Below are 72,089 nucleotides of genomic sequence, written 5' to 3'. Positions count from 1 at the left end.
TTAAGTTGGCCCAAGGGGAGATAGTTTATTTTAAGAAGTATCCATTGCTATACTACACACACATACACACACACACACACACACAAAGACTGATTGCTGTGTTCCCAACCTGAAATACTTTTGGGAGGAAATTAGAAGGATATAGTTACAGACTGAGGAGAGAGTTAAAGGAAGATAATGGGTATTTTCTTCCCAGCTGATCTTATCTGTTGAAATGTGTAGAAACTATAACTATTTCCTGTGCTTAAATAATAGAAAAATAGCTATATTTATGCCAAAAGCTAAATTCTCACAGCAAAAAAAAAAGATACCTCAAAAACTGACGGCATAAACCAACATAAAAGCAAATAAACTGATACCTCCTCAACCACAAAGCATTTAATACTGAAGCCCTTTGACAGCTTTATTGGATTTTCCTACAAAGATCACAATAGTTACCCTTGCAATCAGCTTTTGAAATTAACTTGGAGTGCCCTACAGTTAGAAGTTGGCTTAGTAAGCAAGTATCATGTTTTTCTTTTTGTTACTCCATTCTCTTTGCCTCTCTCTTGTTTGGAGTTCTACTTTTTCTCTCTTCTTCTTTTTGAAGATTTCAAATGCACTACTTTATCATATCTCAGGGCCGCAGAATCCAAAACTCTGTAGAAGAGTCTGTTGACAGTGGAGCTCACTAATGTGACAAAGGCACCAAGAGAAGTATGCTGTCGAGAATGCAAAAGAATTCCACTAGATAAATGCTTAAGCCCCTTTTGTTCTGTTTTGCAACTTTTCCAAGGCAAGATGCCTAGGCCCTTCTTTCACAAAAAAGTGCAAGGAAAGCGGACTTGACCTTTGCAGACTGTCTTAAATTTTAGGCTCTGTTTGTCAGCTGCTAGAGGCCTCACCAAAGCAGTGAACTGAGAAACAAAGAGAGTGAAACTGCTCATGCTGCCTGAGAAGGAAGCATTTATCCTATCACAATAGTCCTTTGTCTTTCCTGAATTTGGATTGGGTATCTGGGTTAGTGTCCAGATACACTAAACATGGATACCTGATTTTCTCAGGGACATAATGGGATGGGGGGGGGGGGGCGGGGGCGGAAATGCAAAGGTATTTTAGTGTCCAAGCGTAGTTGTATGGAATTGCTAAGATGACTTTTTGCCTTAGAAATCTGGGCAAGCAAGGATAGTAATTTTCATGCAGAAAACTTCAGGCTTCCACTCATAAGATGACTTGGTCTTCCCTTTTAGTCCTACCCAAAGGCTCCTTTAACCTAAATACATACAGCAATAGATGTTCCAAAAGAGATTTATAAAAAGAGGTACTCTGCAAGGGGCTTGAAAAAAAAAATGTTTGCATTCAAAATTTATAGTAAAAGCCATAGAATTTGTTCTCATGCTTCTTTTTCATTTACAATCTTCTGAAACTACAGAACTGAAACAATTGGAACAATGAACTTCCTCCTGTTTATCCTTCGATCAGGATCATCAGACTCCTTTGGTCACGCCATGACTGTTTGCAAGAGCAGTGTATCCCTAAGTGAGGACCAACTACTGTACAGAAGGACTGAAATCTGAAAACGACTTAGAATAACATTTCAGGGCTTCACTGCTGCTTGATCTGTTTCTTTTTAGCTTGTCCTAGAAACAGCGAGGCTCTGCCACATTTTTAAGGTGGGGTGGGTGGGGGGGATAACATCTAAATTCCTCGTGTATCTCAGAAATCTAAATTAAAACATTGAGGAAGCAGTTACTAGGTTGTTCTGACAAAGATAACAAGGCTGTGAGAATTGGATTTAGAAATGAACATTGCAGGGCTCTCGGTTGTATCCAATCTGGAATGTCACACTCCGACTTACAAGTAGTTAGGACGAACTTAAATAGCCCGACCCCGTAAAAGAAAAAAGTAGCATTGTGCATGATTATGAGCTGTAGGGCTTGGGACCATTATTATAGAATGCTGTACCATTTTGTTTCAATTAAGGAACACAAATAAATCACAATAAAAAATTGTTCAATAGGCTTGGCATCACTCTGTATAGTCATAACAAAGCTACTACACTGCTTAAATAGCCTGTTGAGAACCGTTTGGTAATGACTAACAGAGCAAGGGGACTAAGGGCCTCTTTCCCAGTGTTCTGAAAATCACTAGGAGTCCCATTTTCTTCTGATCCCCCACTAACAGTTGTGAGGATGGATGAGAAGAGACAGAAAGATCCCAGGGTCACAGACAGACACTTGCAGCAGATAGCAGGAGACCAAGGCCATGGAATCCATCCCACTGCTACTTGGGAGAACCAGTGTCGAGATAAGCCAGGCTCAGTCCCCCTGTCCTTGTGGCTCGAGTTCACCTCCCTATCTCAGTGTGATATCCTTCTCTGTCTGTCTGAGTGGGGGGCGGGTAGGGAGAGGGTGTCCACAGGGGCCTATCATTCTAGCAGGTGGATTAGCACAGGGAGACCTTGAAGACTGAGACATCCCTTTGTTTGAGAAAGACTAGTAAATGTCCCCATCCCCACTCCATCCCATCACCAAAGCTGTACAACTTTATTTGGGCAGCGCTGTTCAGACTTATCCTGAAATTTCCATTCCATCAATATTATAGTTGTCAGAAAAAAGCATGGAGCTCTCATCTGCTTTACAGAATTTATTTGCACTACTCATTCTGACTTTGTTAAGCCAGCTGCATGAAACTGGTGAGCATATTCCCAGGAAATAGTTCCCTGATAACTTCGGAGCCTGCAAGTCTGCAGGGTGTTGTTCTAGTTTCCTTAACAAAGAAGTGAGTGTTGGGGCTTCAGATGAAAGTTATTTTTTGCCCTTCTATAGTTGAGGTTGGGTGAATTTCCAATGTCTATTCCTCCCCCTCTCCCCCTTTTTTTGAAAGGTGTTTGTTCATTTTCTCCTCTCAATTGTGACTGTAGATTATTTTGTTGTGGGATTCCTCTTGCTCATTTTTTTCTCTACCTTCCCAGGCTGAGGATTATGCCATCCCTCAAATTTGTTTTACTACTGTGAGCATAAAAAGCAGCACGTTTGCATTTTGAACAGAGCAGAGATTAAGGCACTGGCAGCCTTGAAATAGTTCTTTCTCAATTTCCATTCCCATGAGGTTATCCACAGCAAGTCGCTGTTAGTACAGGGTCAGTGTGATGAAATGTATTTGTTGAGTCTCTTTGGTGCCAGAGTTTTTGCCAACAATCTGATCTACCTGATAGGGGTGCTATTTCAGAAATGTCCAGTCAGTAGAGCAAATACAGTGCCTGCAGACCTTCAAGCATAGCAGTGATAACTGAAACTCCAGCAAGCAAGAACTTTAATTTTTCTCTTTAGAGACAAGCAGGCGGGTATGGGGAAATCAACAGAATTTGTAAAGTGAGAATGTTAATTTTAGGACTAAGCCCTAGTTAGACCTCAATTGAAAATCCCGCTAGAGTTATGATATTCCTGTCACAATCCTTTAGCACTTTTTCAGCTCCATACATCAGGGCCCACTTGAAGAGGTATTTAACATGAATATAACATGTAGAAAGGTTTAAAAGGAGGTCATTGTATGTTTAAAGTTTTTAAAACAGGGATACATGAAAAACTTGTCAGCATGGCGAGAAAAAAAAACACAGAAATAATAAAATAGCTAGAGTGCAAACGTGAGGAAGGTAATCATAGCTTACCGGAATGGCCTTTGGTATGCTAGGAAATGGAGAAATTGGGCTTTTCTTACCTTTCCATTTCCCAACTTAAAATTAGCTGATTAAATGATCCATGTATAAATCCAAAATATAACCAAAGTAAAATCAGCATTTATATTTCACTTGCTAGATCTGTAAGTGACCTCTTATAACCTTACATAGATCCCATGCCAACCATACTAGGTTAAAGTAACCTATACCTGAGGTCTTGGATCTAAATGACAGGTGTGGGAGGCAGGTTGAAAACCTGATGATAGCACTTCTTGACCTTCAAGATTAGAACTGAAAGAGAACAGAAAAAAGAGGGTCATGAAAGATGTATGTGTGTGTGTGTGTGTGTTTATGTAAGGGAGTACAGGCCGGAGGAGGAGTGGGGGGGAGCAAGTGGACCAGGTCTTAATATGTGATAACCTCATCATGCCCAGCTAGAAACTATGACATCCAATGTAAAAAATAAAGTCTTGAAAGAATTTACAGATGTCTACACACATGATGCCTCTCTACCCTTTTCTTCCTTGTCTCAAACGTAAAGTCAGCTTTAATAAAATTCACAGAAGCCTCTGGATTCTGGAACAAAGAAAACTCTAGGCCTTGATCATGATTTCTCCATACCAGTCTGAAATTTAGGGCCAACAAATTATAGAGCTCAGAGTTCCACCCTGCTGCACGGAACCATGTAGGAGTCCCACAGTGTTTTGGCTCTTCAGCTCATCCCCTAACCTACCGAACATGGGGAAAAATCAGTGGGTTAAAGGCTTGCATAGAGACTTGGTTTAAGTTCCAAGTTCCGTAGTCTTTACTTCTAAGTGTGCGGACTTGAGCAAGTTTCTCTCCTAGCTTCGCTTTCCAGTCTTAAAAATGGAATTAAGACTCCATATAAAATATTCTGCGAAGCCTGGCACGTAAACATGTTCCGTAGACATTATTATTATTGTTATAATTATTTCTTTCTTCAGAACTACCTAATAGCTGACTTCAAATTTCCTGTGATCTGAATGGCTGTTCCATCTTTCATTTCTGTTTCTCTATATAATCTTGACAATCCTTTCCTTTAACCCTTTGTAACACCCCTCACCACCACACACATACACATGCACAAACGCGCACACACACACACACACACACACACACACGTGGCTTAGTTTAAGTTTGTCCCTCCCTTCTCAGATTCAGTGACGCCTCCCCTGAGGACCACCCACCCCATCTTCACTCTGTCCAGCAGAGGTCATCATCATTTGTTACCTGCTCTTCCAGGCATGTTTCTTTCCTGTAGAAAGTCCCCTAAATTTGCAATTGAATAGTCATCAGTGTATTAGATTAACCTTCCCTGTTTGCCTACAAAATACAAGCCCCTTGAGGATAAGATATGAACTCCTTTGCCCTTAATTCTACGTCTACCACCTGGCAGTGTAAAATTGTTAGGTATTCAACAACTTTTGTTCAGTGAATGAGTACAGAAATTAATGAAATTAGGATTTTATTTCTTATTGTATACACTATTTGAGTCACTTATACTTCTTCATGAAACTTTTTAAAGTCCCAAATAATCCATCTCAGAATAGGGATGGCAGTCTTCGATCCACAGAGTTATGATGGAAATAAGATCTGATGGTCAGTAGAGTAACCAGAAAGACATGGCTACTCAATACCTGAGAGTTCTTTTTCCCTTTATCACCAGCCAGCAGGTCGTGTAAATCAACGCCAGCCTGTCAGGGATGGAAGATAATCTGACAGGGGGCTGTCACAAAGAGGGTTTCAAGCAGAAGAAAACACAGCAAAGGCCTGTGCTCCAGGGTAGCCAGAATGTAGAAGTCACAAGACTTGGTGGATGACCCTGGAAACATGGTGGCTTTGCAGAGACCCTACACACGTTTCCTGGTTTTGGTTTCTCTGCTGTAGTTCACAATCCTCTTCCAAGACCAGATTTCACAGACTTTTCTGAGAATGGGCTTCTAAACCTGCTTCCCATCTCACTCATCCCTATATACAAAATGCATTAATCATATAGGATTCTCCTTGCTTCTCTGATGATCCAGTCCAGATAGAACACCACTTACCCCAAGTGAATGGCGGTGGAATGTAGTGGCTCATTGTTTTTGGAGTCAGACAAGTTGAGAATCAAATCCTAGCTTGGCTGTTTAATAGATCAAGGTAAATTTGAGTAAGTCTCTTGAACTTTTAAAGCTTTGGTTACAAGTATATAAAAGAATTGATGTGAGGAATAAAGGAGATGATTTCTATTAAAGACTGAGTCCACTTGCACATATTGAGATGTTTAAGAAATGCCACCTTTACTGTGGGTGTCAGTGAGCAATCAGAACCTCCTAACCTGAGACCTGAATTGGTGCTTCATAAACATCTGCCCTGGAGAAGGCAATGGCACCCCACTCCATTACTCTTGCCTGGGAAATCTCATGGACAGAGGAGCCTGGTGGGCTGCAGGCCATGGGGTCGAGAAGAGTTGGACACGACTGAGTGCCTTCACTTTCACTTTTCACTTTCATGCATTGGAGAAGGAAATGGCAACCGACTCCAGTGTTCTTGCCTGGAGAATCCCAGGGATGGTGGAGCCTGGTGGGCTGCCGTCTATGGGGTCACACAGAGTCGGACACGACTGAAGCGACTTAGCAGCAGCAGCAGCAGCAGACATCTGCCCCACCAAGAATGAGGCCCCTCACAGTTTTCCTTCTGATTCAACTAATAAAAGCAGCTTCCTTTCTCTCCTCAAGTTAGTGAGATATGTACTTAGAAAATCCATTCATCCAAAAATGTAGTTGTTATATCCAAAATGCATTAATCCAGAAATATATTTGTTTTCCCCAAAAACCTCTGGGACAAGGGCACGAGCAAACTCACCAGGATGTAGCAATCATGAACCAATAAACCAAGCAATTTATAAAACAAAAAGTGGGCTTCTAGCCCTGTGCCCAAAGGCAATGCAATCCAAAGGAACACAAATGCTGCATGTGCCTCAGGGTGTTCCCAGTCTTGATGAAAATAGAAAATCTGGAAACTATGAAACATTGGGGAAATATTCAAGAAAATTCCAAACAGGTTATTTTCGATGGTCAAATGTGTAAACAAAACATTGTACAGAATTTCTGAAAAAGAAAGTCTAATATAGGGAAAGATTAGGCTTCCAAAGATGGCTGCTCCCTGGGGCGTGCTCACTGACTCTTTGCGACCCTGTGGATTATAGCCTGCCAAGCTCTTCTGTCCATGGGATTCTCCAGGCAAGAATACTGGCGTGGGTTGCCATTTCCTCCTTCAGGGGATCCTACTGACCCAGGGATTGACCCTGAGTCTCCTGTGTCTCCTTCATTGGCAGACATTCTTTTCCACGGAGCTACCTAGGAAGCCCTCCAAAGGTGGTAAAGATCCAATACAATGAACAAATATGTAACATTATAATCAAAGCAGAGCTGGGGTGAAGTCTTAAATCTATGAGTCTCTAGTTGTTTGATTTCAAGTAAATTACTTAAATGATCTGAATTTCCTTATTTGTAAAATGGAGAAAAATAACCATATAATAAATGAAAGAATGTAGGAATATCTGGCACATCAATAAGTGGATGCTATCATTTTTTTATGAAAGGCTTGATTTCAAAAGCACTGGACACAGATGAGTTAGGGCAACAAATTTACGTTCAAGTCCTAACCATCCCACCAGGCACTTCATGACATCTGGCAAGTTACTTAGCCTACCTGAGCTTCAAATTCTTCATCTCCAAATCTGATAGAATTACACCCACCTTTCTTGACTGTTAAGAGATGCAGGTTAAATGCATAAGAAATGCCCCATAATAGTAGCTGTTCTATTGTTTTTATCCTACTATTATTGCTATTATTAGCATTATTATTTGTTAATGTTAGATGAATGGAAGGAAAGAAAGGAGAGAAAGCAAAAGACAATACAAGCCCAAACCAAAAACCTAGAGTACAATAAATGAAAAGGCAGCTTTCAGGTGAGAAGGAGCTTGGATCTGGAAACTGATAAAGATAAAGAGACAGGAAGAAGTCAGATTACCAGTTGATTTTCGGGAGCCATCCAAGTGCATCCATATAATCTGAGAATCTTCCTAGAGATTTTTAGGAACGAGACATCAACCGCTTTTCTTAGTAACTCGTTTCTTACAATGCCTTGGACTTTTGTATTTCCTTCTGTTGTTGTTGTCATAGTCTAATTTTTCTCCCCCCCAGTTTTATTGAGATAAATCGACATATAACATTGGATAATTTCATTTATTTATTAAAAAAAATTTTTTTTGGCAGCACCATACACCATGTGGGATCTCAGTTTCCCAACCTGGGATCGAACCTGCATCCCCTGCATGGGAAGCACAGAGTCTTAACCACTTAACAGCCAGGGAAATCCCCTACCTGGGATAGTTTCAAGGTGTACAAAATATGATTTTATATACATGCATATTGTGAAATAATTAGTGAACTAACTGGATGGATGTTTAGTTAATATCCATCACTTCAGAGAATCCGATTCTTCATTCTGCTTCAGGTCACATGGAAAAGCATCAATAAACACTCCTTAGGGAATACATCGTATGCTATTTAGTGCTTCTTTGGTTAAGGTGAATTGATCTTGTTGAATAATGTTGTTCGCATGAAAATCACTATACAATAAACACCCAACAGGTGTTGGACAATCCGCACACAGTAGAGCTGATTTTAGTGTTTTTGTTTACATCAGTTCAGTTTTTGTTTACATCAGTTCAGTTCAGTCACTCAGTCGTGTCCTACTCTTTGCGACCCCATGAATCGCAGCACGCCAGGCCTCCCTGTCCATCACCATCTCCTGGAGTTCACTCAGACTCACATCCATCGAGTCCCTGATGCCATCCAGCCATCTCATCCTCAGTCGTCCCCTTCTCCTCCTGCCTCCAATCCCTCCCAGCATCAGAGTCTTTTCCAGTGAGTCAACTCTTCGCATGAGGTGGCCAAGGTACTGGAGTTTCAGCTTTAGCATCATTCCTTCCAAAGAAATCCCAGGGTTGATTTCCTTCAGAATGGACTGGCTGGATCTCCTTGCAGTCCAAGGGACTCTCAAGAGTCTTCTCCAGCACCACAGTTCAAAACCATCAATTCTTCGGCGCTCAGCCTTCTTCACAGTCCAACTCTCACATCCATACATGACCACAGGAAAAGCCATAGCCTTGACTAGACGGACCTTAGTCGGCAAAGTAATGTCTCTGCTTTTGAATATGCTATCTAGGTTGGTCATAACTTTTCTTCCAAGGAGTAAGTGTCTTTTAATTTCATGGCTGCAGTCACCATCTGCAGTGATTTTGGAGCCCCCAAAAATAAAGTCTGACACTGTTTCCACTGTTTCCCCATCTATTTGCCATGAAGTGATGGGACCAGATGCCATGATCTTCGTTTTCTGAATGTTGAGCTTTAAGCCAACTTTTTCACTCTCCTCTTTCACTTTCATCAAGAGGCTTTTTAGTTCCTCTTCACTTTCTGCCATAAGGGTGGTGTCATCTGCATAACTGAGGTTATTGATATTTCTCCTGGCAATCTTGATTCCAGCCTGTGTTTCTTCTAGCCCAGCATTTCTCATGATATACTCTGCATATAAGTTAAATAAGCAGGGTGACAATATACAGCCTTGACATACTCCTTTTCCTATTTGGAACCAGTCTGTTGTTCCATGTCCAGTTCTGACTGTTGCTTCCTGACCTGCATACAGATTTCTCAAGAGGCAGGTTAGGTGGTCTGGTATTCCCATCTCTTTCAGAATTTTCCACAGTTTATTGTGATCCACACAGTCAAAGGCTTTGGCATAGTCAATAAAGCAGAAATAGATGTTTTTCTGGAACTCTCTTGCTTTTTCCATGATCCAGAGGATGTTGACAATTTAATCTCTGTTTACATATAAGAACCTGATTATAGAGAAGTGAAACAGCCTCTCACTTTATGTGGCCATGAGAAGGCACAGCCAATACGTGATTATATCTGTATAGTTAGCAAAGTTCTTCCCCCATTTCCAGGAGGAATTTCTTGTTGGGTTCTTGTGGCTATCTGTCAACATTCTCTTTGAAGAGGGTTGTTGAAGGTGTGTACACAAGAATACAAATTTATTTACTTCTGATCTTTCTTCAGCAGGTCATCTTTGTTTCTCACTCTCCCTGTCTACTAGTATTTCCTAGATGCTTACTACATACTGGCCTCAATTAGATCCAATTAGACATGAAGAAAAAAATAATCGGGCTATTAATGGAAAGAAGATTGAAATAATGAAATTAATTCCATTCCCAAATGCAGTGTTGCCATAGTCTGTTGATTTGTAATAAAATCTGTCAACTATTTACACATATATTCACATCAAAGACCATTTTCAGATTATAATTAAGAAAAAATAAAACAAATAGTTCTCAACCTCCCAGAGACTCTCCAATAAGGAGGAAAGTTTCTTCAAAACGATCAGCAACCATGCTTCTAAAGGAAAGTGTGTGATGGTGATGGAAGATACACATGCTTACATGACAGGTCGCCAACAGCAGTGAGCAAAGCAGAAGGCATAATGCTTTAGATTAGCAAACTCAGCTTTGCACGGTGGAACACACACTTTGTCTTCACTTCCACACAGAAATGTGCTCTCACATTTTTTTTCTTGAAATATATTCTTGAGTCAATTTTGGCTTCCTTTTTGACTTTTACTAAAGACATGACTACAGAGAATTGTCTTTTTGCCATGAGATAAACAGTAGAACAGAGAGCAGTGTGAGCTGGGATGAATGGTTGCATGCCTGATCCCCTGACTCTACCAAGAAATTGTGCCTGAGATTTCCTTTTTTTATTATTTTTGTTTATTTTATTTGGGTGCACTGGTCATAGTTGCTGCACACAGGATCTTCCTTGCATCGTGCAGGATATTATGTTACAGTGCGCAGACTCTCTAGTTGTGGTGCATGGATCAGTAGTTCTGGTTGTTGTTCAGTCGCTCAGTCATGTCCAACTCTTTGTGACCCTATAGACTGCAGCATGCCAGATTTCCCTGTCCTTCACCATATTCCAAAATTTGCTCAAACTTATGTCCATTGAGTAGATGCTGCCATCCTGTCATCTCATCCTCTGTCATCCCCTTCTCCTCTGGCCTTCATTCTTTCCCAACATCAAGCTCTTTTCTAATGAATCAGTTCTTCACATCAGGTGGCCAAAGTATTGGAGCTTCAGCTTCAGCATCAGTCCTTCTAATGAATATTCAGTGTTAATTTCCTTTAGGATTGACTGGTTTGATCTCCTTGTAGTCTAAGGGACTCTCAAGAGTCTTCTCCAACACCACAGTTCAAAAGCATCAATTCCTCCTTCTTTATGGCCCAATTCTCACTGGAAAAACCATAGCTTTGACTATGTGGTCCTTTGTTGGCAAATTAATATCTCTGCTTTTTAATATGCTGTCTAAGTTTGTCATAACTTTTCTTCCAAGAAGCAAGCATCTTTTAATTTCATGGCTGCAGATACCATCTGCAGTGACTTTGGAGTCCCCAAAATAAAGTCTGTCACTGTTTCCATTGTTTCCCCATCTATTTGCCATTGAGTGATGGGACTGGATGCAGGCTTAGTTTCTCCATGACATGTGGGATGCCAGTTTCCCGACCAGGGATCAAACCCACATTCCCTAATTGCAAAGCAGATTCTTAACCACTGGACCACCAGGGAAGTCCCTGCATCTGATACTACTATTGGTACAAACCCAGAATAAAAGCGCTAGAGCAGAGGAAGGGCTGCAGTGATGCTGTGTGCTCCTCCTCCAACTCATCTTCTCTCTCTCCCGAATATCCTGACATAATCTCAGCTCTAAACACACAGTTTTCATTATGATCATTCCTCTAAAATGTTTTCCTCCTTCCAGAAGACAATGGGGATACATTGAAAAGAATACCCAAGATGGCAGATTGAAGTCATTGGAATCTGAAGCTTCCAATACAAGCTAACACAAATAACTGACTGAGTGCTTTAAAAGAAATCCTGTGGACCACAACCAGAGATCAAACCCACGGAAGGAAGCAGGGAAACCAGAGCATTGCTCTTGGTGCTGGATCTTCCGTGGGGAGATCCAACTCTATGTGACAGGCTTTCTGCATGAAGCCAAGAGCTGGGACCAAGCTGCTTCTTATGAATGAGAGTTGCAGGAGTTCCCATAGCCAGGAATAGAAGCAAACTTACCACTTGAAGCTAAGACCCACCACGCATAATAAGAGGCCTGAATTTTGGTCATCTTTGTGGCAGGAGAGTATAACCTCTAGTTTAGAGTCACATATTTATAGGGCTAAGGCAAAAGCAGAATTAAAGCCTTCTTACAAGCTGGGGGATATTCCTGCAGATGAACAAGAGTTACCAAGCAAGTGAAAAAAAATCTAGCAGCATAAAAAGTTCACCAGATTCATTAAACAAAAATTCCCAAGTAAACATACATATTATAGAATGATTTTCAATCATAAAATGAATATGATGTTCTCAAAGAAATGAAAAATGGACTACTATCCTTGGGAAAAACATAAACAGAAACAAGAGATTACAAAAACAAAGACAGGTGCACATACCAAAGAAAATGTTATTTGTTGACTTAAACCGATCAGCTGACAGAGGTAAAGATAGAGAATCTTTAAGACCAAAGACAAAACTAAGGAGGTATCACAGAAAGCATTACAGAATGCTAAACTCTTGGCAAACATAGGAAAAAGACAAGGGACAGAGGATAGATCAAGTACTTCCAACTTAACATCAGATTCAGACAGAAAGAAGAGAAAGAATGGTTGAGAGACAATGTTCAAACAAATGGGTCAGAATTTTCCAGACTGTTAAAAACTTGATGTTTTCCACTGATGGACAGTTGAGAGAGTTTAAAATGAAAACAAAGCCCAAACTTGGGTCATTTTAGTGAAAATACATAATCTTCAGACAAAGAGAAAATCCTAAAAGCTAGTAAACTAGTAGGAGACAGACTGCTTAAAAAAGAATGGCAATCATTTGATGATACTCAATAATAAGGCACTAGAATACGGGCTCCAAGGTAGTAAGTGAAAATATAATTATCAACCCATTTTATGTAACACACAAACAAATAATCATTCCTAGAAAAGTAAACATTAAAGCTATTTTAGACTTTAAAAAATTTACTATTGACAATGAACAACGAGTTTAGAAGGGAAGTGGTAAATGGAAGAGCATAACTTCCAAACTGGGGGGAGGGGCAATAGAGGGACTAAAGTAAAAAGAAATCCATCTATCATAATTTAAATAAATAGAAAACAATTAGGCAAGGGGAGTTGGTGATGGACAGGGAGGCCTGGCATGCTGCGATTCATGGGGTCACAAAGAGTCGGACACGACTGAGCAACTGAACTGAACTGAACTGAGGCAAGGGGGAAATTATATATATATATATATATATATATATGGCATAAACTAGGACCCAAACAATAAGTAATGTCAGCAAACGTAGTAAGGATAAGTGAATTCTCTTAGTTAAAAGAAAGAGATCTCAAACTAGATTTTTTTTAATCCAGTTTAAATATTTACAGTATATGAATTTAAAGCAAAACTATATAACAACTTTGAATTTAAATACAGGGAAAATACTTCTAAAATAGATGTCTGCTCCTTAAAAGGTGTTATAGCTATATGAATATAAGTCAAAAGAAAATTTAAGCTAAAGTGTAGTGCAGGCTAGATTTCAAATATTGAAGTGTTTTCTTTTTAACAATCTATCACCCAGTCCACTTTAGAGTAAAATATCAGTAAGGGAGGAATTTAATGAGCAAACAGTCATATTTCATTCTCTGGATAACCACCAATTTTTTTGGACAAGCATAGTAGAGACACATCTTGAATTGAAAGCTGATCTCTCTCCAACATATTTATTTTCTTTAAAAATTGGACAACCTAGGACTTCTTTTTTGTGATGGAAATAATGAGTTAATGATATGCTGGTTTTTGAATTACTGACTCTTCTGACTTTGTTTCTGGAGACCAAATAAATAAAAACCTATAATAAACCACAAAAGCCAAATAATATTAATAATGAATAGTCCAAGAATTCAGGGTATATGCCCATCACTCTTCTGGGCACCTTCTTTTAATCCACTGTGAGACAGGCTTTCTTTCAAGTCCACATCCCATAGCGAAGTGATGTGCTTAGAAAAAACAGAGCCTGGCGAAGCACCCAGATGTGGCTGACCTCTCGGTTCTGTACCTGCTCCCTGGTCCACATTCGCATTATCAATTCACACTCCTCTCTCTGGGATGGAGCTGAAAAGCAACTAGAAGCTTCTGCACACTGGAGAGCTATTCTCATCCTCTGTCCCCTGAGATGCAACCTAGGGAATCAGAGAATGACTTGAAAAAAAAAAAAAAAAAACCAGAAAGCCTAAGTACGCTTAAGGTTCTTCTCTTTTGAAAAGCCACAAGAAGAAAAACAAACATGGGATCAGAGCATCTCCATGGCTTCAGGGAGGACACTGGCTATACCCAGGGTAGGTCCCGGCTCCTGGCCAAGGAGTAACCGGTTGCAGCTGTGTGGGCCCTCGGGAGGGGGCAGGGTGGGGCAGACGCGCAGATCCACAGCTGCTCCGCAGGGGTGAGGCGGAGCCCCCACTAGGCCAGGGGACCTGCCTGACTAGAAACTGCTGGAGCTGTGTGTGGTTTTTGAGAGGCCAGGTGCCCTGCCCAGCCTCCAGAGAGGAGTGGTGATGGACATGCCTTAAAATAAAGCAGGGACAAAGTGGTGAGTCTCCAGGAGAATGTCACAGCTCTATTCTCTGCCCGCCTCCTCTTCTAACGGGCATTGTCCAGTGAGCTGGTTCTCAGGCACAGAATGGAAAATTCAGTGAATCGTGATAAAACAAGAGCCTTGAAATCACGAAAGAAAACTCCACACACCACATGTGTGCTGTTCTTGGAAACCTTGTTCTTTCTCACTCAGGCCTCTTGGAGGACAGAGTCGGGCTTTCCTCAACATGGAATCCTGGAGTGAGTAGCAGAATGCAAAGGGCAAAGCAGGCTCTTCACCGATGTTTGAAGAAATAGCAGTCAATGACATCTCTCTAACAGATGGTCCTAAGTGTACAGGGATCAAGGCCATTTAGATGAGAGAAGTCTTGTGACTTTCAGAAAATGGGCTTGGTTTTCCTTGATAGCCAATGGAAAATAGGTCTCTGTGGGATCAGGAGAACCAAGGATAAGGGCCAAAGACCACAGGAAAAGACGTTCAGCATTACTAATCATCAGGGAAATGCAAATCAAACTACAATGTGATATCACCTCACCTCTGTGAAAATGGTTCTCATCAGTGTGACAAGAGAAAACAAGTGTTGGCAAGGATGTGGAGAAATTGGAACCCCTGTACACTGTTGGTGGGAATATATATTGTGCAGCCACAATGGATAAGAGTATGTGAATTCTTCAAAAAATTAAAAATATAATTACTTTATGATCCAGAAATGCCCCTGGTAGGTATCAAACTGAAAGAAATGAAACCCTTATCTCAAAAAGATATCTGCACTCCCATGCTCACTGCAAAATTATTCACAATAACCAAAAAATGGAAACAATCTAAGTGTCTATTGAAGGATGAATGGATAAAGAAAATATACATCAGCCTGAAAAGAAAAGAAATTCTTGACCTGTTTGACAAAGTGGATGAACCCAGAAGATGAGGACATTATACTAAGTGAAATAAACCAGTCACAGAAGGACAAATATTGTATGATTCCTCTACATGAGACAGTCAAATTCATAGAAACAGACAGTATAAATGTTGGTTTCCTAGCACTGAAAGGAAAATGGGAGGTTGCCTTTCAATTAGTATGAAGTTCAGTTATACAAGATGAATAAGTTCTAGAGATCTGCTATACAACTTGGTACCCACGTATCATGTTGTTTAGATGTACAATACACCATTCTATTGTACATCTAAAAAGTTCTTTAAAGAGTCAGTTTCATTGTAAGTGTTCTTCTCACAACTGAAAAAATTCCCACAGTTAGGTGGTAAAATTACAGATCATCACTCTATGCTATTATACACCACAAGATACATAATTGTAAAAAAAAATATGCATTTTTAAGTTTTAAATCTTGGAGTAGCTTCATATTGAAAGCCTCAAATTGAAGACATCACTCACTAAGAGTTGATCATTAAAAAGCGGCCCTGTGTCTGTTTGGCAGTCTATGTACTCACTAAAGGTTTATATGCATTTATAAATTGACATATACATTGTAACAGGAGGTCACATTATATTTTATTAGGAAGGCTATATGGTTTCATTGGTTTATTCAGCAAATATCAGTTGAACATTCACTGGGTTCCAAGTAGAAGGGCTGGAGACAAGGTGATAGGTAGTTGTATCACAAGGCATGATTCCAGCAGGGGAGACAGACAGAATGTTTATATGAAGGAGGGCCATAGGGTAAAGTCAAATAGTGGATCTGAAGCTCTGGGGGAAAAAAATCACTGCAGGCAGAAGGCCTGAGACCTACAAAGATCCTGAAATGGGAATGAATTTGGCCTATGAGAATGAGCAGATAAGGATCACAAACATAGGTTGTCATAAAGCATTTTCTTTTTATACCAAAGATAATGAGAAGCCATTGAATGGTTCTGAGCAGAATGAAATGTGTCTTAATTTATATTTCACAGTGCAGTAGACGGAGGCAGTAGTCAAGTTTGGATTTGTCCATTCATTCATTCAATAAGTATGTATTGAGCACTTTCTATGTACTCAGCTAAAGGGCTGCATAGTCAAAATTATGGTTTTTCCAGTAATCATGTATGGATATGAGAGTTGGACCATAAAGAAAGCTAGTGTCAAAGAACTGATGCTTTCAAACTCATGCTGGAGAAGACTCTTGGAGAGTCCCTTGGACAGCAAGAAGATCAAACCAGTCAATCCTAAAGGAAACCAACCCTAAATTCATCCGAAGGACTGATGCTGCAGCTGAAGTGCCAATACTGTGGCCAACTGCTGTGAAGAGTTGACTCATTGGAAAAGACTTTGATGCTGGGAAAGATTGAAGGCCAGAGGAGAAAGGGGAAACAGGATGAAATGATTGGATGGCATCATCTACTCAATGGACATAAGTTTGAGCAAACTACGGGATATGGTAAAGGACAGGGAAGTCTGGTGTGCTGCAGTCTATGGGGTTGCAAAGAGTTGGACACAACATAACGACTGAACAGTGAACAATAACATCAACTAACTAATTATGGGGCAAATTAACGGCTTCTATGACCCTACGATTTTTACCTATAAAGTGGTCTCCCTGGTCTCCCTTCAGTTCATTCTCTTAGTCATGTCCAACTGTTTGTGACCCCATGAATTACAGCACATCAGGCCTCCCTGTCATCAACAACTCCTGGAGATCACTCAGACTCACGTCCATCGAGTCCGTGATGCCATCCAGCCATCTCATCCTTGGTCGTCCCCTTCTCCTCCTGCCCCCAATCCCTCCCAGCATCAGAGTCTTTTGAGTCAACTCTTCGCATGAAGTGGCCAAAGTACTGGAGTTTCAGCTTTAGCATCATTCCTTCCAAAGAAATCCCAGGGCTGATCTCCTTCAGAATGGACTGGTTGGATCTCCTTGCAGTCCAAGGGACTCTCAAGAGTCTTCTCCAACACCACAGTTCAAAACCATCAATTCTTCAGCACTCAACTTTCTTTATAGTCCAACTCTCACATCCATACATGACCACAGGAAAAACCATAGCCTTGACTACATGGACTTTTGTTGGCAAAGTAATGTCTCTGCTTTTCAATATGCTATCTAGGTTAGTCATAACTTTCCTTCCAAGGAGTAAGTGTCTTTTAATTTCATGGCTGCAGTCACCATCTGCAGTGATTTTGGAGCCCCCAAAAATAAAGTCTGACACTGTTTCCACTGTTTCTCCATCTATTTCCCATGAAGTGATGGGACCAGATGCCATGATCTTCGTTTTCTGAATGTTGAGCTTGAAGCCAACGTTTTCACTCTCCTCTTTCACTTTCATCAAGAGGCTTTTTAATTCACTTTCTGCTATCAGGGTGGTGTCATCTGCATATCTGAGGTTATTGATATTTCTCCTGGCAATCTTGATTCCAGCTTGTGCTTCTTCCAGCCCAGCGTTTCTCATGATGTACTCTGCATATAAGTTAAATAAGCAGGATGACAATATACAGTCTTGATGTACTCCTTTTCCTATTTGGAACCAGTCTGTTGTTCCATGTCCAGTTCTAACTGTTGCTTCCTGACCTGCATACAGATTTCTCAAGAGGCAGGTCACGTGGTCTGGTAGTCCCATCTCTTTCAGAATTTTCCACAGTGTATTGTAATTCACACAGTCAAAGGCTTTGGCATAGTCAATAAAGCAGAAATAGATGTTTTTCTGGAACTCTCTTGCTTTTTCCATGATCCAGTGGATGTTGGCAATTTGATCTCTCGTTCCTCTGCCTTTTCGAAAACCAGCCTGAACATCAGGAAGTTCACGGTTCACGTATTGCTGAAGCCTGGCTTGGAGAATTTTGAGCATTACTTTACTAGTGTGTGAGATGAGTGCGATTGTGTGGTAGTTTGAACATTCTTTAGCATTGTCTTTCTTTGGGATTGGAATGAAAACTGACCTTTTCCAGTCCTGTGGCCACTGCTGTGTTTTCCACATTTGTTGGCATATTGAGTGCAGCACTTTCACAGCATCATCTTTCAGGATTTGAAATAGCTCAACTGGAATTCCATCACCTCCACTAGGTTTGTTCATAGTGATGCTTTCTAAGGCCCACTTGACTTCACATTCCAGGATGTCTGGCTCTAGGTGAGTGATCACACCATCGTGATTATCTTGGTCATGAAGATCTTTTTTGTACAGTTCTTCTGTGTATTCTTGCCACTTCTTATTAATATCTTCTGCTTCTGTTAGGTCCATGCCATTTCTGTCCTTTATCGAGCCCATCTTTGCATGAAATGTTCCCTTGGTATCTCTAATTTTCTTGAAGAGATCTCTAGTCTTTACCATTCTGTTGTTTTCCTCTATTTCTTTGCATTGATCACTGAGAAAGGCTTTCTTGTCTCTTCTTGCTATTGTTTGGAATTCTGCATTCAAATGGGTATATTTTTCCATTTCTCCTTTGCTTTTCACCTCTCCTCTTTTCACAGCTATTTGTAAGTCCTCCCCAGACAGCCATTTTGCTTTTTTGCATTTCTTTTCCATGGGGATGGTCTTAATCCCTGTCTCCTGTACAATGTCATGAACCTCATTCCATAGTTCATCAGGCACTCTATCTATCAGATCTAGTCCCTTAAATCTATTTCTCACTTCAACTGTATAATTGTAAGGGATTTGATTTAGGTCATGCCTGAATGGTCTAGTGGTTTCCCCTACTTTCTTCAATTTAAGTCTGAATTTGGCAATAAGGAGTTCATGCTCTGAGCCACAGTCAGCTCCTGGTCTTGTTTTTGCTGACTGTATAGAACTTCATCTTTGGCTGCAAAGAATATAATCAATCTGATTTCGGTGTTGACCATCTGGTGATGTTCATGTGTAGAGTCTTCTCTTGTGTTGTTGGAAGAGGGTGTTTGCTATGACCAGTGCATTTTCTTGGCAAAACTCTATTAGTCTTTGCCTTGCTTCATTCCGTATTCCAAGGTCAAATTTTCCTGTTACTCCAGGTGTTTCTTGACTTCCTACTTTTGCATTCCAGCCCCTATAATGAAAAGGACATCTTTTTTGGGTGTTAGTTCAAAAGGTCTTGTGGGTCTTCATAAAACTGTTCAACTTCAGCTTCTTCAGCATTGCTGGTTGGGGCATAGAGTTGGGTTACTGTGACCCTGGAAATGAACAGAGATCATTCTGTCATTTTTGAGATTGCATCCAAGTCCTGCATTTCGGACTCTTTTGTTGACCATGATGGCTATTCCATTTCTTCTGAGGGATTCCTGCCCGCAGTAGTAGATATAATGGTCATCTGAGTTAAATTCACCCATTCCAGTCCATTTTAGTTCACTGATCCCTAGAATGTTGACATTCACTCTTGCCATCTCTTATCTGACCACTTCCAATTTGCCTTGATTCATGGACCTGACATTCCAGGTTCCTATGCAATATTGCTCTTTACAGCATCAGACCTTGTTTCTATCACAGTCACATCCACAACTGGGTATTGTTTTTGCTTTGGTTCCATCCCTTCATTCTTTCTGGAGTTATTTCTCCAATGATTTCCAGTAGCATATTGGGCACCTACCGACCTGGGGAGTTCCTCTTTCAGTATCCTATCAGTTTGCCTTCTCATACTGCTCATGGGGTTTTCAAGGCAAGAATTCTGAAGTGGTTTGCCATTCCCTTCTCCAGTGGACCACATTCTGTCAGATCTCTCCACCATGACCCACCCTTCTTGGGTGGCCCCACGGGCATGGCTTAGTTTCATTGAGTTAGACAAGGCTGTGGTCCTAGTGTGATTAGATTGACTAGTTTTCTGTGGTTATGGTTTCAGTGTGTCTGCCCTCTGATGCCCTCTTGCAACACCTACTGTCTTACTTGGGTTTCTCTTACCTTGGGCGTGGGGTATCTCTTCACAGCTGCTCCAGCAAAGCACAGCTGCTGCTCCTTACCTTGGACAAGGGGTATCTCCTCGCCACCGCCCCTCCTCTTGGTCTCCCTTACTACAGTCAAACCTCTGTCCCAGGAAAGGGGCAGGCTCTCTGGCCTTATTCATCTACATCTGAGACAAGTCCGCCCTGGACTTCTGTCATAGACACGGTTTCTGGAAACCTTCATTTGGAGGTACATGAGACACTTTGGGTCCTAGGTTTGTATTTGAGGAATAAACTCAGAAGTCTAGGCCAGCATAGATCTAAAAAGAGTGTAGCAGAGTTTTGAGGCCTATGAAGATGAAAGTAAGAGTGTCTCTAAGAGCAGTGGAGCTGGGCAGAATTTAAGTGAAGATACATTTAACTTCTGTGAAAAATGAACTGTAGCAAATTCAGAAATTCCATAGGAAAATAGTTAGGTTCAAGGTAGAGGTAAAATTTTCTGATGGCCATGAAATGATAGAATAACACTGAGGTACAGATAGCTTTCCTGGTGGTAAAGTATCTGCCTGCAATACGCGAGACCGGGATTCGATCCCTGGGTTGGGAAGGTACTCTGGAGAAGGTAATGGCAACCCACTCCAATATTCTTGCCTGGAGAATCCCCATGGACAGAGGAGCCTGGCAGGCTACAGTCCAAGGGATCAATGACTGAGCGACTAAGCACGCACAGGTAATAACCCTGTGGCCCTCATATAAAGTGATAGTCCTGATTGCATTCTGCCCCACCAGGCTTCCCTGGTGGTTCAGACAGAAAAGAATCTGCCTGTAATGCAGGAGACCCAGGTTTGAACACTGGTTTGGGAAGATCTCCTAGAGAAGGGAATGGCTACCCACTCCAGTAATCTTGCCTGGAGAATTCCAAGTCAAAAGGGGTCTGGCAGACTGTAGTCCAAGGGATTGCAAAGAGTTGGACATGACTGAGTGACTAACACCACCACCACCTGTAAAGTGTACATCAATCAGGGCAGGCACATCTTCTTGGCCCCAGGGAGCCATGAGATGCACTGTGGACCAAAATGCAGTTATAACCAATGATCAGGGAGCTGAGTGTCCCTCTGGTAGGGAGAGATTTAGCCAGTTAGGTTGACCACAAGCCAGTGGCTTCAATGGTACCATTCTGTAACCAGAGACATTTTGTAAAATGAAAAGAAACTATCATTGGAACAAGGGAATTGGTAAGCATATGGATTCTTGAGAAAGATAGCCTGGTGGGTTCATTTCCTGCTTGCACCATCATGTGACTGAGGCAAAGTCCTCAACATGTCTGGGTTCTGGGATCCTCATTTCTCAAATGGGGCCACATCACACCCTCCTTTCACAGTTGATATGAGAAATATCAAATTATGATATGAGAAATATATGAAATTATGTATATGAAGACCTTGGTGCAGTGATTGGCATTTGACAAATACTCTTTAGGTATAAGCCACCACCATATATAATTAATCATAACATTAGAGAAGAATGGATGCTTTTCTGCTAAGCCCAGGGACTGCACCTATATGGTATCTCAGATACTTATGATAATCAAGTTCCTTCCTGGAATTATAAGAAAGCGCTTTGGCCCTTCTGTGGGCACAGTTTAACTCTCTGCTTTTATGACTTGAGATGTCATCAGCCTGCCTCCAGAGAAATTTAGTAGGGAGACCTTTATTAACACAGGGAATTTTCCATGGTTCCAGGTCTAGCCCAAACCTAGGCAGAGACACCTGATTTTGTAAAGACTGTGATCATGTATTCACCTCTTTGGGGCAAAATCACCTGAAACAAGATAAGACTGATCTAAATATCAGAATGTCACGGAGAGAGGTACTCAGAATGAATCTCTCTATTTATCTAACTGTAATCACACAGCAATTTGAAGAGAATGCCAACATAGTGATCTGCAATGCAAATGACGCCACAAACATTTGCATGTTCAAAGTCTGTAGGGCCAGTGCCCAGTGACACTGTGGGCTGAGTTTCACAGGGAAAAAGGGAAATCATCAGAGGGAGATTTGGGATGAGCATGGAACTAAAGAAAGAAGAGTAATTTGAATGGAATGTTTGAAAGGATCAAGCTAATCCATTTCACCACAGGGCTGGACTTCCCCGAGGCACAGTGATTATTGGTTACAGTGCTCTGCTTCTATCCCACATGAAGGGTCATCTTGCCAATAGGTCTGAAATCTTTGAAATCCTTTGGTTACTACTCCCTGCCCCCACACATTCCTCCAGTGGGCGCTGGATGTGTTTTCTAGTAACTCATTCTTTCTTGGCTAGTCAGTTCCCTCATCACCCCCTTTGGATGGACTTGTCTTCTCTTTGTTGTTATTGTTCGGTCGCCAAGTCGTATCCAACTCTTTGTGACCCCAGGGACTGTAGCACACCATGCTTCTCTGTCCCTCACCATCTCCTGGAATTTACCCAGGTTCATGTCCACTGAATCGGTGATGCCATCCAACCATCTCATCCTCTGTTGTCTTCTTCCAATATCATGAGTCAGGTGAAGAGTTCATGAGGATGAGGGCATGCAACATCTTTTTCTTTAAGATATTTATATCATCTCTGAATTATTCTACATTCTTAATTCCAATGATTTCCAAGTTATTACAAGAAAATCTGTAGAACCCTTCAAGTGCTGACAATAAAAACTAATCTCTTTGGAGTCTTCATTCATTTTTCCCCTATTTGTTTTCTCATTTCCTCTCAATTTCCTCTTTATTGTTTGTTCAAATCTCATGTACCACAAGGTCACATTTCTCAACAGAGCAACTTTGGGCTAGAAGTGGAAACGAAATCTTTGCCCTTCCTTAAACCCTTTCTCACCCAACATGGGCTGCAATGACTCCCAAGGGGATCTGATGCAGAAAAAAGCAGATAATATTCCTCAAAGCAGCAAATATCGTTTAAAGTTTTGTTTTTGAAAAGAGTTAACATAGAACTGAGACACTAGCCTTATGCTAACACGCTTTAAATTTTATCAAGTTAATAAATGAACTTGTCATGTAAAAGTCAGTCTTGGCTCAGACGGTAAAGAGTCTGCCTGCAATGTGGGAAACCAGGATTTGATCCCTGGGTTGGGAAGATCCCTTGGAGAAGGAAATGGCAACCTACTCCCGTATTCTTGCCTGAAGAATTCCATGGGCAGAGGAGCCTGGTAGGCTACAATCCTTGGGGTTGCAAAGAGTTGGACATGACTGAGCCACTAACATTTTGTCATGGAAGAATGGAAGAATGTAACAAAGGTATCTGTCCATGTCAGTAAAGGTTCTGCTGATCTCAAAAGAGAATGTGGTTCCTGTCAGAGGACATGCAAAGTCATCACAAATATGCTTCACATTTGTGTTTCTAGCTTAATTGCTCATGGTTAAATTGAAAATAATAGAAATGAGGTTTTGTTTACATAAAGCATGAAACTTTGTCCTGGGAACTTTTGTCCTCCAAAGAATTCCCAGCAATGTAGACTTTGGAAGGTGCCCGACTATGTGGAGTTTTAACAGAAAGAGCAAAGAGAATCAATGCAGAGGTTAAGAAAATGTCACAATGCCAGTGGGTATGAGTGATTTCCGCTATATAATATCAAAGGGGAGGAGATGTAACTGCTCCAGTGAAGAAACAGATGCACTTGTCACATTATTAATATCTTTCCTTTTGAAAGACTTTGTTGTTCTGGTAAATCCAGTCAAAGACTCCATTGCTCAACACTATAGTTTCAAGGACCACTGTCTGCTGAAAAACAGGGTCTTCCAGAAAACTCCGTTTCACAGTACTGTACTATTAGTTTTGAAATTGATGTAATAAATCTACTGAAAAAAACACTCTCTGCCTAAGTAATTGTGTCTATAAAATCATCTAACTGTGCTTTTCTTACTAATGAACATAAACTTTGGGTCATGCTCATTAAAGGCAAAGTTACCAGGAGGGTATCTAGAGCTGTCTTCAGGTCAGACCCATGGCTGCCTGTTCTCCTCATTTTCCTCTGACGTACTGGATCACTTTCTCTCCCATATATTCTTAATTGTCTTGGCTGTCTTTAGGTTCTGCTTCCAACTTGCTTGAAACTGCTTGGGACATTTTCACGTCCTCTCTTTCTCAATAAACCTCCCCAAGCTCCTTTCCCCATTGCTTCTCTCTCAGTTAACCCCTTGTCCACTTTCCTCTTCCACCAATTACCACAATTTTCTGCCCTCCCAGTAACCCAGATTGACTATCTTCTAATCACTAGGGCACAAAAGTGCTTTCCTCATGTTGTCAGAGATTTAGCTTCCCAGGCAATCCCACCCTTCCTCATCTACCTAGAGTTCACAAAAAAGGATTTCAAAATAAGGCTTTAGAATCTAAGCACAGTAAGATGTACAGGGGGTTGAGATCAGTCAGAAATGTCTTCTTAAAAGGAACAGAGGCAAAATAAAGATTTGAAGAATTTATGAATGAGTCGATAAAGAATGTGGTACATATATACAGTGGAATATTACTCAGATGTAAAAGGAAAGAAGTTGGGTCATTTGTAGTGATGTGGATGAACCTAGACTCTGTCATACAGAATGAAGTACGTGAGAAAGAAAAACAAATATCATATTTTAATGCATATACATGGCACCTAGAAAAATGGTACTGATGAACCTATTTGCAGGGCAGGAATAGAGACACAGATGTAAAGAGGAAGGGGGGAAGAGGACGGTGGGGCAAATTAAAGAGTAGCATTGTCTTATGTACACTACCATGAGTAACCAACCCTATCTAGTGTGACACTGCTGTGTAACACAGAGGGGTCAGTTTGGTATACTTATAGCTGATTCACTTTGTTGTATGGCAGAAACTAACACAATGTGATGGAGCAACTATACCCCAATTTTTGTTTATTTGAGCAACAAACTAGATGTTGGTAAGTGTTCCATTGACAGGAGCTGGGGAAACACTTTTATAGAGAAGAGGCAAAAGCAAAATGAAGAAATTATGTGATTGGCTATAGCTGAAACGTCACTCTCTTTAGGAAAGCTTAATTGGATATTTGTGATTGGTAGTCTTAGGGTTTTGATTTCTTAATCCTGAAGCATTCAAACTTAGTTTTGGATTTGCCTGCTTGCTCCCAGGGCATTAAAGCCACCTCAGTTTCATGGCCTCCATGTTTAAGTAACTTAACAATTCACCTCTTTTTGTCATCCAATCACATGTAACAGAGAGAAAAGGCAAGTAGTGAAAAGGCAAAAGAAAATAAAGCTTTCATATTGTGGTAAAGAACCCCTCTGCCAATGCAAGAGACGTAAGAGATGCAGGTTTGATCCCTGGGTCTGGAAGATCCCCTGGAGGAGGAAATGGAAACCAGTCCCAATAATCTTGCTTGGAAAATTCCATGGACAGAAGAGCTTGGTGGGCAACAGTCCATGGGGCTGCTAAGAGTCAGGCAAAACTGAACAACTGAGCACACGCACACACACACGTTATTGAAGGTGAGGCTCTTGGTCTGTGATCTTGGGGGTGCTGTCCCCTTCAAGAAGTCATTTGCTTTGGAGGAGCAACCTCCTTAGTCCATTTTAATTTTAGATCTCCATCTGGTGTGCAGTTCCAAGACTGTGGAGGAGAACTTTTTGGCAAGCATATGTGGATGAAGGTTCAAGGTCCTCAAAGTTTGGCTGCCATCTGAGTAGTCCCCTTGGTATGGTCCCTTCCAGTGAGGTTCAAGAGCAGTCTTTGTTCTTTGTGATTCCAAGTCAGAAGGGTGGGAGAAATTTGGATATATTATTATAGAGAGTTGCAGCCAGATATTTGAGAAAACAAGAAGATTTCAAGATTCAGTCCAATTTACAAGCAGATAACAAAAATCTCAAGTCCTCAGTGAATAGGACTTGAATTTAATACCCACAAGAGTTGCTATATTCTTCCATCAAAATACAATGTTTTTCTCGATAGTTTCTTCTATTTTTATAAAGGTTAATTGAAGTTAGACTAGTTTGTTTGCAAAATAAGTCTAGTTTTATTAAACTTGATTATTTACACAAGTGCAGCAAGAACAGCAATTGACCATACAGGCTCTTTTAAAGTTAGTTTTGCTGGACCTTTTCATAAGGAATCCCTCATGGGCTTTCAAAGGGTTCTCTAGGCTAGGGAGCCAAGCTGAAAACACCATCAGATTTTGCGAGGAATTTCTATAGATCTGGGTGAATTCCTTTCTTTTGGAGGGCTCCAAATTTCCTCATGCTCCTCAAGGTGTCAGGAAGTGACCTTGTCACCTGGTAAGGCTTGGAAACTTTTCAACAAGGTATCAGGTGATTTTTCCAAGAGGCTTTATTGATTCTGTAAAGTCAACCTTAGCACTTTTAAAACTATCTGATTCTTATTGAACTTATGCCAACAATTATATTGCCATGAAAATAAGAATGCTCAATAGGTTTTCAAATTCTGGAGGGATCAGGTAGGGAGAAAAAGAAAATGTTTCAATTCTGTTTACAAAGACATACTTTATTAAAATACCGTAGGTCACAGATAGCTTCAGGGAAAATTTCCTTAAACATGGAAAATCAAAATGTTAAAGAATCAGCAAAAAAGTCATTAAAAACTACAATTATTCTCATCAGTTTATTCAATCTCACATTATTAGTTCTTATTTTGCTTGAATCCAGATTTTCCATTAGAGCTTTGAAAATTCTTACCCAGTTTAGGGATCCAATCTAAAATTATCAGAAAGCTATATTCTAGAGTACTTGTCACAGTCTTTTCCATGATTCTCTCTGAAAACACTTTTGCAAGCATCAAAGTAAAACAGCAATTGTCTATGAATTACAAAAAGAGTTTAAAAATGGCTGCAAAGATTTGATGAAAGTTTATTTGATAAGAAAATTTAGTTTCTGTGGCATATACTAAGTTAAGATAATAATTGGACAATAAAGAAACTGATAAATGTACATTAGCTTCAATTTCTGGAATAACTATATAAGTAACATATCCACCTATATAACCTAAGAAGATTTTATCATCACTTCTTATTTGATAATGCTTCCCACATAATTTAGCATGAATATCTATCATGTAACTTAATTTACTAGAACTGTATGCTTTCAAGTTACCAAAAAGATTTTGGTGACTATTTTTAAGGTAACATAAAACATAATTATTGTTGAAGTTTATAAACTTTTATCTTGCTTACAACTATTTGTTCTTAAAAATTATATTTAGCTAATTCATGAAGATTTCCCTATACATTACCTAGCCCACCATCATCTTAACTTCTTTTTCTTGCTGACAGATTTTGAAATAGAGATTACATGAGTTTACTCGACTTCTAGTAAACCCAGAAGAATAAAATGTGTATGTCTGAATTATGTAATATTGATAAATTTAAAGTGCTTATTTTAACTAAACCAACAAATCTTGCACTGTTTTTATTTACCAAATATTATCCAAGACCATCTGAACTTGAAAAACATTTGGGTTAGTTTCTATATTTTCTGAAAGAATATATAACTTACTTAAGCACTTATTTTTCTTTCAGCCATTTAAAAAGAGTTCTTTTACAAATTAAGTTTGGCAATACCATTTGGTGGTAGAAAAAGTCACACATCTATAACACACATATATAGACATACATAAACGTACAGACAGATGCAAGCAAATATAATAGCTTTCATTTTTTAAAATTTTAGCCATGAGACTGACAAGATAGTACAAAACTTACTAGGGTATAAAAGAACAGATGGATCCAAACTGTGTTTCTGGCAAATGAGTTCTGGAATAAGTTAAGTTTACCTGTGTAGATGACTTAAAACTTTTACTGATTGTATAGAAGACCCCCCGCCCATCTTCTAATAAGAATTATCTCCCTGAAGTTTGCATTTCAAAGAGATTGTCTCTGGGTTCCAGGAGAAAACCAGGAAAGCGTATTTATATCTCAAAGTCACAGGATGTAAGTTTTCTCCCAAGTTTTGTTTCCACTGTCCTGATCTTTTATAGTATCTGCAAGCATTTGAGATGGTATAGGAGTTCTGGGGATTAATTAAAAAAAAAAAAAAAGAGAGTGAGCTTTGAGTTGCTTCTGGAGCCACATATCTGTTCTTATAAGGACTAGATTTCTTAAGCCACTACAAAATGACAAGTGTTAGTCGCTCAGTTGTGCCCAACTCTTTTCGATCCCATGGACCAGCCCACCAGGCTCCTCTGTCCGTGAGATTTTTCCAGGCAAGGATACTGGAGTGGGTTGCCATTTCCTTCTCCAGGAAGGAGAAGATCCAGATTCTTGGATCTTCCTGATCCAGGAATTGAACCTGGGTCCCCTGCACTGCAAGCAGATTCTTTACCATCTGAGCTACCAGGGAAGCCACCAAGACACTACTGTTATTTTTAATTCCTCAAAGGATTGGGTTGAAACCAGAATGCTATCCAGAGGCTAACTCATCCATCTGACTTTGTTGCAGGAAGGGGGACCCCTTCCAGGGCCCGAAACTGGGCTCTTGTCTAACACTTGGAAATTAATTGTCTGAGGAGACACATGTGCTGGCAAAGCAAGAGATTTTATTGGGAAAGGGCACCTGGGTGGAGAGCAGTAGGGTAAGGGAACCCAGGAGAACTGCTCTGTCATATGGCTTGCAGTCTCGGGTTTTATGGTGATGGGATTAGTTTCCGGGTTGTCTTTAGCCAATCATTCTGACTCAGAGTCCTTCCTGGTGGTGCACACCTTGATCAACCAAGATGGATGCCAGAGAGAAGGATTCTGGGAGGTGGTCGGACAGGTAGTGTCTCCTTTTGACCTTTCCCGAACTCTTCTGGTTGGTGGAGGCTTATTAGTTCCATGTTCCTTACCAGGACCTCCTGTCATAAAACAACTCATGCAAATGGTTACTATGGTCCCTGGCCAGGGCGGGCGGTTTCAATCAGTGTGCTTCCCCTAACATGACTACACTGTATTCAGTTTGCTTCTTCATATCAGGGAGAAGATTTCCAGTGAAGATGGAAATCAATAGATTCTTATGTCCATTTTATTTTAGGGGAGGAGACCTAAATTTTTTTTTTTTTCTATCAGGTTCTCAATAATAATTTCCAATTTAGTCAACTTTTGACCACAGAGCTCATTTTAAAAAATCTTTTCAGGGATTCCCCCTAGTGGTTTAGTATTTAAGACTCCTGAGCTTCCATTGCTGGGATGTGGGGGACTCAGGATCAGGGAACTAAGCTCCCAAGAGTCCCGTGCAGCCAAAAAGTAAAAAAAAAAAAAAGGGGGGGGGGGAAAATGAAAGCTAAAATAATCCTTTCAAATATCTTATTATCAGAGTTTAGCCTGAACAAAAATAATATAGGTATTGCCCACTTTTCAAAAGTTCACCTCACACCATTCTGCTTTTACAAAAGACTGACGTTAGTACCTGTTTTTGCTAGCTAAAAGAAATATGAAGAAGAGTTTCACTTTTATGAAAAAAAAGCAAAAAGCAGAAATAATGTCCAGCATGTGTTTTGCATCTAGCCAGTACAGAGGCAGCACACACCCTGATCAGTGAGAGTGGCACGGCCAAGTTCTTCCCCCAGAACTACACTCAGCATCTCAGCGTCAAGCCGCCATAACTCAAAACTGTGTCTGTGAACTTCAGTGGCTTTATCTAGATGGATTTTGGGCAGCCATTAGCAAGTTGCAGCTTAAGGTAATTACTACTTCACCTTCGGCCATTTTAGCTTATGAAAGGTTTCCTAGAAAAACCTCTACTTTCAGATACCAGGGGAAAGCTGTATTCCTGCCAGTATTGAACTCCTTCCCGCCCCCCCGCCCCTTTTAAACCAAAGAAATGCCTATGAAATGACTCAAACCCAAAAAGCCTTTTATGGCTTACAGACACGAGAGGCATCCCCAGGAAGGGTGCATAAGATGCAGCCCTGCCAAGATCCAGAGCAACTCCTAAAGAGAGCCAACAGAAAGAAAGATTTAGACAATTCCCATGGGAGCTGCCAACCTTCAGCAGCTGCTAGCTGAAAATGGGTGCAACTCACGTTTCTATCCGGTCATATTTCAGGGTCTCCAGCATGATGGTTGAGATGCCTGGACTTGTAAGAACTGACAGCCAGTGTGCTCCAAGCCGGCAGAGAGTCAAGCCAATCCCCAGGACATGCAATGAGACAAACAAGGAAACAATAGCTGTCTCTGGGAGGGGAAGATCCACAATCAGTGAGTATCCCAGAACCAAACTCACAGTCTTCACTGGGAAAGGAAAGGATAATGTGAAATTTTACCTTTGTCTCTTGACTGGGCACAACAGATACAAATCTTTTTTTAAAAAAAACTCTCACCCTTCCCCAGCTTCTACCAGTTTTCCCAGTATCCTTACTGCAGGCTCCAGTGTGAGCAGGGTATCCCAATGGGTCCCATCTGTATTACCAGAAATTGTGAGAGGAAAAATTATTTTCCCTTTACATAACTGGGACTTTTTTCTCTCTCTAGGGCACCTCTCATCAATGGATAAGCTTATCAGGGCTAAACATCTCCCACTGTGGCCTCTGTAATTCAAGATTATCTTTGGTAAAGTTAATCTAATTATTCAGACAAAGGTCTGGGCCCATAAATGTTACACAACTAGTTAGCCAGAGTCCAAGATGGAAGACTCCCAGCTCTTTGCACTCAGAGGAACCCATTTCTCTTTCTCTCTTTTTTTTTAAATTTTTTTAACAAAAATTTAACTGAGATCTCACCCTGGACCCCATCCAGTTTGTCAGACTCGGTTCAGCTCTGGACTGAGATAAAATGAATGCTCAAATAAAATCTAAGAATGCATAAATGCAAAACCTGTGGAACTGGGACATTTGAGAAGGGTTTACCTGGGACTTCTAGATGCAGTGAAAATCATGAGTACAATAGATCGGAAGGTACCTTTTGTTTGCTCATTGCTTGCTATTCCCAGGGGCCATCAGGGTTTCCTTTGGATCCCTCTTCTGACACTAGAACTGTTATATGATAAATAGAGACATATTAATATGTTTAAGCTTTTTGGAGACAAAATTGATTTGAATTGGGCAGTGCCTAACCAGAAGTGGTTAGGAACACTCAACCAGCAGGAGTGAGGGGAAAGACTTTTAGAGAAGATGAAGTAAAGCAAGGAAATTGTTTGACTGATTTAGCATAAGGGGTTGACTTACTTAGGAAAGCCAAGTTGGTTGTTGGTGATGGGAGGTCCTCGCGTTTTTTTTGTTTTAGTATAATTGCTTTAGAATGTTGTGCTAGTTTCTGATATACAACCAAGTGAATCAGCTATATGTTTACGTATATTCCCTCTCTCTTGGACCCCCACCCCATCCCACCCATCTAGGTCATCACAGAGCACTGAGCTGAGTTTCTTGTACTATACAGCAGGTTCCCACTAGCTAGCTATTTTACACATGATAGTGTATGTGTGGGGCTTCCCAGGTAACTCAAATGGTAAAGAATCTGCCTGCAACGTAAGAGATCTGGGTTCGATCCCTGGGTCTGGAAGATCCCTTGGAGAAGAGCATGGCTACCCACTTCAGTATTCTTGCTTGGAGAATTCTATGGACAGAAGAGCCTGGTGGGTTACAGCTCATGGACTCACAAAGAGGCAGACATGATTGAGCAGCTAACACACAATCCTAGCCATTTGCTACTTTCTAGTTTGCCTCTCTCTCCCCTTCCTCCACTGTGCCCACAAGTCTGATGTCTACCACTGCATTCCTCCCCTGGAAATAAGTCCATCTGTACCAATTTTTTAGATTCCACATACCTGTGCCAATATATATTTGTTTTTCTCTTTCTGACTTATTTCACTCTATTTGAGGGACTTTAGGTCCATCTACATCTCTACAAATGACCCAATTTTGTTTCTTTTTATGGCTGACTAATATTCCATTGTTTTGATTTATTAGCCTTGAGAGTTCAGGCTTAGACTTTAGCTTGCTTATATAGGCTGATAAGGTATTAGAATAGCTTCAGTCCAATGTCCTCTTTTAAATCAATTTAACATTCTGAATCTTTGGTAAATCTGTTCCTTCATAAAAACGAAAACAATAAAGGTGAAAAGGAAAAAATGGGTTTGGCAATAAGGACCTCAGAGCGGTGATGGTTAACACTACATTTATAAACTTGTCTAGTTCGTCCTAGACACTCAGCAAATGCTCAGCAAATATTTATTTTCTCCCTTTTAATGTCAGTCACTAAACTTCGAAGTAGACCTTTGCTTCTTCTCATTTATTATAACTGTTTCATCTCCTGCTACTGTGTATCTACATCTTTTCAGTTCATTTCAGTTGCTCAGTCATGTCCGACTCCTTGCGGCCCCATGAATTGCAGCATGCCAGGCCTAGACTCATGTGCATCGAGTCAGTGATGCCACCCAGCCATCTCATCCTCTGTCGTCCCCTTCTCCTCCTGCCCCCAATCCCTCCCAGCATCAGAGTCTTTTCCAATGAGTCAACTCTTCGCATGAGGTGGACAAAGTACTAGAGTTTCAGCTTTGGCATCATTCCTTTCAAAGAACACGCAGGACTGATCTCCTTTAGAATGGACTGGTTGGATCTCCTTGCAGTCCAAGGGACTCTCAAGAGTCTTCTCCAACACCACAGTTCAAAAGCATCAATTCTTCGGCGCTCAGCTTTCTTCACAGTCCAACTCTCACATCCATACATGACTACTGGAAAAACCATAGCCTTGACTAGATGGACCTTTGTTGGCAAAGTAATGTCTCTGCTTTTGAATATGCTATCTAGGTTGGTCATAACTTTCCTTGCAAGGAGTAAGCATCTTTTACAAATCCATTTTTCCTTATTTTAAAGAGTTTTGTGCCCTCTCCCAAGTATCCACTCATTGTGCAGTGCATTCAACAAATATTTCACATGTCTAAACTGCTGAGTATATGACTCATAAATCCTTTTTGGTATTTCTTGGTCCAACACATGCATAAAATTAGTCATATTGTTTCAAAGAAAGCTGTAACTTCCTAGGAAAAGCAGTGAGAGCCCTGTGCCTGGGCTGAGTGGAAACATACCTGGCATCCTCTCCCATTGGTGCTCACCCCCATCTCTAGCTCCCACTGCATCTGGCTTTATTCAGGGGAAAAATGGGTTGGAGAGATTAGGAGTTTCTAGATTAAGTCATTCACTTACTCCTGCCAGGCCTTCTTCCAAGACTGTAATGGTCCATTTCATCTTGTGACCACCACCACCTGAGAGACAGGTACTCCAAGATTATTAGGTAGAAAATGGAAGCAAATCAGACAAAGTGGCCCTTGGTGGGACTTAAGCTCAGGCAGTCAAGGTTGAGAGTTCCTGCCTTACTCTCTTTCATTGCTGTTAATTTTTATTTTATATTGGACTATGGTTGATTTAGAACGTAGTGTTAGTTTCAGGTGTACAACAAAGTAATTCAGTTATACATATACATGTATCTATCCTTTCACAAATCCTTTTCCCATTTAGGCTATTATAGGATATTGAGCAGCATTCCCTGTGCTGTATAGTAGATCCTTACATACAGCAGAATATTACTCAGCCAGTAAAATGAATGAATAATGCCATTGGCAACAACATATATGGACCTGGAGATTATCAGATTATCAAACTAAGTGAAGGCAGACAGGGAAAGACAACTATTAGATGATATCACTTATATACAGAGTCTAAAAGAAAATAATACAAATGCACTTATTTGCATAACAGAAACAGACTCACAGGCCTAGTAAACAAACTTACGGTTACAAAAGGAAAAAGGTGGGGGTGAGGGAGAATGAACTGAGGGCTTCAGAATTTACATATACACACTACAGTGTATAAAATAGATAACAAACAAGGAGCCACTGCCTTTCTCTCTTGAACTGTCAGGGAAGGAGTGTCATAGAGAGGTGCACAGAAGCTAAATCATGAAGGACTCCAAAGGAATCTGGAGATCAATTCTATCCTGGGGGGAAGGAATGAGGAGTGATTAGCTATGGCCAGCAGGGCTTAAGGTTGAGAGGAGAGCAGGTGTCCCAGTTGGTATAGGGATGTTTGATATCTGCCTTTACACAGATCCAGGCTCACTGCCCCCCCACCTGCCACAGTGCAAAGCCCCAGCCTGGCAGGGGACATGGATATGGGAGGAGCTGTGACTCCATGGCCAGTTGGCTTTCTAGGTCCTTGGGGGTCATATTTAAAATGCAGCATCTTGTCTAGCTGTGCTCCTACCAGGAGGGTTTGAGAAAACCTTCTTTCTTCTATCTACCCTAGAGACCATTAAGCGTTTTCATTTCTGACAAGTTAGTGTAGGAAATTTTTGGAGAAAGGAATGGTAACCCACTCCAGTATTCTTGCCTGGAGAATCCCATGGACAAAGGGGCCTTGGGCTACAGTCCATGGGGTTGCAAAGAGTCGGACACAACTGAGCAACTAACACACACACACACAGTGTAGGAAAAGTGTTCTCTTATGGTTTGACTTTGTAGATCCCTTTTTTGCTGGGAAGGGAGAATATTTTTCTATATGATCACTGACCTTTTTTTCCCTCTTCTCTGAATTGCCTTTCCACAATCTCTGCCCATTTGCCTCCCCTTTATTCTCTTGTCCTTTTGCCTTTTCCTTGTCATTCTGGAGGAGTTCTTTATATAATTCTGGGTCATAATCCAGAAACATGCCGTATGTTGCACCTTGTTATATATGTTGCAAGGATTTTCTCCCCGATGATCATTTATATTTCAGTTCAAGGTGTCCTGTGGTGGGGGGAGGTGGTCAAACAACTTAAACTTTTCCTTCAGCAAAGAGAGGAGAGTCCAAATAAATTGCAGGACCTGCATTCTGTAGGCTGCTCAGCAGTGGATTCAAGGAGTGAAGTGGGTCTATTTTTGCGAATATGGAAGCATACCTAAAATTTATTATTGCTTGAGAAAGCAGGTTACAGAATGAGAGCTCAATATTTACTGTTTATTAAAAATATATATGGACCTTCCCTGGTAGCACAGCTGGTAAAGATATCCACCTGCAATACAGGAGACCCTGGTTTGATTCCTGGGTTGAGAAGATCCCCTGGAGAAGGGATGATCTACTCACTCCAGTATTCATGGGCTTTCCTGGTGGCTCAGACAGTAAAGAATCCACCTGCAATGCAGGAGCCCTGGATTCGATCCCTGGGTTGGGAAGATCCACTGGAGGTAAGGCATGGCACCCACTCTTAGTATTCCTGCCTGGAGAATCCCCAGGGACAGAGGAGCCTGGCAGGCTACAGTCCATGGGGTCACAAAGAGTAAGACAGGATTGAGTGACTCAGCACAGCACACCAAAAATACATATACACAAATAACAATATCACACATTTCCTATGAGTGTGTGTTTATATAGAGAGACAAAGAGTCAGATATAGACACAGAGAGTCACATTGTATAAGTTAGAGCTCTCTTAGATGACAGACTTACTTCCTTGGGCTCCAAAATCACTGCAGATGGTAACTGCAGTCATGAAATTAAAAGACACTTGATCCTTGGAAGAAAAGCTATGACAAACCTAGACAGTGTATTAAAAAGCAGAGGTATTACTTTGTCAATGAAGCTATGGTTTTTCCAGTAGTCATGTATGGGTGTGAGAGTTGGACTATAAAGAAAACTGAGTGTCAAAGAATTGATGTTTTTGAACTGTGGTGTTGGAGAAGACTCTTGAGAGTCCCTTGGAATGCAAGATCAAGTTAGTCAATCCGAAAGGAAATCAATTCTGAATATTCATTGGAAGGACTGATACTGAAGCTGAAGCTCCAATACTTTGGCCCCCTGGTGCCAAGAGCCAACTCATTAGAAAAGACCCTGATGCTGGAAAAGACTGAAGGCAGGAGAAGAGGATGATGGAGGATGAGATGGTTGGATGGCATCACCTACTCAGTGGACATGAGTTTGAGCAAGCTCTCAGAGATGGTGAAGGACAGGGAAGCCTGGCGTGCTGCAGTCCATGGGATCTTAAAGAGCCAGACACAACTGAGTGACTGAACAACAACAACTAATAGTCTCTACTCTTGGTTTCCAGATGATGAAGTTAGGGGGAAATGACTTAAATTACATTCCCACTATTCATGATGCATCACCTGTTATGGATCCTTGCCTCCCTCTGTTGGTATTGCCAAGGGTCTGGGTTTTAAAATTTCCTTTGTGGACCTTCCTTAGTTCGGGGAGCAAAGTGACTGCTGGAGAGTTGATAGCTACCTTGTTTCCAACTAGGAGTACCCTGATCAACTTCTTTAGATCTTCTTTGGTAGATAGAACTCTATTTGCATCACTGTGTTTTAAATACCACAGGTTACAGAAATGAAGGGAAGGAAAAGAATATTTCCAAGGTTGTCTTCCAGGATTGGAGGAACAGCAGAAATGAGAGTAACAAAGAGAGAAAGGATGTGTCTGGCTGTGGGTGCCTGATGACTAAGATGACAATGGGGCTGAAGATCTGTGGAAGGAACAGTCTGTGAATTAAGAAAGGCTTAGTTCACAAAAACCAGCTCTTCAACGAGCTGTCTGAGTGTTCTTAGGTGAGTTATTTCACCTTTCTGAACTTTTGCTTCCTCATTTGAAAGATGGTGATGATATTAACCCAAAGCACAGACTTGTAAGAGTTTTACATGAGATGCCTGCATATGAAACCTTGTTCTGTTCTGCCAGGAAGCAGGATCTCAGTAAGTATCTTCCACTATTTCCTCCCCACAGAAGTTTGAAAACTGATAAGAAGTCTTATGAAGAAAGTGATCACAGAGTCTGTCATCCAAGCCAATATTTTTGAGACTAAAAGGGACCACTGTAACCACATTAGGACAATAGGCATAAACGGAAATTGTCCCTGGAGAACAAGTCACTCTTCTAATAGAAGTGTATGGGAAACAGGGAAACCTCTGGTCCAGGAAAACCATATAGCCATGCTGCCATATACATCCAGGAGCTTCTAAGAGAGGATTTGGAAGGGAAATGAAGTTCACAGACTCAGAAAAACAGATAGGCTTCCTTAGAGCTAAATAGAGGCTAAACAAGAAAATAATTGACTTTGGGCCTGAGCACTCACTGAATTCACACTAAGAAGAGATACTGGAGACAGAGAGAAGGAAAGGCCTGAAGGACAAAAATTCGAACGGAAAGTACGTAGCTCCCATCTTCCTCTCTGCGTCTTGGAGCTCATCATAATATAATAATTCGTGTTCTTACATTCCAGACAGCTGGTTATATTTTATTCTGTGGATGACTCATTTTTAAAGGGGAGTGGGGGATGTGAGGCAGAATCATTATGAAATCAAGGTCTGCAAACCCAGGATAAGTTCAAGAAGCCCCACTCACTCAGCAGCAAGTAGCAGGCTCTGTTAAGATCCACGAAACTTTTGTCCTAGAGATTCTTGCAATGTGGCACAGAGAGGGTGAGCAACGGGGGGCCGGGGCGTTGCTCTTGACATTGTAATATGGCAATCCTCCACCATCAGTGGTTTTCCCTGGCAGCTTGCGGTCTAGCAGTTTTATATTTGAGCACTCTTTGCATGATGCAGTCCAGTCCTCTTAACCAAAAGGAGCGTTCAATAACCATCCCCCCTACAGTGCCTATGTGGGCAGATGGAGGGCTTAGAGGGAGAAGAAAGCAGAGCAGGCTCTACCCTCTCAGCAAAGAGGGCCCTGAAGTATGCCCATAATTTTTGGAAAGGTCAGAGAGACAGAACTCACTTTATATGCAATCTTTTTTTTTTTTTCCAAGACAAGGCACAATGGAGCAAGGGAAAATACAATCTAAAACACACTCAGTTTCAAGTAGTTGGGGCCAGTTCAGAAAACTAAAATGAGGTATCAGCTAAATAAAGAAAAATTATGGAGGAGAATCTTCCCCAGCCAACCTTGGTGTCAATGCAGTTAGATTTTCTAAAAATAGAAAGGTTGATTTTTGGTGGATTGTCTATTGGGGTAACATTTTATCATCAATATATTTGGTTTAAAAGTCAGTTCCTTCTAAAAGTTTTGTTTAATGTCTTTTAAAAATGTCTTTTTAAAATCCTGTGTATCCAATGCCATATTTATTATTTTTATTCCAAATTTTCTTCAGTCTAATTTGTTGTTTTGTCAAGCATGGAGCTTTTCTGGGAAAAAAAAAAAAAAAAAAACCCTCCCGTATTGTCGAGAGCCGACATCAGTATTGTTAAAATAAGCCTTTTGTGGTTTTAATGCTGAATCCTTGGTGCCATTTTTCACTGATATACAAATGTGCACTCATATACCCAGGAGTCCTTCTTTCTAATAATTCTTATTCACTGTTTGGTTTCTTCCTTTATATTTACCTACAACTACAGTTCACTGGGTCCCTGCTATGCCAGGCAGTGTGCTAGGGATCTCATATATATTCTTCACTTTTTAATAAGAATTCTAAAAGTTATTATAAACCATTTTCCAGTTGGAAAAACCCAAATTTTGAGATTTTCCTTTATGTTCACACTCTCTTCCATGCTCCTGACCCACCCAGTTATCACATTTTATTGGTTCATTTTCCAAATCATTTTGTACATCCATCCCATCCTCTCCATCTCATCCTCTCTCTCAACCACTCTACCCTTGAAGTAGGAAGCCCCACATGGGCTGTCACAGTTGCAGTGAGCTTCTAACTGGTCTGGGCCTTACCTTTCTCAGGAACCTTACCGACCTTAGGAACCGCTAACCTAAATCTATAGACAACTATCACTTTCTGCTCGAGCCATCTGATAGTGTCCCAGCAGTAGAAGAACAGCTATAGATACCACTTCAGCTTCCAGCACTTACTCTTCATCTGACTGTGAAAGAAATCTTCAATCTCTGTTGCCTTGTCTGTAAACTGGGGATAAAGAGTGAGGATGACACTTCCACAGAGGAGAAATCTGTGTCATTAAGAGGTGAAGTAATATCCCCAGTTCACGCATCTTTTTCCAGGTGGTCCTGCTCTAGAACTTGTAAGCTTACCCGCTACACTATGCTATTCTCCGTAAGCACATCTTACATCATGCACTTCTTGGAGTTGTGATGAACACTAGAAAAGCTAATATATGTGAAAATTTAACCAGAATCTGCAATATAATCTTTACTTAACCAAAGTCCGTGTTTTCTCTGTTTATTGAACCCAATAGGTAATCCCCAGCCCTGGAAACCATGTGGTTCTGAGCTACCTCCTAGGATCAGGGAGGGTGGTAGACCGCTCGGCTTTGACTGTATGGGAAAGGTAAAGGTTAATTAAGACAGGGTGATGAATAGAGACAAAGTGGTACCTTCTTCTTCAGAGTTCTTTTCCACTTCACATATTCAAGCTCTCCATCTTTGGAAGTGTCCTCAAAGCCCTACAACTTCAGAATCCTTTCTACCACAGCAATTCCCTCCAAACTAGGTACCAGTTCAACCAGAAGGGGGAGCCACCTGTGTTGTCTCCCAGCGAAGGAAGCCTGAGGATGGAATGAGAAATGATTTTGTGAAAAGCAAAACTAGAAAGCAGAATATAGGGACATCTATGCTGAACACAGGAAATGTTTTATGCAAGTTTGACTTTGGTTAAATTGCTCAACACAGGCAGTCGATGTTGATAACTGACCAAGTGAAAAATATTTCAGCGTAACTTTAGAAACCTTGTCAGTATTTTAACCTCGCTCCAAATTTGTTTTTCGCTAATCTTTTTCTTCTAATTTACTGTGATGCTGTGGCAAAGAGTTCCAGTTTTGACATACAGAAAACTACGTGTGCATTTTAAATGCTCATATTGTGTTACTCATTATAGATGAGACATTGTGTCCCTTTGTCACAGAGCTACTTCTTCAACAAGATGGTTTCTGGCCTGGAAGGGGGAGGGATGGAGGTTCGGATGTCTGGAGCCAATAGATGTCTCTGGAATTAGCCAAACTTGCAGACAATCATACGCTTCTTGGATTTCGTTATTTGGGGACATGTTATCTAGTTCTGCCATTCATGGGACTGTGGATGTAGAATTATGAAAGGCAGGCATCTGAAGGTGCTACTGAAGACTTAGAGGAATTACAGAATGACCTCAAATGATGGCAGCAATTTCCATTCAGAGGTTTTAGAATTACCACATGGTGTGATCTCGGAAATAAGTGACAATTGCAAAAGTGAGATGGTTTAACTGCTCTTTCACTCACTGAAGGTTCTCAGTAAAAGACTTTAGTTGTCACCCTAGGGGGAAATATGGTTCCAGAACAGTCAGCTTTTGACATGCTGAGGAAACTGTTTACTTCTCTTTCCCTTCCTTTGTGTCTCAAAGCTCACAAATTCCACAGAGACTCAAGAAAGAATGGTTAAAATGAAAGTAAATATTTTCACACATGTGGACCTTTGGGAAAAAAGCAGTAATACACTGTTCAGCTGCTACTATACTCATGGTCTTTTAAACTGTTTAATGTCATTCCAGTGTTTGATTAGTTCAAAATATCCCCATCTGCGATGCTAAAAGGAGTTTCAATGGTTATATTGTGAAAGGCAAAAATCCCTACTTTGAAAATTCTAAAATATACTGATTTATTTATTTTCGATGAAGCTCATAACTGTAAAGACAAAACATCTTTAAACAGGTTCAAGACTGTTCCACAATGCTGGCTTGATAACCAAGTGTTTGTGGCCAGGAAAGCCCCATTGGTCAGTGAAACTTTTAGTGACAAAATTTAGCCCTGATATGATTTCCAAGGGTGAAGATCTCCAACAGTTAGTAGGACTAATGGGCCTCCTTGGTCATAATTAGGGAAGCAAATAGACAATATGTGGTGGTTTAGTTGCTAAGCCATGTCCAATTCTTGCTACCCTTTCTCCAGAGGATCTTCCCAGGGATCGAACCTGGGTCCCTAATATTGAAGTGGGTTGCCATTTCCTTCTCAAGAGGATCTTCCCAGGGATCAAACTTGGATCTCTTGCTTTGCAGGCAATCGCCTGCATCACAGGTGGACTCTTAACCAGGAAAGGCTAAATAGACAGTATTGGGGGAATTAAAATAGAGCAAAAGAATAAATAAAGAAAATGGGGGCGGGCAAAGTGAACAGGTAAGAAATTTTATAGCATCATTCCTTGGTAACATGCTCTAATGGTAATTTTAGGCTTTCCATGCTTAGTAACAAGCCATAACCCAGTGTATTATTTATGGAACCACTTTCAGAGTAGAACCTGACTCTAAACTATAGTAAGTTGCCTTAGTATATGATCCTTCAGTCAGTTCAGTCTCTCAGTCATGTCCAACTCTTTGTGACTCCATGGACTGCAGCACACCAGGCTTCCCTGTCCATCACCAACTCCTTGAGCCTACTCAAAATCATGTCTATCACATCAGTAATGCCATCCAACCATCTCATGCTCTGTCATCCCTTCTCCTCCCGTCTTCAATCTTTCCCAGCATCAGGGTCTTTTCCAATGAGTCAGTTCTTCGCATTAGGTGGCTAAAGTATTGGAGTTTCAGCTTCCGCCTCAATCCTTCCAATGAATATTCAGGACTGATTTCCTTTAGGATGGACTGTTTGGATCTCCTTGCAGTCCAAGGGACTCTCAAGAGTCTTCTGCAACACCACAGTTCAAAAAAGCATCAAATTCTTTGGCACTCAGCTTTCTTTATAATCCAACTCTCACATCCATACATGACTACTGGAAAAATGATAGCTTTGACCTGATGGACCTTTGTTGGTAAAATAATGTCTCTGCTTTTTAATATGCTGACTATGTTGGTCATAGCTTTTCTTCCAAGGAGCAAGAGTCTTAATTTCATGGCTGCAGTCACCATCTGCAGTGATTTTGGAGCCCCCGCAAATAAAGTCTGTCACTGTTTCCACATCTATTTGCCATGATCTAGAAGCTTAACTTTGTGGGCAGCACATGGTCTAAGAAGACCAAATCAGAAGCATTAGATTCATGTCTGGGGAGTCCCCAGTTTTAGGAAGGATATTGACAAGTAATAGTTAATCTTACAGAAGGTAGCTAGCATAATTAGGAGGGTGGAAAAAACTGAAGGAAGCTAGAAATATTTGTAGTGGAGAGGGTATAGAGAGGCACCATGAGAGCTGTCCATACAGGGCAACTGCAGTGGGCAAAAGAGAAGAGCCCGGGTTTATGTTGCTCAGAATGAAAGAACTAGAAACAGTAATCTATACTACAGGGACTGAGTTTTCAGCTCCACCCAAAGAGTCATTTTCAGACAATCAAAATGGTCTTTGGACCCTTTGTGTTAATATATTTTCTGTAAGCATACAACCTTAGTTTATCAACGTTATAATAATAGCTGAAAACTGTAAAATATTTTATACTTCTTTTTAAACTACAGTTTAAGTTTTTTTGCATAGAAAGTATCTTCAGAGTACATTCTCTGGTATGAAGGTTAGGTATTTTGAGACTTTCTGGAATCTGGATTTTTCACAAGAATGTCTCACAATTTTCAAGAGATTTGGTAGGCTGGTGGACTTTTGCTATCAGAATTTCAGCTTTTGGCCTTCAAGTCAAGCCCTGTTTTTAATTCATAACAATATTCCATTAACTACAGTGGTGTCACTGAAACAAAACAAAGCAAAACTTGGCAGAACTTTTAAAAGGCGGCCAGAAACATTGTGTAAAATGATTGTGCCATTGACACCTTGGGAATATTTGAACTCTCATTCCAAATAGATCAGAGAAAGATAAGAGGCTGCTTTTTGTATATCCAGTATACAGTCCAGAACTCATTCTTGGCAAAACCTGAGCCGAATAACCAGTGACCAGTTGTCATCATGGAGTGATTCTTTACCAGTGGGCAATGAGCTGTGCCAATCCACTGTGAGACAGATATTACAGAAAAAGCAAACTTTGAACTGATCTACTTTGCATTGTCTTGGCTGTGACATTTTCTTCATAATATCCAAGGACTTAAAAGGAAATGTTGTACAAAGATCAAATGCATGTATGTGTCCTAGGTCATGTCAAACTTTTTGTGATCCCATGGACTATAACCTGCTGGGTTCCTCTGTCCATGGGATTGTCCAGGCAAGAATACTGGAGTCGGTTGTCATTTCTTCCTCCGGGGGCATCTTCCTGACCCAGGGATTGAACCTGCATCTCCTCTGTCTCCTACTTTGGCAGACAGATTCTTTATCACCAAGCCACCTGGGAAACCCTACAAAGATCAAATAGATGGCTGCAAAATTGGATGACATTTAACCTTTTCCTTCCTTATCCCAAAATAAACCATTTCCCAAAGAGCTTTTACAATGAGGGAAAAGTAAAACCATCATCGTTAACATCATCATAGCTGTTTCGGTGTTGTAAATTATGTGAGTCCCTCCAACTGATGGAACATTCCATGAACTTCTACTAGATGTCTTACAGGTGGGATCAAGTTTCGAAAGGATACACAAGGCTGATACAAAACACCTCCCCCAGAAAGCCAAGAAAAGCAAAGAGGCTTGTCAAGAAAATGGCTGAGAAAATCATGGACCCTACGGCTAGCTTAAAGTTTAAAGACTTTGATATGGTATTGGGGTCAGATAGTGACAGAATCCCATGGACAGAGGAGCTGGCAGGCTACAGTCCAAAGGGTTATGCAGAGTTGGACATGACTGAAGTGACTTAGCACACACACAGTGATATATATATTTAGAAATATACATATGAGTGTATCTTAGTAATAGTAGTTGAAAGTTGGCCTGTGTGCATTCTTATTGATAGGCAATGGATTCTTTAAGTATTCAAATTCAGGTCCTTCTCTAGGGCAGGAGAGTGCTTTTTCTTTGGTACCTCTGCTTTATTTCTGTTCTATTTTATATGGGTCTTTTTTTCCCCATGAGATCTCTCCTGCCTATCCTTTTAAATAGTCAACTTCTCTTAGTTTTTCAGCTTGGTCCTCCACATTACTGATTATATTTTCCAATACCACTGATATTCTAAAGACCTTCCATATGGGTTCACTTGGTCAAGTCTCAAGCTTCCTAGAACAGTTTCTCCCCCAATCTAGCTGGTTCCTTCTAAGTGATGTTGTGTCAAGAAAGTTTCTGTCCTTCCTCATCCTCTGTCAAAGAAATGCTGCCAAAGCCCTTCTGTTCCATTCAATGGGTGAATACTGAATTCTGACCCTATTGTCATCAGCTCTTCCAGCTATGTAGAAAATCCAAAAGATTGGCCAAAGAGCTCCTGCTGTTACACATGATTATAGCACCATTGCAGTATACAAAACTAATATTAAAATATCTTCTCTTTCCTATGTACCAGCAAGGAACACATGGAATTTAAAATTAAAAAGTTCAGTACCATTTACCTCAGCACCTCCCTTCCAAAATGAAACACTTATGTATAGGTCTAACAGAATATGTGCCAGACCTATGAGAAAACCTCAAAATTCTGATGATAAAAAACTAAATAGAAAGATATTGCATGTTTATGAATAGGATGCCTCCATATTATCAAAATATTAGTTCTTCACAAGTTGATCTATAGGTTCAATATTTCGCTTAAAATCCCAGCAAATTATTCTGTGGATATTGATAAATTGATTCTAAAATTTTTGTGAAGACACAAAAGCCTCAGAATAGTCAATACCTGTTGAGGGAGAAATAGTAGGGCTGACACTACTCAAATTTAAGATTCACTATAAACAGTAATCAAGACAGTGCCTGAAACAATATTTCTTTTTATTCTTACTCTTTTATAAGGGTAAGTCTCTAAACTCCTCATGAATGGAAAATTTCTCATTATGACTATTTAAAGGAGCCCAAATCACAATTTCCCACTGTACTTCTTCCCTGCTTTCTATCTTTTGTCAACATCTATTGTCACTCTGCTTCAGCCCCCAAAACAATTACTGACTTCTAAGTCAAGGTCAACAGTATCTCTTTTGTTGCTCGTGTGGTCCCACTGTTTTGTGTCTATGTATTTGGCTGCACAGAAATCTTTGCATCACAGTAATGGCCTGTGACGGCTATGTGGCTAGCTGTAACTCTTTATACTGTACAAACATCATGTACTGAAAGGACTGTTCCACACTGATAATGACTTATTGGTTGGAAAGATGGATAGATATTCCATGTTCCTGGGTAGGAAGAATCAATACTGTGAAAATGACTATACTATCAAATGCAATCTACAGATTCAGTGCAATCCCTATCAAACTACCAATGACATTTTTCACAGAACTAGAACAAAAAATTTCACAATTCATATGGAAACACAAAGACTCTGAATAGCTAAAACAGTCTTGAGAAAGAAGAATGGAGCTGAAGGAATCAACCTTCCTGACTTCAGATTATACTGCAAAGCTACAGTCATCAAGACAGTATGGTACTGTTATAAAAACAGAAATATAGACCAATGGAACAAGATAGAAAACTCAGAAATAAACCCATGCACCTATGGGTACCTTATTTTTGACAAATGAGGCAAGAATATACAGTGGGGCAAAGACAGTCTCTTCAATAAATGGTGCTGGGAAAACTGGACAGCTACATACAAAAGAATAAAATTAGAACACTTCCTAACACCATACACAAAGATAAACTCAAGATGGATTAGAGATCTAAATGTAAGACAAGAAACTATAAAACTATTAGAGGAAAACATAGGCAGACCACTCAATGACATAAATCAAAGCAAAATCCTCTATGACCCACCTCCTAGAGTAATGGAAATAAAAACAAAAATAAACAAGTGGGACTTAATTAAACTTAAAAGCTTTTGCACAGCAAAGGAAACTATAAGCAAGGTGAAAATACAACCATCAGAATGGGAGAAGACAATAGCAAATGAAACAACTGACAAAGGATTAATTCCCAACATATACAAGCAGCTCAGACAATTCAATATCAGAAAAACAAATAAACCAATCAAAAAGGACCTAAACAAACATTTAGGGAAAAAGACCTAAACAGATGTTTCTCCAAAGAAGACATGCAGATGGCTAACAAACACATGAAAAGGTGCTCAATATCACTCATTATTAAAGAAATGCAAATCAAAATTACAATGAGATATCATCTCACACTGGTCAGAATGGTAATCATTAAAAAGTCTACAAAAATAAATGCTGGAGAGAGTGTGGAGAAAAGGGAACACTCTTGTACTGTTGGTAGGAATGTAAATTGATACAGCTACTATGAAAGAATGTATGGAGCTTCCTTAAAAAACTAGGAATAAAACCACCATATGACCCAGCAATCCTTCTCCTAGGCATATTACCCTGAGGAAACCAAAACTGAAAAAGACACATGTATCCCATTGTTCATTGAAGCACTCTTTACAATATCTAGAACATGGAAACAACCTAGATGTCCATCAACAAATGAATGTATAAAGACGTTGTGGTGTATATATACAATGTAATATTACTCAGCCATAAAAAGGAATGCCTTTGAGCCAGTTCTAATGAGGTGGATGAACCTAGAACCCATTATACAGAGTGAAGTAAGTCAGAAAAAGAAAGATAAATATTATATTCTAATGCATATATAGACTCTAGAAAAATGGTACTGAAGAATTTACTCATAGCACAGCAATAGAGAAACACAGAGAGAATAAACTTATGGACATGGGGAGAGGGGAGGAGAGGGTGAGATGTATGGAAAGAGTAACTTGGAAACTTACATTACCATGTGTAAAATAGATGCCAATGAGAATTTGCTGTATGCCTCAGGAAATTCAAACAGGGGTCTGCGTCAGCTTGGAGAGGTGATATGAGGAGGGAGATGGGAGTGGGGTTCAGGAAGGAGGGGATATATGTATTCTTATGGCTGATTCATGTTGAGGTTTGATAAAAAACAACAAAATTCTGTAAAGCAATTATCCTTCAATAAAAATATAAATAAATTTTTAAAAATAAAAAATAAACCATATATATGATAATGTGAATAATGGCACTCCTCCTTTTCACATAGATCTATAAATCTATACCACCTTGCTTACTTCTGGATTTAGTTATACGATTGGTCAACACCAGACTGGTAAATCTTCAAAATAGGTTATATTAAAATTTCATTATTTATCACAAGTGATAAAAGCAGGCTAATTTTAAGAGCTACCTAAATTAAAATTAGACTTAGCATTTATGTGTTTAACTGATAAAATCTATTTGGGGCATGTGTCTCCTGTGATGAGATTCAAATGTAGGTTTCCTATGTCGGCAATTTACTGATTAACCAATTAGAAGTTTTTAAAATCCACTATCTATAGCAAATAGGAGTGATTGGAAATGCTGATTAATGTCTGACTTATCTTCAAAATAATTGCTCTTTATTCCAGTGTATCCTTTCTGGCAATATGGTGGAGAATTTCTGAAGAGAAAATCTCAAGTTATGCCACTGTTAAGCAGGTTTTGGACCGATGCTAATGCCCAACTTTTATTGCACTGTCAGACAGTAACAGTTACACTGTCTGAGAACATTGTGAACTTGCTCTTTTAGCCTTTGGAGAGCTTTCTGTGCTGCAGACACCATTTATAGGGTTTTCCTTTGGTAAGGCTTGGTTTAGCTAATTTTCAACCACAAGTAAGGAGGAATTTTTAGTAATAATGCAGTATAAATGGCATGACTTATGTTCCCTATTTCAATACGGTAGGAACTAGTCGTAGGTCAGGCCAGCCTTGTCCTTGGATCGCTCAAATATCTTGAACTGCTGCTCAAATGTGTTGGGTTTGGCACAACCTGCAAGACCCTGGGCCAGGCACTGTTTCCTCTTTGATTTTTAAGCCCCTGTGTATTTCAAGGGAAACTTAATCCATATGTTTCTGATTCATTTACACTTAACTCATCAAAATGTTGTCTTGAAGGAGCTATTTGATATCCAACAAATCTTTGGAGCCCTTTTCTAGAGGACTTTGAAAATCTTTATTTTGATCCCCATAGAACAGAAAGTTAGAGTTACTCTTTTGGTGTGTGCGTGTGCATGAGTGTGCTTCAGCAAGCAAATTCAGCCACCCTCAGGCATGAGTTCAATCTAAAACTAACAAATAAGATGTCAGCCAGAATTTTAACATGGTCTAATGTCCTACCTACTAATTAGAGCCTCTTGTTGGGGGAGGGAAAGATTCTCACTCTGATCTAAACTGGTCCCAAGTCCATGAAAACGTTCACCATCTGTTAGCAATACAGGACCTAGCCGTGGCTGACAGTCATTGCCCTGTTCTTGGGTTCCAATCCATACTGAACTAGTTAGAATTATTTTATTGTTATCATGGGTTCTGTTTTAAACTTCTAAAGTCTTGGTTAAATTTTTATTTCTTAACCTTAGAGGAGGATAAAGAAATGAAACTGCCAGAGTCTGATAGTTATCTTGCCAATATCCTGGGTTAAGGCTGCTTAACTAGCTTAATTTATACCCTTAGAATCGACCAGATTGTTGGTTTTAAATTCTTTCACTAAACCCTTTCGCTGTTCATGGAAGTGGTTCATTTTTCCTTTCTCCAAAAATATACAGTATGACAAGTTGAGATGGTATTTTCTGCCATTCAAATCAGCCAAAGGGAGGCTGATGTCAGAAAGGAAAAAGCACTTATGTTACAATCTCCTAAGTGACAAGCACTTTATGGATTTATTCATTTAATATTCAACAAGATTTTAATAAGGACCCATTAAATCTCAGTGTTGGAGGCACTGTGATAGGTGAGGGGGAAACAGATGAATGAGATGAAGGTCTCCATGTGCCAGAGACCTGTGAGAGGATGGTGTTGCTGATAAGCACAGTGAAAGGGAAACAGAAAGGGTGGTACCACCTAGTAATGATACCTGCCAGTTACTGGATGTGAACTTTGCATGAGATACTGTAGGGAGTACTTCATAAGCATAATCTCAGTATTCTTTACAAGAATACTGTTACTTGCCCTGTTTTAAAGGTGAGAAAGCTGGCCACCCCAGGCTTTGGGCACAGGCCTGTGAGCCTGTGCTCTTATTCTTCATATGTGACTGCCATGCCCATGTTACTTATTGAGTCAACTCTATTAAGTCAGCCACAGTACTTGTCCATCTTTACTCATCATACTTATATTTTCTCATTATCTGTTCTATTATCTGTGAGCTAAGTTAATTCTCAATAGGTTAAAAAGGCTGAGATTCAACGGTTAATAAACTTGTTCAGGGTCATCTAGGTGGGTGGCAGAACCAACATTTTAACCCTCATCTGCCAGGCTGTAAATCTGGGAAACTTTCTCTACTACATCATGTTATCTTGCCTACTGTACTCAAATCACTATCAAATGTATTAATTTTGCTCTTGAAAGGAGTGATTTCCAGCCATAATGGGTGGGTAAACATACCCTTCCTTTTGCTAGCCAGTTTCACAATTCACAAAATAAAAGACAAGCTGTTGCAAACATTTTCATCTTTTGTTTTCATTTAACTCACTTGCCAAGACCTCAAGAGGGACTCGCACAGCGCTTCTAAGGACCCGTTCTTTCTGAGGCTGTTAGTCATCTGTCTGGTGTCCCTGGTCAGCCTTGTTTGGATTGGGAGGTGTCTTTTTTGGTTCATTTCATTTTGCATTCCTATCACCTGAACACAGAACTTTCCAGAGTCCCTTAAAAAATGCACATCAGTATGTCTTGAGACCTCATGGAGGTTATTAAATAGCAGAAGTGCAATTCTGCCTTCAGGGTATGGGGTCTGTCAAGGGGGACATGGTAAGCTGAGGTACCTGAGCAAGGGCGATGACAAGCTCTGGGGGAAAGCCCAGTATTTCATCCCATCCAGTCTTGAGTAATCCTGGAGTGCTTTGACGTATTCCTGGCTCCAGCTCAGGGAACCTTCCCCCCTACCTTGACATGCTTATGTGCAAATAAATGCAAGCATTGCCCAAGTATAATAATCACAGAGAGTTCTGTGTAATGAGGAAAATTGCCTGTAAATATCTGACAGCTGATTTAGGCTCCATTTGAAGTGTATGAAAATCAACATGTTCCATGAACTTAGCCTTGCGTCAGAATCTCCTAGAGTAAAAGCTATTCCCTAGGTAGAAGCGAGGCACTTTTGGGAAACTCTGTTAACCACTTCAGGGCCCAGAGATGAATGAAAAAGTTAGCTAGATACACAGGGACGTGCATTCCAGGGGCTCCCTCCAGGGCACCTTTTCAAGGCACCAGGCTATCATATTCTCTTTTCCTGCGGGCCACAGAGTCACTAATAAAAATGAAGCCTTTTCAATAAAACTCCTCTGATGGTAGGAATGAGTCAAATATAGCCTTTTTCTTTTCCTCCCCAGACACTCCTCAGGCTGTCTAGAAGCTTGTCCAGAAGCAACAAGGAGCACGCTTTAAAAGCAATAATTAGCAATAATTGCAGCGCATCTTTCAGAGAAGGCAATGACACCCCACTCCAGTATTCTTGCCTGGAAAGTCCCATGGACAGAGGAACTTGGTGGGGTACAGTCCATGGGGTCGCTAGGAGTCGGATACAACTGAGCGACTTACCTTTCACTTTTCACTTTCACGTATTGGAGAAGGAAATGACAACCCACTCCAGTGTTCTTGCTTGGAGAATCCCAGGGATGGAGGAGCCTGGTGGGCTGCCGTCTATGGGGTCACACAGAGTCGGACACGACTGAAGTGACTTAGCAGCAGCAGCAGCAGCCACACATCTTTACATTTTGAGCCTCAGAGCCTATTCTCTTTTCCCTAAAGTTTTCAGAAGGCTGGAGGAAATTGCTCCTTTTCTTGTCCATCCTTTCTCCCCACCATGGTACAGACACTCCTTCCTGCCTCAGTTCTTCTTCACGAAAGAGCTTTGCATCTTTGCCCCGCCCCCGTCTGTGTGCTCTTGACTCTGAAGTTTGAAACTTTTCAGGCACATTGTTTAAACCCTTCATTTTTTACCACCTTTCATGGAAAAACAAAAACCATTGATCTCAATCCTTTCCTTCCTCCCATCTAGCTGTTCTTATTTTTGCCTTATCTCTGCTTTTTCTTTCAGACCTGCTTCTTGGAATGATCAGAACATTAAATGAGTTCTCTGCTCCCTCCCCTCCCCCAGCCCCCACTGCTCAGCTGAACCTGCATGGCCAAAGTTACTGTGAATCTCTCTCTAGCTGAATCCAAGGAAACATTTTCCCCTTAAAAAAATTAATCTGTTCTGGAATATAGTTGCTTTACAATGTTGTGTTAGTTTCTGTTATATATATATATATATATATATATATATATATCCCCTATTTTCTGGGTTTCCTTCTCATTTAGGTCACCATAGAGCACTGAGTAGAGTTCCTTGTGCTATACAGTAGATTCTCATTAGTTATCCGTTTTAGACATAGTATCAATAGCGCATAAATATCGATCCCAATGTCCCAGTTTATCCCATCCAGCTTTTCCCTCCTTGGTGTCCATCCATACATTTGTTCTCTACATCCGTGTCTCTTGTCTGCTTTGCAAATATGCTCATCTTTATCATTTCTCTATATTCCACACATAAGCAATATTATTCAATGTTTCTTTGTCTTTCTGACTTAACTTCACTCTGTATGACAGTTTCTAGGTCCATTCATCTCTCTGAAAATGACACTGTTTTGTTCCTTTTTATGGCTGAGTAATAGTCCCTGGTGACTTAGTGGTAGAGAATCTGCCTGTCAGTACAGGAGACACAAGTTTGATCCCTGGGTCAGGAAGATCCCCTGGAGAAGGAAATGGCAACCCACTCCACTGCTCTTGCCTGTGAAATCCCATGGACAGAGGAGCCTGGTGGGCTACAGTCCATGGGGACACAAAAGAACTGGACATGACTTAGCGACTAAACAACAGCAGTGTCCCATTGTATATATGTACTACGTCTTCTTTATCCATGCATCTGTTGATTTAGGACATTTAGGTTGTTACCATGTCCTGGCTATTGCAAATAATGCTACAATGAACATAGGGGGGCATATATCTTTTTGAATGATGGTTTTATCTGGATATATGCTCAGGAATGGGACTGAAGGATCCTCTAGTAGCTCTATTTTTAGTTTTTTAAGGAGCCTCCATACTGTTCATCATAGTGACTGTACCCACCTTTCCAGCTTTGATTGCCATCCTGGTGGCGTGTCATCCTCCCACCCACTCCCCTGAGAAAGGTCTGATTCAATGACTTCTGTCCCACTCACTCTCCTTGTTTTTCCTTCATCCTTCTAGACATGTTTTCCATATTTCTTCTGTGGATATGAAACCCCTTCTTAAGGGGCCTCCATCATTGGTGCTTTGGGTCTTGTAAACCCCCCAGGTACAGATTCTCTGTCTTTCTCTCAGACTCTTACTGGATATATCTGGACTTAAGCATTATATATACAATCAAATGTATATTTGGAAAGATAAATACACCCACACAATTTTGGAGGCTTGCCCAGGACCATGCTTTCTAAACAAGCACTCTAGTTAATTGTGATACTGGTGACCTGAGGGTCACATTTAAGCAAACTCTGCTTCAAAACTGAATTCCCTTATTTCATCTTTGGTCCATGCTCCTCCTGGGAGTAACTGACCAATGGATTAAACACCTACCTACCCACTGATGCCTCTTCAATCTTTATTTAGACCTCTCTGTCTCTCCACCTCTCTCTTTCTCAATTTATAGATTCAACTTCCTACTTGGTATTTCTAAATGGATGTTACACAAGATACTGAAACTTAATATAACCAAAACTGGTTTCATTGCCTTTCGACCCAAACAACCAAAATAAACACACACACACACACACAGAAATAAAACCAAAGACTGTGTTCCTAACTTTCATTAATGCTTCAACCATTGGTCAATGACCATCTTCACTCTATGACCCTATGAACTAAACATGGAGACTTTCAGTCCCACAGCCAGTGGATTTCAAGACCTCTTGATTCTATTTCTGTGTTAACTCTAAAATCAACCTCCTATGCTACTGTATTTATACCTCATTTTTAGGTAATTGTATATTTATAGTGCTTTCCCCATTTTCTGCTCTACCTTGGCCCTTCAATCCATTCTTCATGGTTCATCAAAGTGACACTTCTAAATGGAAATCTGATCACATCATACCTTTACTAAAACAGAGGCTGCTGCAGGTTGATGGTAACGTTCCTTAGGTACCTGGGGTCCTTTCTGATGGACGCAGCCTTGTCCTAGTTCCCCTTTCTCAATCCTATCACACACTCCAAAACTTAGAACTTGCAGTTCCTTTGGAGCACTCTTACCTTTCCCTATTTTCCTCACATCTGTTTCCTTAAGTTATTGAATAAGATGGCATTTTCTACTATTTCCCCCTCCCCAGGACCTCTCTTGTTAACTAGTAATAATAATGATGAAATAACATCATTTCATAACAATGAAATAATAAGTAACATTTAATGATTGCTTACTCAGTGAAAATCAATATTCTATACATACATACATCTTACTTACCCCTCACCATCTTTGAGTTAAAAATTACTACTATCCTGCTTTTACTGTAAGGACATTTATCACTGAGAAACCAATTAATTAGCCTAAAATCACACAATTGATAAATGGTGAAGCAAGAGTTAAAACCCCAGTAGATAAATCTGGAGCCCATCCACTTAACTATGGCTTTAGATCTGGGATCATTTCCTCCAAGGAGTTTTTTCTTATTATTTTCCTGTCCTAGCCCCAAAGTACCTTTCTCTCTGTCTCTCTGCTCCTGTGATACTCTGCTGTTAGCTAGTAGACAAATCCACCTTCTCCTATTAATTTCCTTGAAAGCAGAGCCTCTGTCATTTATTTTTATATCCCTAAAGCCTAGCACAGTTTGCATGTATCACAGACCCTTAAATAAAAATTATGGGGTGGAAGAGAGATAAATTAAGACTATTAACCTACACACGCTACTGTTTATAAAATAGATAAACAAGCACCTACTGTATAGTGCAGGGAACTATATTCAATATCCTGTAATAACCTATAATGATAAAAATAAGTTAAAATGAAAAAGTATATATATATATGTCTGTGTGTATGTATGTATATATATATATATTTTTATATATGTGTGTATATACACACACATATATATAATTGAATCATTTTGCTGTACACCTGAAACTAACACATTTTAAATCAACTTTATTTCAGTTCAGTTCAGTTCAATTAGTCGCTCAGTTGTGTCCAGCTCTTTGCGACCCCATGAATTGCAGCACACCAGGCCTCCCTGTCCATCACCAACTCCCGGAGTTCACTCAAACTCAAATCTATTGAGTTAGTGATGCCATCCAGCCATCTCATCCTCTATCATTCCCTTCTCCTCCTGCCCCCAATCCCTCCCAGCATCAGAGTCTTTTCATGAGTCAACTCTTCTCATGAGGTGGCCAAAGTACTGGAGTTTCAGTTTTAGCATCATTCCTTCCAAAGAACACCCAGGACTGATCTCCTTTAGAGTGGACTGGTTGGATCTCCTTGCAGTCCAAGGGACTCTCAAGACTCTTCTCCAGCACCACAGTTCGAAAGCATCAATTCTTCAGGACTCAGCTTTATTCACAGTCCAACTCTCACATCCATACATGACTACTGGAAAAATCATAGCCTTGACTAGATGGACCTTTGCTGGCAAAGTAATGTCTCTGCTTTTCAATATGCTATGTAGGTTGGTCATAACTTTCCTTCCAAGGAGTAAGCGTCTTTTAAGTTCATGGCTGCAATCACCATCTGCAGTGATTTTGGAGCCCCCAAAAATAAAGTCTGACACTATTTTCCATGAAGTGATGGAACCAAATGCCATGATCTTAGTTTTCTAAATGTTGAGCTTTAAGCCAACTTTTTCACTCTCCTCTTTCACTTTCATCAAGAGGCTTTTGAGTTTCTCTTCACTTTCTGCCATAAGGGTGGTGTCATCTGCATATCTGAGGTTATTGATATTTCTCCTGGCAATCTTGATTCCAGCTTGTGCTTCTTCCAGCCCAGCATTTCTCATGATGTATTCTGCGTATTAGTTAAATAAGCAGGGTGACAATATACAGTCTTGATGTACTCCTTTTCCTATTTGGAACCAGTCTGTTGTTCCATGTCCAGTTCTAACTGTTGCTTCCTGACCTGCATATAGGTTTCTCAAGGGTCAAGTTAGGTGGTCTGGTATTGCCATCTCTTTCAAAATTTTCCACAGTTTATTGTGATCCACATGGTCAAAGGCTTTGGCATAGTCAATAAAGCAGAAATAGATGTTTTTCTGGAACTCTCTTACTTTTTCCATGATCCAGCAGATGTTGGCAATTTGATCTCTGGTTCCTCTGCCTTTTCTAAAACCAGCTTGAGCCTCTGGAACTTCACGATTCATGTGTTGCTGAAGCCTGGCTTGGAGAATTTTGAGCATTACTTTACTAGCATGTGAGATGAGTGCAATTGTGTGGTAGTTTGAGCATTCTTTGTCATTGCCTTTCTTTGGGATTGGAATGAAAACTGACCCTTTCCAGTCCTGTGGCCACTGCTGAGTTTTCCAAATTTGCTGGCATATTGAGTGTAGCACTTTCACAAGCGTTATCTTTCAGGATTTGAAATAGCTCAACTGGAATTCCATCACCTCCCTTAGCTTTGTTCGTAGTGATGTTTTCTAAGGCCCACTTGACTTCACATTCCAGGATGTCTGGCTCTAGGTGAGTGATCACACCATTGTGATTATCTTGGTCATGAAGATCTTTTTGTACAGTTCTTCTGTGTATTCCTTCCACCTCTTCTTAATATCTTCTGCTTCTGTTAGGTCCATACCATTTCTGTCCTTTATCGAGTCCATCTTTGCATGAAATGTTCCTTTGGTATCTCTAATTTTCTTGAAGAGATCTCTAGTCTTTCCCATTCTGTTGTTTTCTTCCATTTCTTTGCATTGATCGCTGAGGAAGGCTTTCTTATCTCTTCTTGCTATTCTTTGGAACTCTGCATTCAGATGCTTATATCTTTCCTTTTCTCCTTTGCTTTTTGCTTCTCTTCTTTTCACAGCTATTTGTAAGGCCTCCCCAGACAGACATTTTGCTTTTTTGCATTTCTTTTCCATGAGGATGGTCTTGATCCCCGTCTCCTGTACAATGTCACAAACTTCCGTCCATAGTTCATCAGGCACTCTATCAGATCTAGTCCCTTAAATCTATTTCTCACTTCCACTGTATAATCATAAGGGATTTGATTTAGGTCATACCTGAATGGTCTAGTGGTTTCCCTACTTTCTTCAATTTATGTCTGAATTTGGCAAGAAGGTATTCATGATCTGAGCCATAGTCAGCTCCTGGTCTTGTTTTTGCTGGCTATATAGAGCTTCTCCATCTTTGGCTGCAAAGAATATAATCAATCTGATTTAAGTAAAAATTAAAAGTTGTTTTAAAAATTGAAAAATATATTGGATTAAAAAAGACTATGACTGAACATATAAGATTGAGAAAGAAATAGAGGAGAGAAAGAGTATTTGAGAGAGATCTATTCATCTTCACACCCTCACAGTGCTCCATGCACAATGTTGCTTTGCAAAAATATACACAAGTCTCTTGACTTCTTGCAATAGGATGATGCTGATAATTTGATTTTGTTTCAGTGATTCCCTTCCTTAGATCTTCCCTAAGGAAAGACAGAAAGTAGGGAGCAAGGCCTCATGCCTTATTTATCTTCCTACCTGCACAGTATTTCTCACTAAGCTGCATACAATATCTCCTCAAACAATTGAAAATAACTTTAAAAACATTGTGCTTACATCTAAATGCACTATATTAACTACACACAAATGTTCTTTTTAGTGGGAGTTCATTTATTCAAACATGATTTTTTTGGAGGGGGCAAATACCTTTATTTAAAAATCACTCCTAAAGTAGATGTATATATATGGAATGGAAAAGTTGAAATATATGGCAAAGTATATGAGGCAAAATGTATCTATCTATCTATCTATATATATATGTATATGATGAATGTTCCAGAAAACAGTGGCTTATATAAAATTTTTCTTCTATGGGAGACATGGAAAATCTTCAACCAAAAGCATGATGTTTCTTATGCTGAAGCTCTATGCTTTCACCATGTATTTTTGATTACCACTTCCATTTTTAAACATCTCTTCCATTAGTTAACTAAATCTTTTATCTATTTCATCAATAAACATGTGCTGAGTACCCCCTCTAGGCCAAGTATCATGAATACATTGTTGAGTAAACTAGGTTTGATATCTTCAAAGGGTTTCCACTTTATGATATACTAAGGGAGGAACATAAAAAGCAGACAATAAATAAATATCTCAATATACATAATTTGCCTTTCTCTGATTTACTTCATTTAATATGACTATCTCAAGGTCCATCCATTTGCTACAAAAGGCATTATTTTGTTTCTCTTATGGCTGAGTAACATCCCACGCTATATATGCACAGCATCTTCTTTCTCTATTCATCTGTTGATGGACATTTAGGTTGCTTCAATGTCTTGGATGTTGTACATAGTACAAGAATGAATATTGGGGTGCATGTATCTTTTCAAACTATTGTTTTTATCTTTTCCAGATATATTCCCAGACAAATACGAATATCATATAATATAACTTCAGTCAGTTCAGTCGCTCAGTCGTGTCCGACTCTTCGCGATCCAATGAATCGCAGCAGGCCAGGCCTCCCTGTCCATCACCAACTCTGGGAGTTCACTCAGACTCATGTCCATTGAGTCGGTAATGCCATCCAGCCATCTCATCCTCTGTCGTCCCCTTTTCTTCCTGCCCCCAATCTCTCCCAGCATCAGAGTCTTTTCCAGTGAGTCAGCTCTTTGCACAAGGTGGCCAAAATACTGGAGTTTCAGTTTTAGCATCATTCCTTCCAAAGAACACCTGGGGCTGATCTACTTTAGAGTGGGCTGGTTGGATCTCCTTGCAGTCCAAGGGACTCTCAAGAGTCTTCTCCAACACCACAGTTCAAAGGCATCTATTCTTCGGTGCTCAGTTTTATTCACAGTCCAACTCTCACATCCATGCATGACCACTGGAAAAACCATAGCCTTGACTAGATGGACCTTTGTTGGCAAAGTAATGTCTCTGCTTTTCAATATGCTGTCTAGGTTGGTCATAACTTTTCTTCCAAGGAATAAGTGTCTTTTAATTTCATGGCTGCAGTCGCCATCTGCAGTGGTTTTGGAGCCCCCAAAAATAAAGTCTGACATGGTTTCCACTGTTTCCCCATCCATTTCCTATGAAGTGATGGGACCAGATCCCATGATCTTAGTTTTCTGAATGTTGAGCTTTAAGCCAACTTTTTCACTCTCCTCTTTCACTTTCATCAAGAGGCTTCTTAGTTCCTCTTCACTTTCTGCCGTAAGGGTGATGTCATCTGCATATCTGAGGTTATTGATATTTCTCCCAGCAATCTTGATTCACGACCAAAATAATCATGATGGTATGATCACTCACCTAGAGCCAGACATCCTGGAATGTGAAGTCAAGTGGGCCTTAGAAAGCATCACTACGAACAAAGCTAGTGGAGGTGATGGAATTCCAGTTGAGCTATTTCAAATCCTGAAAGATGATGCTGTGAAAGTGCTGCACTCAATATGCCAGCAAATCTGGAAAACTCAGCCGTGGCCACAGGACTGGAAAGGGTCAGTTTTCATTCCAATCCCAAAGAAAGGCAATGACAAAGAATGCTCAGACTATCACACAATTGCACTCATCTCACACACTAGTAAAGTAATGCTCAGAATTCTCCAAGCCAGGCTTCAACACTACATGAACCAACTTCCAGATGTTCAAGCTGGTTTTAGAAAAGGCAGAGGAACCAGAGATCAAATTACCAACATCCACTGGATCATGGAAAAAGCAAGAGAGTTCCAGAAAAACATCTATTTCTGCTTTATTGACTATGCCAAAGCCTGTGACTGTGGGGTCACAATAAACTGTGCAAAATTCTGAAAGAGATGGGAATACCAGACCACCTGACCTGCCTCTTGAGAAACCTATATGCAGGTCAGGAAGCAACAGTTAGAACTGGACATGGACCAACAGACTGGTTCCAAATAGGAAAAGGAGTACGTCAGGCTGTATATTGTCACCCTGCTTATTTAACTTATATTTAATATAACTTATATGTGGAACATTAAAACTAATACAAATGAACATAGTTATAAGACAGAAAGACTCACAGACATGGAAAACAAACTTATGGTTACCAAAGGGGAAAGTGGGGAGAGGGGTAAATAAGGAATGTGGGATTAACAGATACATACTACTATATGTGAAATAGACAAACATGGAAGTACTGTACAGCACAGGGAACTGTATTCAGTATTTTGTGATAATCTCTAATGGAAAAGAATCTGAAAAGTATATATATGTATATATATATATAATCAGCAGCAGCTCGAAAAGCCCCCCTGGAAGCCAAGTCAGAGCTGACCCCAGCAACTGAAATACTCCCCTTTCACCAAATTTCACTCTTAAGTCTTTGGGCCACTCCCACACAATTCAAGTCCTCATGCTCTAATACTTTTCAAAAGGGTTTAATGTTCAGTATATACAAAAAGTTTCATAAATGAATTTAAACATGAGTCTGACACAGAATAGGCAGGTATTTACTCAGATGGATATTTGGGTTCATCTCTATGGCACAGAAACTTAAAGAGAGTTCCTTAATGTAAGGACATAATAAGATTAGGATTGACATCCTTGGGTTGGTGCTATGGCTCTGTGGTGTCATCAGGGTCCCCAGTTCCTTCTATCATTCTGCGACCTCATCCTTAGCACGAAGTTATCATCGACACGCTTGTGGCCCCATGTTTATATCATCACTGGATCATTGTTCCGTGCCCAGCTTCCCATCTGCACTACAGAAAGAAAAAGAAGAGAAAACAGAACCCTGAATGAGACTCTAAGGACACTCTAGCTGCCATGGAATCGGAGAAGTTACACATTGCCTGGGCACATTGCCTCACCAAATAAAACTGAATTTCTGTTACTAAAAACTAAAACATTAGATATTGAGTAAACAACTAAGAGAGTCTAGGAGAGACCCATTCATTCATTTACTCAACATGGGGATATGATGGCAGGCAAAACAGACATGATGCTTATTTTCAAGAGGCAAACTCCTGGGGGAAAGCTAAGTGCATTAATGAATACAGAATAATTTACTGAAAGAAATGTCCCAGGGAAAGAATATGGTCATATAAGTGTGCATTTTCATAGGGTTATTAAGAAATTTCATTGAGAATGGATTTAATAAACTGAAATCTAAGAAATCGGAGAAGTTGGAATATATGGCAAAGTATATGAGGCAAAGTATATATATATATATGTGTGTGTGTGTATCATATATATATATGATAAATGTTTCAGAAAAGGGTGGGTTATGTAAAAGTTTTCTTATATGGGAGACATGGCAAATGTAAGAAATGAAATATATTTATATATATAGATACAGGTCAGAGGAGGAGTGGACAATGGTATGAGAAGGTGTTATAAGGCCTCACAGGTGAAACTAGAGGTATGGAGCGTCATCATGTTTGTGTGAAAGATCACTCTGCCTGTGGAGCAAAGGATGCATCAATGACCGATACTGGGGAGTTATGGGGTCCAGGTGAGAGGAAATGGTGACTTGGACTAAGGTGCTGGCGGTAGAGAAAGGGAAAAGTTATATAGAGCTTTATGAGGTATCAGGAGGCAAAATGAGTAGAATATGTTGACAATTACAAAAGAAAACTTCAAAAGAAAAATATCATAGAAAATATTGGGATCCATGGAACATGAAGGGAGTTTATTTTTTAAAGGAAGAGAAAAAGATTCAGAAAATAAGAAAGCTCTTGGAGCTTGAAAATATGATAACAGATATTAAAACATTCAAAGGAAGTATCAAAGATAAAGTTGAGAAAATCTCTGCAAAAAGGTAGCAATACAAAGCAGGAGAGAAAAGGAGAAAAGAAAAAGAGGCTGTGATGGTTAATTTTAGGTGTTAACATAACTGGACCACAGGATACCCAGATATTGGGTCAAATATTATTTTGAGTATGTCTGCAAAAGTACTTCTGAATGAAATTAATATTTGAACGCGTAGACTGAGGAAATCAGATTGTCCTCCATAATGTGGGTGGGACCCACTCAACCAATTAAAGATATAAGTAGAACCAAAAGGCTGTGTAAGAGAGAACTTGTCTTGCTTGACTACTTTGAGCTGGGACATTGGTATTTTCTTGCATTCAGATTCCAAATGAAATATCGGCTGTTCTTGAATTTTGAGATTACCTGTTTTTGGATTAATACTTACATCATTTGATTTCCTGGTTCTCAGGCTTCTGGACTTGGACTGGAACCACACCATTCATCAACCCTCCTGAGTCTACAGTTTGCTGACTATAAGTCTTGGAACTTCTCAGCCTCCATAATCACTAAAGCCAATTCCTTATTATATATGTGTGTGCGTGAGTGTGTGCATGCGTGCGTGTATATGTGAACATCTGTACATAATCTTTATTATCCTATTGGTTTTGTTTCTGTGGAGAATGCTGACTAACACAGAGGCCATAGTTGCATCATCTGAATAGCAAAAGGTCTAAAAAAAGAGAGACTATAAACATATTCAGAAGAAAATTGTCGAAGAAGTTAATATAAGAAAAATTCCCAGAAACCAAACATGAGTTTCTAAATTTAAAGAACCCAATGGAGACCAACAATATGAATGAAAACAAAATCACACTAAGACCTTTTGGGAATATTCAAAACACCAGGAATTAAGAGACGATCTTAAAGCTTCCAGAGAGGCGGAAAAAAAAAAAAAAAAAAAAAAGATAAGAAAAAAAAAAGGCCCCATACAAGGAATCAGAATGATGCCAGATTTGTCAGCAGTCAGCATAAATTTGAAATCAGTGTATCTGTACCTTATAAAAATGGTGCTTTCTAGGACAAGTTGACATTTAAAGCAGACTTGCTTTGAGAATTGCTTTGAGAATTTTTTTTAAATAAATAAATTGAAACAATTGTATCATTATTGGAATCAGGGACATGGATATCATACATGTCCTCAGCAAGAGCTGTTTCACCAGTGTTGGATGGGACTAATCCAGATTAGAATGAGTTGAGAAATGAGTAGGAGGTGAGGAAATATAACCCACAATTATAGACAAGGGAGGGTAAATTAATTAGCTATTAAGTAGGGAACTAATGAAAAACATTTTAACTAATAAGAAAACAAATCTGAGCATGTTTCGTGCTAATAGAAATAACCTAGTGGAGAATGGCAGTTGAACACACTGGAGGGAGCAGAAGTTATTGAGTAGCATCCAGGTAGAATCAATGGCATTGGCTAAGACAAATGATAGTCCCACCTAAGAGAGAAGGGAAAACATGGAGTCCAGAACAGACCTTGATTGATTTCAGTTTGGGCAACATACTGAAGCATTTCTACTGGAGTAAGAAAAGTTTGAAATACTCCTGTAAAAGTGAGGGAACAAGACTAAGAAAGAGCAGGTGAACATCTTTCCAAAGGCTTTACTTCACTCTTGAACTTGGCCTATTGCCATAAGGCAATAATTTTTTCCCACTAACCTTTTGTGAGCAGGATTTAAAGCCAGGGCCTCCTCTTAATAGAGCAGAAAGTGAAGTGAAAGTCTTTCAGTTGTTTCTGACTCTTTGTAACCCCATGAACTATGCAGTCCATGGAATTCTCCAGGCCAGAATATTGGAGTGGGTAGCCTTTCTCTTCTCCAGGGGATCTTTCCGATCCAGGAATTGAACCGGTATCTCCTTCATTGAAGGTGGATTGTTCACCAACTGAGCTATCAGGGAAGCTGCAAAGCAGAAAAGAATTATCTAAAAAGCTGAGCCTTTCTCTATTTTGATTCATGAGAGAGAATTTGAGCATATACAGCAAACTTTGAATGATGGTGAGCTTTTTCAGGGCAAGTACCATGTCCTGTATTTCTGTGTATTGAACACCTACTGTTCTATAAGGTAACTGCTTAATTTATCTTGAATGAATAAGGAAATGAATGATTAGATAATAGCTTTTTTATCTCCTTTTTGGCAAAGTCTCAGGGTCTTTCTTAATTTGGATAACTGAACATTTGGCTAAGTATTACTAAAGGCAGTGGGTAAATGGAGACTTGGAGATAAATACCTCTACAAATTTAAGACAGAGACAGAGATTTTCAGCATGCAAAGAGAGATTCCTTGTCACACTAAACACATATCAAACACATTAACCATGCTGCTGAGCGTCCCAGAGTCACAACTGCTTTTGTTTAGTCCTGTTCATTTAGTTTTCAGTTAAACAGGGTAAAAATATTTATTACAGCAGCTAAAGATTTAGTAAGCAGACATTTCCGGGTTTTTTAAGGCAACAGAATAGAGTAATGGTGCAAATATTTAAATAGATAATTTATTTTTAAAAAATCACTATAATCTTGATTTAGAAAGTATTACTGGTTATTCTACTGATTTCCTCCCAAGTTGAAATTAACCTATATTCTCCTACCCACCACCACTGAAAGTACACTGAATGTCAAGAAGAATCCAGGCTGGAAGTAGATACACCTTTTGAAATATATATTGTAGGATTCCAAACCAACATCCTTAGCTAAGTGATTCCAACAGTTCAAAGAATTCAGTTGACTTTTTTATTTTCTCTCACATCCAACTTTCTGTAGCAAACTGTTGTCAAACATCTGAACTGAAACAAGTTTGAGTTCCTCATCAAAAGGAAGTATCTCTCAAAAGGGGTCACTAAAATTAAGAAAGAGGTATGTGGGGCATGGTAGGAGTGAGAGGGAGAAGAGACAAGCAAGAAGGAGAAGACTCAGATGCTTCTAACACCACAGGGATGGGAGAAGATACCTGAGGATGGCCTCAAAAGGCCAGTGAAGAATGAGCAAAAGTCTGGTCTGGCATGGGGGCTGAAGGAGATTCTTGTCTAAGTCTTTGCCCGATACTAAGAGAAGTGAAAGTGAAACTGTTCATTGCTTGGTCAGATCTGACTCTTTGTGAACCCATGGACTATAGCCCACCAGGCTCCTCTCTCAGTGGAATTCTCCAGGCAATAATACTGGGGTAGGTACCTAATACCTCCTCCAGGGGATCTTTCTGACCAAGGGCTTGAACTCAGGTCTCCCGCATTGCTGGCAGATTCTTTGCCATCAGAGCCACCAGAGAGGCATGCCTGATACAGAAGTACCAGTTAAATCTCACTAACAATTCTCTGAAGATATTTCAACATGATGGAGGGAGAGGGAAAGTGTTGTTCCAGGGCGTTGACATCAGGGTGAGGCTAGCGTTGGGAGAATGTGATGTGAGCGAGTGAAGCTGAAATGGGAAGCACAAGCCGAATGGAACATGACTGTCCAGTTACTGGCTTTGGGGACAATTCCATGGAATGCAAGGCGGGTGGTCATAAGAAACCCAAGCTAAATAGACTCCAGAGACTTTCAGTGGAAGGAGAGAACCTGGCAAGCCTGAAACCCACGTTGTCACATTCACCCTCTGGCATTAATTACCATCAAAGAAGTGTGTCTGCAAGAGTGGCACTAGTTTTACACTTGCCATAGTTACCGCAGTGCCTCGCCATGGGTCGTGGGGCTGGGGCTCTGAAGGAGATTCCTGTCTAAGTCTTTGAGCTTTAATGTTCTTTGCTTTATTTCTTGCCAGCCTGGGACTGAAGATGTGTTGAAGATGACTGTCTTGCTACAGAAAAATGACTCTGTGAAGAGGAATTCACTGCTCTGGGCCAAACCCAAAAGGCCATTAATTTATACCATAAAATGGACAGCCAGAGAAGGCAAGAAGTGGCACTGTTCTGCTCAGAAGCTTCTCGCAAGTATAAACAAAACCCTGGGTTGTTGCTGGTGACTGCCTTTTTTTTTTTTTTTTTTTTTTTTTAGAATCTGACCATGTTTTAGAATGGAAAAAATTGAACAGTGCAGTCAATGTCCCCATGGGGTCTAAACATCTTTTCTAACCTCGTTTCCACCGATCGCTTGGCTCTATCTATATAACGGAGTATAGCTTGATTTCTGAGAAAACAAGTGAAACAAAGTTCAAAGGCATTTGCACCCTAATTGATAAAAAATGGTGTAAATAGTTGGTATATGTGTGTGTCTTAACTCTCTACTATGCTGCAAAGGCCCATGCCTTGGTGGAAATTTTTCAGAAATAATCCTTGCTTTGTGTCCCATGATCTCACAAAGGTCCTCCAGAGCCACCCATACTCATGAAGCTTACAACCCATAGCCCTTTTTCCAGAGTTCTCTGCCATGACTTCTCATCACTGACCATGAAGCCTGTATTACAGAAAACTAAAATTGTGGCTATTTTCATGTGTCATTAGAAAGAAAATGGAAAAATAGCTCTTGACCTTTAAATAGAAAGTTATACACACAAACCTAAGAGAGAGTATGATAGTGGAATATTCTTGAAAGGAATGGTATCCTAGAAACCAATAACCACTTTAAAAGCCATCAAGAAGGGCAAATTATTGCAACTGAATTTCCTTAGTGTTCAAAGATCTCCACTGGCTAATTTCTCCTTCTTTGATTGTTGTACCCTTCAGTGGGATGGCATTTTGTAGGAACCCTCATGCAGCTGCAAGAAGCAGAGAACATGCTAGACACATGAGCAGATGTACATCTTTATATTGGGTTGACCAAAAAGTTCATTCAGATTTTTCCATAAGCTGTTAATGGAAAAACCCAAGTGAACTTTTTGACCAACACAATATTTCAAACAGAGCACACTCGATGTCATGGGGGTGACCAGACATCTCAGTTTTACTCCATCAGTCCCACTTAATATCTTTTGTCCCAGGATCCCAGGCACCTGGATTTCCCAGGCAAGAATACTGGAATGGGTTGCCATTTCCTTCTCCAGGGGATCGTCCTGACCCAGGGATTGAAACCACGGCTCCTGCCGCATCTCCTGCATTCTAGGCAGACTCTTGACCGCTGAGCCACTGGGGAAGTCTGTGTATCCTGCTGCTGCTGCTGCTGCTGCTGCTGCTAAGCTGCTTCAGTCATGTCCAACTCTGTGTTACCCGATAGACAGCAGCCCACCAGACTCCTCCGTCCCTAGGATTCTCCAGGCAAGGACACTGGAATGGGTCGCCATTTTCTTCTCCACCTGTGTATCCTGGTTTAGATAATAAATAATATAGGCACTCTCCTTCATCACCACACTGATTTTCTTCCAAAGCCTCAAGTCTCTGTGTTCTGGAGAAGGATATCATGGTGCAAGACAACATGAGCTGCCCATGAACTGTCCCAAATGCCTGAATACTATAGTAGCACTCAATCATGAGAAGTAGATCCCAGTTTGCTATCAGGAAAAGAAAAGTGGTATCAATAAGACCTGATCCAAAACCGAAAAAGGCTACCCTGTGAGGCAGTGAAGGAGCATCTCACTTGAAAGCATTCAAGCAGGAGGCTATCTGTTGGGGATGCCTTTGAGGGATGCCCAGCAGTGGTTGAGAGTTTGCGGCACATCATTGGCTACCAAATTATTTTAAGTCTATAAGAATCCATCGAAGGGCTTAAATAAACAGGCCTCATATACAGAGATTCTGCCTTGCTGGGGTAGTGTGGGGACAGGAATATGCATTTTCCCCACAGTCATAAAAATCAAATATGGAAAATATTTTAAAATACAAGGAAGCAACATGATCTGAAATCTCATATACCATCAGTGTTCAGGGGCCACCCTGTCATATATTGCTACACATATATTTATGTTTTACACTATTTATAATACTTTTACATCAACTAAATCATACCAAGGGAAATGGGTTTACTGTCATTGATATTAATATATATGCTTTTTTTTTTCACTTCCTTCTTCCTCTTTCTACCTAAGTGTAATCAGGATTGCCCACCTGATATATATTCTTTTATAAATCTACATCCATGTACTCATACACAAAAGTATACACATATATATGTGTATGAATAATGGGTTTGTCTATTTTTCAAAATGGAATCATATTATACACACTTCTTAGCTTTTTGCTTTTTCTTCACTTATGTATGGAAAGCTGCCAGATCAACTGGTATTGATCTCACTCAATTTAATGTCTTAAAAGTGTTCTCTGGTGTGAATATCCCCAAATTATTTATTTATATCCTATTTTTGAGCACTCACTTCGAAGTTTTTTAGCGTTACCCACAATTCTGCAATTAATGTCTTTGTAACTAATTTTTTAAATATCTACATTAGTTTCCATGGAATAGAGTGTCAGGGTTGGAATTACTGGGTCAAAGACTGCATGTGCTTTTACCCATAGTAGATTTTTATCAACCATCAGTGTATGAATGGGCCCCCTTCTCTACATCCCAATCAGTACTATGGGTTCCCACCCTTCTTCATGTTTTCCAGTTTGGTAGATGAGCAATGGTGTTTTAGTGTTATCCTAATTTCCATTTTTCTGACCTGCAAAGAAGTTGAGCATCTTTTCGTATGTTTATTGACACTTAGATTTGCTATTTGTAAAGAGCCTATCTATATTCTTTGCCTACTTTGGGGTTGTTTGTAAGAGTTCTTTGTATATTATAGACATAAATCCTTTATCTGCCATATGTTTGGAAAATAATTTTCTCAGTTTATAGTTTATATTTTAACTTTGTTTATGGTTTCTTTTAAAATTTATTTATATTTAACTATGTTTACCTTTTTAAAAATGGACTCTGTTTGCTTTCTTAGTCATAACTTGACAGAGAGTTTTGTCACTGTGATGGAGGACCATTCGTCTAGATGATCTCAAAGTTCCCTTCACACTCTTACGATGGTCAGTCTGAGACACCATGGAGTTTTTCCATCTCTCAAATTCAAGTGCTGTGGAGTGAGATCTGCTGTCATATTTTAAGGTAGACAATTAAAGTCTAACGAGAAGGTACTTAACTCATGAATTAGCAGGATATCTGTAAAACTTTAATATAATTTTCAGAGCCTAGTTATGTACTATATTATCATAATTCTATGGGACATTTGAGCTATAGAGTTGCCTTACATTCTTGGGGGTATTCATGACCTGGCACTCTATTTTCTAGAACTTTCTTTAGGCCTGTTAGGGCCAAGTTGGTAACCAAAGAGGTGGGGTTTCTTTGGCTCATAGCACCCAATACTCAGCCAAGAGGGTGTTTACCTCCAAAGGAAAGTCTGATGTGAACCAACAACCAGCAAATGAAATCCTGGTTCAGGATATGATTTTTTTTTTCCTTAAAGAAGTCTAAAAGATTATTTCTTGCTAGTTTTTCACCTCTGGCAGAAAATATATAGAGCTTAATTGATTCCTGCAGAATCTCTTAAGCTGATGAAAGGAATACATCTCAGAGAAACGAACTTGTTGGCTGTTTGACATGCATGTGCCCACACACACACACAGGGCCACATCTCTGCCCAAGACTTAACAGCCAGGCTCCCAAGCACATGGATTTACTAAACCAAGTATGAGTCATCAGTTTTCCAGACTCTGGTCCCTCAGGGTAATTGAGATACCAGTTGGCCACCTCCTTGGCTATCTGTCTAGCCTATCCTCAAAGTGATCTGTTTACTTTAACAAGTGCAGTGAAATTGAAAAGCAAGACTCTTCTGCTAAAGTTATTTAGTGGTTTGCTTTGGGAACCTGATTTTTCTCTCTCTCCCTCTTTTTTTTTTTTTCCTTAAGTGTGAATTTGCCTACAGGAACTTACACGGGGTAAAGACTTTCTAAACACTGTGCCAATGTCTGCTCCCAGTTCATGAACTTTTATCTGATGTATCCCCATATCTAAATCTGTGTTTCCTACAAACAGATAGTAAGGCCTCACTCCATAAGGTGCCCCAGTCTCAGAGTTCCTGAATACAGAAGAAATTCCACTCAGTTTGAAATAGTCCAAACCCCTGCCTTGCTTGCTCTCCTAAGGAAGCAACTAAATATTTTCCTAGGAATTTACAACCCCGTGCTCATCGAAGTCACTACAGCCTCAGGATTCTCTGGGTCTGCAGTCCTTCTCAGCCATCCTCTTCCACAATCAACTTTATATTTCATACTCACATCCCCCTTTCCAAGGGTCCAGCACTGTGCTCAATTTACCTCTCAGACATGGACATGCTCAGGGTTATGACCCCCACAAATTATAAACAAATCAATAACTTCATTGAATGCTTTCCTCACTGCCTCAAGGAAGGATGTACCCCATCTCTTCACCAAAACTCTTCACTCTGTCTGTGCTCTAGACTTCCCATCACCACCACTACCATAACGTAGTAACTGATTTAATATCTTTACTGCTCCTATATCTTGAATCTGTCCAGTCCCCTATCACTCCTTTTCAATCACTGATTAACAAGGGCTGGTCTCTCCCATGTGTTGAAAGCTCATTTTGTTTCCCTCTTGCATCCCCCCTCTGTTTACCTTGGAAGAACAGATTGCTCCTGCTACTGCCCTTTTATCTCCCCATTAACAGTCCCTCCTTATTCATTTCTGTCCTTAGGAGAGTAATTTGTTTACTTAAGAACTTTTGTCACATCTCGAGTATTTTTCTGGTCCTTATCTTACTTGACCCATCTCACCATTTTATTCAGGAATTGCTTTTTTGTTTTTCTCTTCTAGGATATCTTTCTTTCCCTTGGATTCCCTGCTAGCACTCTTTTTTTTTTTTTTTTTTTTAGGATCCTGCCTAGAGGCTTCTTTCCTTAACAGCCCTAAAGCATAGTATCTCATAGAGTTCTGTCTTCAGACTTGAATCCTAGTTTTTCTCTGGGTAACTTAGTTCAATACACAAGTTGTCAACTGTTACATGTATGTTTGATTTCCAAATGTATGCCACGTAAGTGCATGTATGTGTATATGTGCTAAGTTGCTTTGTGTCCAACTCTTCGCTACCCTATGAACTGTAACCCCCAGATTCTGTCCATGGGATTCTCCAGGTAAGGATACTGGAATGGGTAGCCATGCCCTCCTCCAGGGATCTTCCTGACCCAAGGACTGAGCCTGCATCTCTTATGTCTCCTGCACTGGCAGGCAGGTTCTTTACCACTAGCGCCACTTGGAAAGCCCACTTAAGTGCGTAGGTTACTTCGAAGTTCCCGTCCAGGAAGGAATTATTCTTTCTCCTCTGTCAAAATGGACATCTCCCTATATTTTTCCCATTTGATCAGTCGGTAGTATAGTTTGGCTAGTTATCCCAAGAGTCAACCTGGACAGCTCCTGCTTTCTCAGCCACCACCCTCACATAGCTCTTACTCTCCCCCCGACCTCTGTTTGGTCACTACATCCAAATCCCTCCTACTGTTGCCACGTTGGTTAAGATTGAATGGTCCGTTCCTGACTCTGTAAAGGACCTCCATGTCTCCATAGTCAGCACCCTCCAAGCATGCCCAGCTCCCTGCATAAGGTCATCATCTTAAAACAGAGATCTTATCATGTGACCTGGCCTCTTGGATGCCTTCAGGAAAACCTGACTCTACAGGGTCTTCTTTTGAGGTAATAGACCTGAGAGAAGACTCACTCCGTGTCCCTTGCTGGCCTGTCCCTTATGCTTCAGCCACAAAAATCTGCTGCTAATTTATAACCATTCATGATCTTTCTCCTCTATGTGACTTTGAATAGAATATTCTAAACCCTGGTATATCCTCTGAATTTTTTTCGCAGAGTGATTGAATGAACGTGAAAGTGAAAGTCACTCAGTCGCATCCGACTCATTGTGACCCCATGGAATTCTCCAGGCTAGTATCCTGCCTTTCTCTTCTAGAACCAGGGGATCTTCCCAACCCAGGGATTGAACCCAGGTCCCCTACATTGCAGGTGGATTCTTTACCAGCTGAGCCACAAGGGGAAGCCCTGAATGAATGTATACATAAGCAATTGTGTATTTATGTATACAAAGGAGATTTATTTTCCCTTCAGACCTTTGTTATTTCTCTTCCCATAGGTAGAAGTAGGTTTTCTGGACCTCTGAGACCTTGAAATTCTGATCATGCTTAGAGATCAGTGTCATCAAAGCAGATTTTGGGCTCTTGAAATTCTGATCATGCTTAAGGATCAGTGTCATTGAAGCAGATTTTTTTTTAATTTATCATCTAGTCTTTTTTCTTACATATGTATATTGTTAGATATGGATGTGGTGAATTTACGTACAATTTTGGAACTTTCTCCTCTATCATGGTGTTAAAAGATGACATAAATGGATAGTTCTATGAGGTACTTTTGTGTGTAGTGGCAGGACATGAAGGAGAAAAGGGACATACCTGTTACTCCCATTTTATATTTTTATTTATTTTTTTTGGTTCTCACTAGTTATCCATTTTATTCGTAGTGCTTTATATGTCAGTCCCAGTCTCCCGATTTATCCCACCTTCCTTCCCCTAATTAGTGTCCATACGTTTGTTTTCTATGTTCTGTCTCTATTTCTGCTTTGCAAATAGGTTAATCTGTACCAGCAGTTTTTATTTTTTTCCCCTAAGAAGCTTGAAAAGATGTACAAAATGGTAAGTTATAGTGAGTCACTTAGAGTGCTTTTTAAAATATTGACCGTCCAGGAAACCCATCTCTCTTCTCCTACTCTCTGTGTCATCCTCTGTCCCGCTTTGGGTTTCTGTCTTCCTCTCCTCTTCCTCCCTCCTTCTTTCCTCCTATCACCGCCCAATCTTAGCTGGAAGATGTATTCAGTTTGTAAGTAAATTTAGCTGTTTCACATTTTCCAAATAAACTTTAGAAATTTTTTTCGTGTATTGTCATGAAGAGATGCCCTTTAAAAGTACTTTGCTCGCTTGCACAACATCCCCATCTTTAGCAAATGACAGCGTACCTTCCCTGCCTCTGCCGAATTTTCTCATCTTCCTTTGCCCACTCAGCCACCCCCACCATACAGCTCCTCACCCGTCCTCCCAAGATGTAAAAGGAAAGATTTCCAGCTCCTGACAATAAGATCAGTGATTTGCAAGGTTTTAAAGCTCCCTGTAAATGCAGGACTTAGAAAGCTGCCTTGGGTGATACTCCTATTCAGCTCCCCAGGAAACAGAGTCCAAGGGAGGTTCTACGGGACAGATGGACAAGCGTAAGCATGGCTTAGAGCCAGAACAAGGACCAGTAAGAAGGAAAAAGCTTTGGCTTTCCTAAA

The sequence above is a fragment of the Oryx dammah genome, unplaced genomic scaffold, assembly GCF_014754425.2.
Source record: "Oryx dammah isolate SB20612 unplaced genomic scaffold, SCBI_Odam_1.1 HiC_scaffold_18, whole genome shotgun sequence".
Taxonomy (NCBI): Eukaryota; Metazoa; Chordata; class Mammalia; order Artiodactyla; family Bovidae; genus Oryx; species Oryx dammah.
The sequence above is the reverse complement of the archived record's forward strand: the minus strand, read 5'-3'. Positions refer to the sequence as shown.